General features: G+C 46.6%; 1 protein-coding gene across 2 annotated transcripts; it reads right to left on the bottom strand.

Annotated features, from left to right (window-relative positions):
• Window positions 1–14,245: 14,245 nt before the first annotated feature.
• On the bottom strand, window positions 14,246–55,370 carry CD82 (CD82 molecule). 2 transcript variants are annotated; one of them, XM_080395904.1, is made up of 9 exons: window positions 55,243–55,370; window positions 35,144–35,225; window positions 29,480–29,552; window positions 25,988–26,112; window positions 24,726–24,800; window positions 19,746–19,853; window positions 17,274–17,465; window positions 16,897–16,980; window positions 14,246–16,381 (listed from the first exon to the last, which is right to left on the bottom strand). In XM_080395904.1, the coding sequence occupies exons 2-9, from the start codon at window positions 35,204–35,206 to the stop codon at window positions 16,304–16,306; spliced, it is 798 nt and encodes a 265-aa protein (XP_080252030.1). In that variant the 5' UTR covers window positions 35,207–35,225; window positions 55,243–55,370; the 3' UTR covers window positions 14,246–16,303. The 2 variants fall into 2 exon arrangements, with proteins under 2 accessions (XP_080252030.1, XP_080252031.1); XM_080395905.1 differs by having other exon boundaries at window positions 55,239–55,301.
• Between the last annotated feature and the right edge of the window lie 16,228 nt (window positions 55,371–71,598).

The following is a 71,598-nucleotide window of genomic DNA, read 5'->3' as shown; positions in this document are numbered from 1 at the left end:
CACCTAAGATATGTTCCTAAAGCTAGAGAGATGAAGTTTACTTTGGGGAACTCTTGGCTCTTGAAAGAAAGTTCTTAAATGGTTCTTTAAATTTTATGGCTCCTTCCCTTCTTGCCACTACCTCTGTCTCTCTCCCTACTACCACCAAAGTCAGACCTCAAGGGAGCCATTTTGGATACCAGTTTTCACAGAAGCTCCCTGACCATAAAAGAAAATGCATCCTTATTTAGCTAAATCCAAGGTATGCCAGGATAAATGGTTGCTGAAGAGTGAATACCACATTAGATCAGAAGTAAGGAAGCTAAATGTTATTAGCAAAAAAGTAATTAAATAAACCAAGAGGCTTACTGTGGGTCACAGATTGTTCATACCATATCTCTAAAAATTGAACTTATATTTATGTGTTTAATGAAGATATTTTGGAAAAATAATTTTGGAAGTTTGATAGACGTAGAGACTTACAATTTCTTCAAAATTCCTGAAAGGCTATTACAGAAAAGCAGGAATACAAATACATGTACTAACACTAACACATGCAATATAAGTTAATTTAGGGAGCACGTATTAGGAGAATGAGATAGTTTATATAAATATGTTGGCTTATTTATCACAAGTGTTTGAGTACTAGATTTAAAAGACAGCTAAATATTTACTGGGTCCCAGGATATAGGCTGGGGATTTTTATAGAGCTGTAAATGATGAGGAAGCAAAAAGATAGGAGAAACACTTCAAATGGTGAGACGTGAACTAAATACAGAGCAACAGAATAATGCTCCCAAACAGCCACAGCTCTGTCACACAGGGATCTGGTAGGTAACAACTCTGATATCACTATGAAAACGTTAGTTGGGAAATGACCCACGAATTTTTGGCTTAAGTAGAATTTTTTCCCAATGGAGTAAGTGCAGTAACTAAACAAAAATTTGTGGAATGGGCTGAATGCTGCACTCCGTATCTTATCAGAGTTTGTGCCTATGTTCAAATGATTAATTAGTTTTGGCAACTGAAAAGCCTTAGTACTGTGAATTTATTTATTTCTGGTTTTATTTTTCTTCAATGGAGGAAAGGCTAGCAGCCAGGAAGGCAGTCTATAAATCTTAACATTAGAGAGGGGAAAGGATAAGGCGTTCTACATACACAGAGAGGCTAGACAAGAAATCAGTTTTTTTGGAGATGAGGGGCAACATGTGACATACTACTTTTGATGATTTTCAGTTACTGAAAATTTTTAAAATCTGCAGTGCACACCCCCTTCATTCTTTTAATTCCAGATTTTATTAATTTTCACAAAAACATTGTAGGCATTTCAATAAGAAACAAAAAAATTGTTTCTTTTAAACAAAAAAAGTGATTGCAGCTTATTGCAAGAAAGAAGAAATGACAAAAGAAAGCAAGTTTGTTTGTCTCTGAAAGATGATATAACCTTTGAATTTTTCTGGGATGATGAGAGTTTGGGAATCACATCACCTTTAGATGAGGTATCTGACCAAAATAACAGTTTGGCACTCTCCATTATGTGGGAAATCCACAGTCCCCATGGGAAAACAGCAAAGTAGAACAGTATGAGGCACAAGGCTGCTGAAGGGGTGATGGAAGCAGCACTTGTAAATGATAAAAAAGCCTGGCATCAGTTGAAAGTAGTCTGAAGAGCTTCAACCTGTGTGGGAAAGCACAAGAAGTGACAGAAGATATTTAACTGTTCTCATAAAACCTTCCATTGGCTATTTGCAGTGATTCCTCTTATCCCTGGGTGAGACAAACAAAATTGCCTAATTAAGTCCACATCTTTGGATATCCCAATTAGACCAGCTTCTCATCTTCTCTTGCTGAGAGGCACCCTGCATTCCCTGATTGAAGCGGGTGGCAGCATTTAATGTAGTATGCTGCAAGTTTATGACTAGAGTAAAATTTGGAGCTCTGAGAATCTCTCCCATGCCTTTACGTCTGGGATGGAGCCGGTAAGCAGCAGGCTCTAGAAGGAACATGGACACTTTAGTGTGAAATGAGCCATTGAAAAAGTTCATAAACTCTCTGGTAATAGCAGGTGATGACAAGAAGCCCCCAAGGGTAATAGAGGCTGGCCATAGCTTCAGAAGAGGCTTGCCTTTTACCTTGGCAAGTGCAAGGGAAACTCCCTCCTCCTCCTTCTCTTTCTCTCAAACTGAAACAACCCCTCTTGGAGCATTTTGGAAAGGAGTGTTAGTGCACTAAGACAACAAGGTTATCTGCCACATGGGTCTGAGGAACTGATTCCAAGAAAGAAATCCTCATACACACAGATCAGAGGAACTTGAGCCCCTTCCATATCAAAGCAACTTCCACAAAGGCCTTCAAAATTCGTTCTTCTTTCCAAGGCCTAATGAAGTTGGAGAACTTTAGGGGATGAGAAAAGATAGATTCCTGCCAAAGCACCCCACTCCCTGGATTTTTAAGAGATTGGAACATTTCAAGCTGGTAGTTCTGCAACTAAATATGGGATAAAACGGGATATTTTATCCCACATAAAAACACTGCCTTCACATTCCTTTTTCTTCAGGTCCCTAGTTTGAGAAGGATTAGGGCTGGGAGAGGTGAGGAAGGCAAAAAAAAATCTGAAAGGGAAACAACTGCTAAAAGACAATGCAATGACATTTGAAAAAACGGAAAACTGATTTATCCCAAAATATCATTGCGTCTTTGGAATGACACAAGAACAAATACATTTATGAGTTATTACCTAGCATGATTCTGGATTTCCAAGGAGTAGAATCAGCACTTTAATACGTTGTATGACTCACGAAAGAACAGTTCCAGGTCCCAACTGCAGAACAATGGTGACAACAAGATCAGCAGCTGATGGCTCTGGCACTCCGTCTAAGCTGTTCTGGTGCAAATTCCACACAAAGATCAGATCAGATCGGCCTGTGGCTGAGGGTAAACCTTAGATCATGACAAGCTCTTCTCTGTTGAGTATTTAATGGGAATCATGTAGGAACAAGTAGGAAGGGCTCTTTAGTGGCTAAAGAAATGCATGGGATTCTAGGATGAGATGTTAAGAGTGCAGTATTCAGTTGTGATCTTGGTCTATCTGGAGCTGAATACTATGAAGTTTATGGCAAGAGAATTTTCCAGTCATTCAGGCTCATGTTGGCACAAAGAATATACTGAAGGTCTCACGAGGACTCTAGATTGCCTGCTGTCTCTTCTCTCAAGGGTAGCTACTGGTACAAGTCTTCATCTGAACACTGCATATCCTACAGAGCTCACTGCTAAGTCCATCCTTAATAATCATTCTTTCCTCATCTTAGTTTTAAACCTAGTCCAGCAACCACTTCCCACATTAAGTCTCATGCATTTGCCGAAACCTTCATCAGCCTTTCTCTTAATATTACAAACCCTGAATAGATCACCAAAACCCCTTTTAGGCCCCAGCTGTCCTGAATGCTGCCCAATGCTAGCCTCACCTCAAGTTGTCCTGACTGGAACATAAACATCCATTGGCCCTTCTTGGAACCAGCCCTTATTCTTGCCCTGTAGGCAAGGCAAAGCAGAACAATAAATCTTAATCCCAGCCCAAATCCTGTGCTTGGCTCTGGTGGCAAGACACCAAGCAGCTCTGTTTAGGGTCCCCTTGCCTGTGCCAAGCTTCAAAGCAGCCTTATGACTCTGCTCTCACTAAAAGGTAAGAATTAGGAATAAAATTACTCAACAAGATGCATTCACAGACACATCCCAAAGGGTATACAGTCACATCCTATGAACTACCACCATTTTGAGACCATCGGGCTTTAGCAGACCACAGTTTAGACTAGCATTAGGAGGTAGTAATAAACAGCTTCTACTGCAATTACCAGAAGGCTTGCAGACATAATGAGGCTGTTGTGGCAAAGACCCAGTGGCTCCTGCTGAGCTTGCAGGGAGGCCTATTTCAGTGTTAAGTGAACTCCAGGGTTCAGATTGGATTTATACTTTTTTTTCCAAAATATAAGCATCAAAGTTTCAGTCAGTCTCCTGCATGTAGGTTTCCAAAAGTCAGCTGTGACTGCATGTCAGAAGGCTCCTCCAAGCCGTGATTACTTTCAGGGTCACAGTATCTCAGCAGCCTTCGATTAAAGCTAGGATTATAGATAGGAAGTAACTGGGAGATCCTTTTGCTGATGAATCCCAGAAATTTGCACAAGTGGACAACAACTGTTGCAGCTAGGGCTCCTGGGCTTGTGCTTTATTTGCTGCTGAGCCTGCAACAGCAAACTATCTCGAACACTGGAGGTATAGCTTGGGTTAGGTTTTGCTTTTGGAAAAGTAGTATGGGCCATGACCAATTCTTATTGTGCCCTCAAGGTCTGCCCAAGTAGACCAAGAAAACAGCAGCATTCAAGGGTGTTATTTAGAAAACACAGGGTCTCAGCAGTTATAATGTAGTGTCAGGGTTTGCAAGAAAAATGAGGAGAACGCGAGTTGCTCTAATATACGAAAAGACTTCCACGGGTAATATAAAGAACTACATTCAGCAGGATCCTACAGCTTGCTGTAACTTCACTGACACCTATGCTATGACAGAGCCTAGGCCTAGGAAAGCATCGGACAACTTTTGTCTCCCCTGACCAAGTAACAAAGTACTGGCAGTAGGTTGACCATAGCTGCTGGTTGTTCTGTGCACAGTTCTGAAGCATTGCTGTACCAGGCTGCTGAGAGCCCAGTCAAAGGTTTTTCTAGTACCTTGTACCCAGCTGGCACCAGAATGTTTTATATTTACTGTCTAAACTTAAGCCAATCAATAGCTTGGCCTTCTCAACCCATTTCACCCCAAACTAAAACATTGTTTCTTTTTCTGGTGTTACATTTTTCTTAGAATTCAGGGGTAAGAAGTGTCTTTAAATCTATCCCATCCCAAAGGTAACCTAAATTTAGCCATATATTAAGAATTTCCACTGGCAGTTTTCCTAAACCAGAACCTCCTTGCACAGCTACTTACCCTTCATTCTTAACTTGTGTCTCATTTCATTCCCATGAACAAGATGATACTGAAGCTAATCCTGTCAACACCAGCCTTCATCCATTCCTGAGGACTGGGCAAACTTCAGCCTCAGCATTTCTTGCCCCAACCCTCACTGTACTTGTAAGTAACTCTACAACAACAACAAAAGGTAGTGCATCCACACTTTCCATTCATTACTGTATACTATGCTCCTCAAACACTTCCTGCCCAAATTCTGGATAACCCTAAAGCTGACGTAGCATGCTGGGCTGTTCCCCTCAGCTTGTCTCACAGCAGCACTGTTATCTTGGCAGGCTTAGAGTCAATGATACAAATAAAGGGGCTTATAAGAAGGATGGGGACAGACTTTTTAGTAGGGCCTGTTGCAATAAGACAGGTGGTAATGGTTTTAAAACCTCATAAAAAGAGGATAGATTTAGACTAGATATAAAGAAATTTTTGTGAGAGTAATGAAACACTGGACCAGGTTGCCCAGAGTGGTGGTAGATGCCCCATCCCTGGAAACATTCAAGGCAAGGTTGTACGGGGCTCTGAGCAACCTCATCGCGTTGAAGATGTTCCTGCTCATTGCAGGGGAGTTGGACTAGATGACTTTTAAGGGTTTCTTCCAAACTATTCTATGATGATTATATGAAATATACTCCCCCTTGCCATCTAACCAGACAATCAAGGCATTCTCTGCTTCTGCCACCAGTTAGTCAATTATAAACAGGTGATCTTTACAGTTTTAACAAGCTTTTATTTGTCCTTGCATGGATCCTGACCATAATCTTTTATTTCCAGTGAGGCAGGCTTTGCTTTACTGATGGAGTCTGATAACAGCAGCCATACGCACTGCAAGCCTTCCAGGATCCTGAAACATGCCATACTCTCCACCCTTCTGGTCCTGGGCTCTTATCCTTATGTGAAATATCTCTGCATATCAGAAACCAATTACATCCCCAACTGTAGTTCTGTCCCTGTAAGCAACGGTTAGTTAGTGTTAATGCTGAATTCTAGCACGACCACACACAGAAGAGGACGGGCAGGTAGAGACTAACACATGAAGGATAGAGTTAGGATTGTGTTTACATGGCACAGAAATGCTAGCAGTACTGTGAAGTTCTTACAAGGTCCTGACGTTACAAACAGGAGCGTGTGACAGAAGTTCTCTTAGTTCAAGCGAATGAAGGGTTGAGTAGGAAACAGTTATCCTAGAGACTTCACTATTAAGGCAGGAGATAGCAGAATACCCTTTCCTACCAAGCTCATTCCAGGGTAGAGATGGAGACTGCTTCCTCCTCTACTTCTGCGTTACCCTCCCTCTTTGCTGTCGGAGCACAGAAGTCCTCAGCATGGCCTGCAATGAATTTAAGAGGAGAGAAGATCTCATTACCATTTTGCTGCCTGTTAAAAGAGTGAGATAATCTAGCTGTGGTGAAAAATAAATAGCTGTATGCAATTATAAGAATGGCCAGACATCTCATTTTATGTCAGGCAAGACTATTGCCTAATAGGAAGACAATGCAATCCTGCTGTTGCCTTGCTCAGATGAGAGACAGCCTTGAGCTAATTAGCTTCCATTATAGCTAGGCATGAAATTGCCAGCTTCAAGATAGCTGTCTGATCAGTGATGTGCTCTCTGCTTCTTCTCATCACATAAAAGCTAGTGTAACCAGCTTCTTCACTACTCAAAGTGCAAGCTGCTCACTAATGACCACCAGCATACCAAGGGAAATCTAAGAGAAAACAAGACAGGGCTCCCAAATCTCAGACACGCCTGTGCTCTGAAGCTTTGGTTCCTGTTAGGACATCTTCCTACTTCTGCTTACAGCTCACCGGTGTGAGAGGATTCTTTGAAACCAAGAGCCTGCAACCCACAGCATTCTGCAGCCAAACTTTCTCATCAAGCTCTGGTACTTTACTAGCCAAAGCAGGCATTGCTGGGGACTTCAGGAAGAGCCAGCAAGCGTGAGAAAGACCGTGCAACCCAGGGTGTTACAGGAGACAGAATGTTTTCATAACATCTGTGGTGAGATTGTATAAAGCAATAGACAAACTGCCAATACCTGGAAGTACTCAAAAGGCAACTCTGGCAACCTAGTTGATTGTTTTATAAACAATCGGTTTCAAACTGATCCTGAAATTAATGGGAATGGCAGCAGAGTCTCTTAAGGATAAAGGTGCTGTGGTTTCTGTATGAAACCTGCTGACTACTTGCACAACAGCAGCTGTACACCACAGTGCTCCTGCTCAGCCATGGGAGTCAGGCCTGCTCCTCTCCCACCACCACCGAGAGCTGGAATACAGCTGCCTGCTGCCTTGCCTGTCTCATGGTCCCTGTTTCCTGAGAGCAACTCTTCCAGAAAAATCCACCTCCTATGTCCCCTCCGAGGCTGGCTGCAGCTTGTCCCCTGCCCTTCACGGCCAGACCGCAGCTTGGATTTTCCTCAGCATGCCAACCTACCTGGCCACGACACCCAGCTCCTTGGGGCAGGGGCTGACTCCTGGTGCTGCCCTGTAGGGGTCCGTTCCTGAGGCTCCTCCGGGCACAGATCCCTCACAGGTGGGACCTGCCCCTGCACCCTGCTCCCGCCACATCCACGGCGCCTTGCAGAACAGGCAAGCGGGGCCTTGGCACTGCCACGCTCGTTCTTCACTGCCTTGAGGAGGCAAGTGGCTCCCAAACACGCCGACTCCGTCGCCAGAGAGCTCCTGCTTGGCTTACAGCTGGCGATGGACCCAGGGTGGTGGTCTCGCCATTACCTTACGCACTGGCTAAACTAGGTTTCCAGTAAGAACACAAGTTACAGCTAAACCCCTTTCTAAACAGTTGTTCAGACTCACTGGCACAAACGGCTGCAGCTAAACGCCTGGGTGTGTATCCCTACCACCTTTCCACCCTGCTCATTGTGGGGCCTGCCCTCCGTGCCAGCTCCCCCTTGTCAGGGCAAACCCCCTGCCACCTCCCTCTCCCTCGCCTCCAGGCCAGGGGCCACGGGTCCCTCTTCCTCCCCCAGCCACCCCGCACCTTCCGGAAGCTTCCACACTGCCCCAGCCCCGCTTCCACACCACCTCACTTCTACAGGCTCATACGGACCTGATGCTGGTGCGTTTCCACTTAAAACCAAAACAAGACAAAAAAAAAACCCCAAACCCTGTAAGTCTGTATCAATGAAATACTGTCATTGGCATGTTCAGCCGTACAAGTTGCTGGGATGTCGCTTTTCAGAGTCACTGAAGTACAGTCGCACTATTGGCTTACAGGACAGTTGCGCCACTCATTAATTTCACACACTGCTTGGAGAAGCAGGGCAATTAAAAAAAAAAAAAACACCACCAAAAACCCAAACAGCATCAGGCCACAATTTTTGTGCATTTACATTTCTGCCATGATATTGAAGTACTCTTTTAGGCTTGATTTCACCATGGAGTTCACTTTCCTCTCCCCTTCCCCAGCTGAGCAAACATCCCATTAATCATTTGCAGCAGGAACAATGTGTGGTAGTCAGATAAACAGTGCCACAGGCAGCTGGGATTGCCTCAGGTGGGATTTCACATCAGGCTGGTGTTTTCCAGCTATTTTTTCCATGGTTTTAATATCTTAACACCTCATTCTTCCAAACTCCATGCATCAGCTACACAGTGTACAGTTTTAAATATAACTTCCCCAAGCAGAAGTTGCATCTGCCCTTGTTTATTTAATAGCCCTTGACAGACTTCTTTCCCTCCATCATCTTACCTAAACCCTCTTTGAATATACGTGTTAGCAGCAGCGGCAGCATTTCAGTGTCTCCACTGGTCTCTCCCTGGCCTCACAGGACACAAAGGGGAACATTAACTTTCCACTTGGCAGCAACGTGAAAGCAGTGACACACCTGCTTCAATGCAGGCTCTGAAGTCAAAGGTCCTTCGGAATTGTACTCTGTTCCCAGCTGACAAAGAGTGCGTTAGTTTTGAGGAAAGGGCGCCCACTGATTTCTGCTTATGCCTGGCTGAGTTCTGCAGCTCTGAGGAACTGCCCAGACATCTAAAGAAGCCACTCCAAAATATAAAGTGCTCAGGTGTTGCTCTCTTTTCCCAAGTGTCAAGTGACAGGACAAGAGGAAACAGCCTCATGTTGCACCAGGGGAGGTTTAGATTGGATATTAGGGAAAATTTCTTCACTGAAAGGGTGGGCGAGCATTGGAACAGGCTGCCCAGGGAGGTGGTGGAATCACCATTCCTGGAGGTGTTTAAAAAGACACATAGATGTGGCACTTAGGGACACAGCTCAGTGATGGATTTGGAAGTACTAGGTTTACAGTTGGACTCAATGAGCTTAAAGGACTTCTCTAACCTAAATAATTTTAAGATTCTAAGTGGTGCGCCAAAGTGGACCTGGTTTGCACATTTGTTACAGACACCTTTGCTTGAAAGGGAAGTAGCAGGGACTCCCTAGTCTAATTTCACCCAGCCCAGGGGTAACAGTGGTATCTTGGACAGTTTATTATTTTTTATTTTCCCTTCAACCCCCAGATCTTAAGAAATGCAGAGATTCTCTCAGATACAGCCAACACTTTTGACTATTCACATGGAAAAATAAAAATAGAAATTTATCCATCTCTCCAGTCTATCCCACCTCAGAAAACCAATACACCTTGTTGTTAGATCGCATATTTAGAATATGGTTTTATAATCCTGTTTTGTCCAATTCCAGGTCTTTTACATAATGTTTACAACCACTAAGAAAGCAGAAGAAACCACCCCATCAAAAGTTATCCAACTATTTTCAGTCCCATTTAAGCAGGAAGAAAAAAAGCCCATAAACAAAACACACTTTGTTTTATATGGACCTACACCCTCTAGGGAAAAATTGTTTTGTGAAAAGAATTCCCAACCAGTGCTAACCGGAGTTAATTACAACATGGTATTCAAAGGACAACTTCTTTACAAATACTTAAGAACATCGTGAAACAACCTCTGCCAAAATTAAAGGTCTGCTCTCTGATGTGCTGTTGTTCCAGACTGTCTGCAGACATCACTGTATGAGTTACACTATTCTGACATCATTTTGCAAGTTCAGTGCCCAAAGCACATGCCTGTACTATAACATGGTCTTGACAGGACCTCACATTTCCACCCTAGTAAATCCTAAATGGTTTCCAGAAGTGCTATGTAGAAAATACCCAGGAAGCATGCTGGGTAAGCAATTCAGATGATCACATGCTCTGGGATTCTTGCTGTCTCTGAAGAACTTCCATATGTCCAGTCTGTAACTCTAAGCAGAGCAAAAAGAAGAAAAATTTAGTCTGACACACTTTCCTCTGATCTCCAGCACTGTCACAACCATTGTTTCAGAGTTAGTTACCTGATGCCAGGGCAGCCAGATCCAGAAAGAACTGCAGACCAAGAACTTCCAAGGAAACTGCTTGGAAAAGAAGAGACAACATGTAGAAGGTTTAAGGTTATGAACAGCAAGTAATACTGGCAAGAGTCAGATGATAGACAAGGTCTGCCATGATGGTGACATACTGAGAATCTGGGATCCTGGGCGAAGTCTAGATCTGATACAGGTCTGGAGCAGCAGCATGATGGCCTCACGTAGGTGTAAACCAATAGTTCCTAACCTGGTCAACACTCCCAGAACAAACAGCAGTATCAAGATAACTCCTGAGCTGCTGCTGTAGCTCAAAGCAACATAGCAAAGGAATGGGAGTTACCAACATCTGGAACCTACAGGAGGGAAGGGAAATGCCCTCTAGCTTCCTAGAGATGGGGCCTGTTGTGGTTACAGAAGTAGGTTTTTATATTTTCTGCTTAACTCTGGGTTGTTGCGGACAGACTGGTCACCTCATGATGCTATTTGTCAGTGAGAGAAGGACAGGAAAGAAGACACCAGAGAGAAATTTAATTCAAGTGTGTGCAAATACCATCCTTGGGGGCTAAAGCAGGATTTTCCCCTCTCAGATTCCACATCTTAGAGCATCCACATACTTATTGGAGCCTTATCCTTCTTAAAGATATATATATTTTATATATTTACTATTTTATCTATGATATATTAAATATAATAAATATATAAAATATAATAATAAACAATATTATATTTATATAAAAATATAATCCAGGGATAATATTTTTGCCTGGAGAACTGAGAATATATTTTCTCCAGATACAGAGCATCCAATATTCCCTTAATCCCTCCCTACAAAAGCCAAACAGCACAAGTACACCCCAGCCAATTGTATTATTAAGAGCTTAGAAGACAGAAACCAGAAAATTAATACCTGAGAAGTAAGAATGTATGGCTAGGGTTACACTGCCTACATAGAAAGTAACTCCCCATGTTTGGCAGAAGAAATTCTTGCCACAAGGCAAAAAATGGTGTGTGCTCTACCAACGCATGCCTGCTAGAAACTGTTTATAAATGGCTAAAGCATACTTAGTAGCTTTACTAGCAACATTTTACTAATAGCTTTTGTTCACTAATAGCATCGTTTTTGCTAAGGACCTTTTGCCAGCTTACAAGTATCTGAAGACTTCCATGGCAGTAGATTTTACGCTGGCAAGTTTTCAGTATCAACCTGGTTTAAAATGTCATTCAGAAATCCTGGCTGCTAACTGAGGTTTATTCTTTGTAATAAAAGGCCAAGGCTAGAGCCAAGAGTCTCAGAGGCTAACGGGTTAGAGCCAGACCATGAATAATTGAGGGTATTTTCTCCATTTATGGCATTGAGTGGCAGCAACTGGCTGTGAAAAAGCATTTGTGGGAATCCCAGGGTCACCTGGCTTCTCACCAATGAGCCCCTGTGGCTGTTGTTCCTCACCTTCCCCAACCAAGTCACACAGTCTGATGACACCATTTGCAGCCTGCCTTGCAGACAGAAATCAGATGGTTTCTGAAGTCGACCAAATTCAGCCTCAATTTGTAAGCAAAGCCAGCAGGGACCAGCCACACCACCACATGTGGGAGAGTTACAGAGGAAAGAACAACACTCTCACATTACATTTGAGCATGCGCCATGCAGAAACCATCACAAGAAAACAAGATGCACTGCAACCTACAGGCTTGCCCCTACCCACTCTAATGCAATTCCTCTTACCTTTGCAGAAGGAAAAAACACCTCGTGGAAAGGATCGTAACAGCTTTGACTTCCCTGTGATCACACGGAATGAGGAACGTCACCAGTTCATTACTAGGGGCCTTGCTTAAGGCCACAGGGAGGTCACAGCTATGTTCTTGCAATATTAATTATTGGCCTGGGACAGCTATATAACAGCTTATTGGTTATGCACAAAATGCTTCCATGTGCTGAGCTACTGCAGAGGCTGGCGCCGCGGGTTATGCTAGACAAACACTGAAGCTCCCAAGATGTCTGAGTGCTATTCTGATTTCTAGTTCCAGCAGCAAACTTTTACTCTGGAGATGATCTGGGATCCTGGCCCAAGAAGCAGCAGCAGGTTCCTTGTTCTCAGAACATCTGAGTACTTTCTTCCTGGAATCCTTTCTAGATCAGGTTTATAAGCACCAAAATGCCCCTTGCTTCCTCCCAAGCTGACCACACAAAGGAAAGGAGGATGGAGGAAAACAGGAAAAAGATGGGGATGAGGAAAGGAGCAGAAGGAGAGGCTCCTCATATTGTCTTGAACTTCCAGAGCTACTTAGGGCAGAAACCCAACAAACAGGCAAACCCCATATACAGTGGTGGAAGACATGCAACAAAATATCTAACAGTGCGCTGCTCCCAAGAAATGGAAGGGAAAATTATCCCTAAAAATGCCAAGCACGCAGCACAAATCATTTACGAGGAGAATACATTCGTAATTACAAGTTATTGTAGCTACCCTGCTGCCAGGAGTAACAAGGAACAGAAGGAAGCGATCAATGTCATCATCTCATTCCCCAGGGACTAGCCGATAATGCGGCACCCGGGCTGGGTTTTCTTGGAGGAACACCTCCCTCCAGTGGCCAAACGCAAGTGGTTTCCAGAGAGCTCAGCCAGCTGGGGACAAGCAGCAGTCCTCACCTTTCCTCCTTCCTCCTTCCACCTCCACATCAGGCTGAAGGAGAACCAGCAGTGCCCGTCCCCACCCAGCAGCCATCTGGGTTTGGCAGCTTTGCCATGAAGTGCGGCGCTCGAAATCGTGAGGCTCTGGGAAAGCATCACCACCCGATTAAAGCAGGTTTATCTGGGAAACCAGCCAGAGAGAGGGGAGAACCCATATGACCAAGAACCAGGCTCTCCTCAAGCGCAGCCCAGGACAGCCTAAAGGCACACGTTGTACTCACCGATCAGGACCATCATTGCACGCTGCTGTGGGTCCAGTCCAGGATCCATTTAAGCACCTCTCGCTCTGCACTCAGCTGGGCAGGGTAACCGAAGTCTTGATTTCAGACTGGTTGCTACCAGTATCTGCTGGCAGCACCTTCTCTGTCTCTTCAAGCATGTATGAGGACAGGTCATGCTTATTACTTCCTAAAGCAACAGCTCCTGACTCCATCAGCACACTAACGTAGGTCCTTCTAAGGACAGCCGTTTTAAATGGCCAGGAACACCACCACGGAGCAGGATCTGAAGGGATTTTCAGATCCAGCTCCTATTTGCTTCTCAATTGCTTAGCTGAGGGAAGTAAGATGATTTATACAGTTGCTATATGTGCTTCTCAGGAGCTTTTCAAACAGTCAAGCCCAGTGTGTGGCTGCATAACCTACAAAAATGGCAACTTTCTTCCTCCTCACAGTGGCTGGGCAGGGGCTAAGATTTTTTTGGTTGGTTTTTTTTTTTTTTTTTTTTTTTTTTTTGAAATAGCAGCCTGGAGACAGGAACATAATGAGGGTGAGTTGAAAGAGGAAAAAGTGATCCAGCTAAGCTAGCAAGAGCTGTGTGTACTGTGGGCATCACAGCAAGCTTCTGTTTTGTCAGTCAAGTCCCTGTGGTTTATGACTTCAGATAGTGCAGACTGTACAGATTTGAAGTGACATCTTCAAACACAGAGATCATTTAGCTTAGGAAACAGCAGGTAATTCAAAAGACCTTCCACTCAGTCAGCTCACCCTACGACAGGTATATTTCACAAAACGAGGCAAAGTTTACTCTAGAATATAGCCTAGTAAAATTGCCACCTCCATCTGCTGGTCAGTATCTCCACAGTCCACACTGACCTCACACATGGGCCTCAGAACAGCTTTTGACAGACCCTTCACTACCTTGAACAAACAAGGTGTCAGTGATTTGTATGTAAAGTAGAAGGGGGTGGAGAGGAAGCAAGGAGAAACCACTGCAATGCACAAGTAATAGGCATATATATCTTTTTTTAGCAAAGTCTTTATTACAGAAATATTCACCTTCTAGACTTTTATATCTGTACATGCATTTCTTCCAGTAGGAAGATGTTGCCAAAACCAGACAAAAAAACAAAAAGGAAACCCAGCACTGGCTCCTTTTTACTTGCTGCTCAGCATTGGCGTCTGTAACTGAACAAGAATCTTACAAATAAGAACACGTTAGAGAATAGACTGTGCTACAAAAGCTAGCAAGCTTTACTGCTAAGAAGGGTGCCTTCCGCTATAGCAAAGGTCAGCTTGAAGGATCTGTGCAGGAGCGTGCAGGTGTCTCAGAACAGGAAAGCCTTATCAGACCTCCATAAAAACCAGTTGCCCATCTACTGCGACATCTACTTCTCCCTAATCACTGCTGTGCCCACAGATCAGGACAGAACAGGGATCCACTGCTGGAGCCCTGGTCCCCTATGCAAGCCTTTGTTCCCAGAAGGAAAACTGAGCAGGTAGTGAAGCCATCCCTTGGAACTGCTACTAGGATTATTTCTACAACTCCACCCCTGACAACAGACAGTCCTGGGACCACCTCTGTAAGGCAAAGGCTCTCTCACCAAGTACCTCGTATCAGGTCTCAGGCAAGGACCATCCACTTTGCTCTCATACAACCTCCTGCTGTCACAGTGATTCTGCAGGAAATCTGTTGTGCCCAAGCCACCTCTAAGACTGAGGATTTGCACAGAGATCCCTTATCCAAGAAGATGGGGCAGTTTTTCACATAAGTTTCCTACTTCTGCTCTACACCACCCCTTGCTGCTGGCTGAATAGAGCAAACAGCCCAGCCATTAGGTACAGAAACCACTCACCTGCACGACTGCAGAACCAGCTACTTATCTGCTGCAACGCTTGTACTTGAGAAGAGCTCAGGATGCAGTCAGGGCTCCAGACCACAGTGGAGTCAGAAGCAGCTTATCTTTGCGTCCAAAATACAGAACCTAACCTGGGCACTGGTAGCAGTGCTATCTCCAATATACAGCTACAGCAATCCAGTCAGATCCCTCCATATTCATAATTAAAACCCACAGCTAACAAATTTTACGTTCATAAAAGGGGCAGCGGAAGAATCAAGTGAATTGTAACCTCTATAAAAGTTGGCAACCCAAGAATGCAACCAGCAGAGACAGCCTGGGGCTGGGTCCACACTATGCAGCAGTCTCTGAAGTGCTTCCAAGCTGACAGGAGTCAGCGTAGCAGTGCTAGGGGGGGAAGAGGAAAAGGTAAAGGGGCAAGTGGGAGAAACATGTAAGTGTTAAATCCAGAACCCAAGGGACCCATTCCAGAAGCAGCTGAGCACTACCACCGCAATCTCCCATGCCACATTAAGAACACGTAGGCTTGGCTCCCTCCTGGCAGCTTCTCACCACACTTAAAGGGAAGAACTCTGCTGAAGGCAACGTGTAGCTGACTCCAGAAGCAGGAGAAACAAGTATGAGGGTAGCACTCCATAGTTCAGATGACAGCCTAGGCTAGAAAATGCATAGTGGGAGCAGAATCAGGTTAACTGCAGCAAGGTAAGAGAAGGCCTATAAAGCATAACTAGTTACTGCCACAAGTCAGTGAAGTAGACAAAGCAACCAAAGCACTGGCATCTCAACAGCAATCCTGGCTCATGGGACACAGATGGGACTTCTGGGGATAGGGGGAAAGATATGTGGGAGGAGAACGAGGTGGGAGAGGAGTTATTGTATGTTAGGCGCAGTGGGTTGTAGAATGGAGATACGGATAGTATTAACATGGAGCAGGCAGCAAAAGTATTGTCCCCTTGGGTTAAACAGTGTCTCATGTGATACGAGATAGTCAAGTTCTGCTCTTGAAGTAGAAATAATCCAGAGGCAGGATGCAAGTGGCCCAAGGGCCCTATTGCCAGAAAATCAGGCTGTATTGCAGCTCTAATAGTTCTTAGCAGAGTTGTGTCAGAAATGGGATGTCACAGGAATAATGGTCAATGGTTGGACAGTCTGGGTATGAGACAGGGATGTTCTGTTTGCTCCTTTCTCTGTGGTGCCGTAGCTCTGGAGTCAGCCAACTCAAGACTTGGGCACTTTGGTGTAGTCTTCGCTGTGTATGTTCTTGCAAAGTGAAATGGACAGTATCATCCCCAGCAGCTGGAATAAATAATGAGGAATGGGAACAAAAATCAGCAATCAGACAGATAAGGCAGGGAGAAAGGATGATACAGGGGAGCAGAATACAGTGGTCTTTTAATGAAGCCATACAGCTGAACACAGTCAGTCCCCAATGCAAGGAAAACGCAATAATCAGGATGACAAAAATATTTTGCCGCAAAAACATGTGCCTTCACCTGGAATCTATGTTACAGGCTTTTCAAGGCAACAAGTGGGATCTCACTAGTGGGGCATTGCTTCTCTCATTCTTCCTGGTTACACACACAGTAAATTGCCAAGCATCAGATGCAACAGCAGGAATCGCAAGTAGACAGGGCTTTGTTAAACATTTAATCCAACCAATGAAAGCAGCAGTTCAAAGCTCCAGGCAGAGAGAACCAAGGGCTAGATCTGCACTGCCATTAAACCAGGTGTCTATTACTTGAAAAAATAGCTTTGCCTTTTAAAGAGTCTCCACGGTAAGACAGTATGGTTCACATCAGGGTGTGACTTACCTCTATAACAGCAACACCAGTGCAGACTCCAAGAATGACACCAAGGTTGTCCTTCAGCCATTTCTCTACACCATCCATGCATCCCTGTGGAGAAAACAAGGTCACAAGAGAAAGAAGCACAAATCTAAGTATCTCAAGACTGAAAAATACGTAACACATCTCCATGTGCATGCAGGGATTATCCCTGTTACATGCCACACCAAGTTTCACAGACGCTTTAGCAGAAAAGGACAGGATCCCTTGTCCTCCCCCGTCCAAATTTCCACAGGTACTTCAAGCAATACTGATGTGAAGAAAGTCCTCTAAATAATTCCCAAAGGAACAAAGAGATGGTGACTTCAGTAGAAGCTTCACAGGGTCCAGACAGACCCACTCACCTGCTCATGAACAGGCCACTCAGCAGACGTTGCAGTGCCATTGACAGAGCCGTCCAGATTACAAAAACCGCTATCTACCTGGAAGTCCTTGGAGCTATTGGAGCAGGAGCAGGGATACGCAGTCATGCTTTGGTTGATAAGAATCACATTATTTTCCCAGTCCTTTGCTCCAGTCCAGCCACAACAGGCGATCTAATAAGCAGAGAGAGATCATCACGGTCTTAAATTTTGCACTGGAAACATACCACATGTGAAAACTAACAGGCAGTGAAGGCAGAAAGTACAGGAGCTCTCCATGTAACAAAACCCATCAGGCCATAAAGTTTGCATGAATTAGTTATGTTAGATCATCACCCTGGTTACCAGATGATAACTTATGCACGGGGCTGTCCGGAAGATGGGGCATTACTTCCTAGCAAAGGATCACTCTGCCAACAAAACAAGAATTAAGGGACCACTTCTAGAAGACTTAAGAGAATAGTAGACTATAATATACACAGGTCATCCCTAAAGTTCTAGCACACCAGTTATGTCAGAATAAGACTCCTCCACCAGCCTGACTGCATGAGGCTGCAGATTTCAGCGGGCCATACAGCTTGACATCGATTTTAGAGTAATTTTCATTAATCTTTGCAGATTAAATACTAGCAAAGCTCATCTCATCTCCAAGTAACAATGCTAGACAGAGGTAAAAGTGCAAAACAGATGTTGCTAGTGGGTCAGCTGGAGGAGGGCGGTTGTCCTGTATGACACATTTGAGAGGATTATTTCAGTCCCTCCAGTTCATCATCAGCAGATTGATTTGGTGAGGGAGAAGCAAGGCAGGCAAGAAATTAATGTGTTGACAACATATGTATTCACAGACATCTCAAAAGGATTCCTACCTAATCTTCTAGTCTTCCTCTAGCAATGCCACTCACATAGGTTTAAACGTTGAGACTTTCTTTTTCTTTCAGTAGCACACATTTTTTGATCAGACACAAAGCAGGAGCTTTCCGTTATCTGGTTCCCAACTGCAAGGTACTGCTGATTTGAGCTGTGGCCCCCGGGGGACAGCAGCAGCCACCACATGATGGCGTTGACATGCCGCCGAGCCCCAGCCAGTCCTGCTGCATTCCCACCCGCCCGACTGCAGTTGGGACTGGCTGGAAGATGGGATGAGAAAAATTTTCCGTCTGAAGAAACATTTACATTCCTATACAGCCACGTGATAAAACTGCAATTGCTGGAGGGGAAAGCACATCGGGAAGTCCAGCAAAGACTAAGATCTTAAGAATGGATCCATGTTTGCATTGTGGTACAGAGCAGAAAGGCTATCAAACCTGAGGTGGAAGTTTAGGGAAAATCCCCCTCTGCTCAGAAAAGTAATGTTTCAGTCTGACGTAACAGACATGAGAAGTACAAACAGCTGAACACCCACGCCAGGATAAGCATTTGGTTTCCAAAGAAGTGTCGAAGACCCAGCCTCCAGAACAAACTACCTCTGCCTCACAGAGGTTTGGACTTTTTACTCCAAGACTGGTCTACAGAGGACCCACCCCTTTTCAAATGCTAACTCTAGTGCATAAGGGGAATTACACTCCTAACACTTGACTTCTTCACCTCTACAAAGATGCCTTCTTCCGTTTCCACATTAAAGAAAAGCTCAAACAGGATCCTCTCTCCACAATAGACTGAGGCTTCTCTTGAGTCCACTACCAAGGAGATGCAACTACAGTGAAAAAACATAAATAAACCATTCTGTCTCCAAGGAGCAGCAATACTGCAGGTCAGCGTTTTGCAGACTGAAGAACAGATAGAAGAAAAATGCTATTACTTGTACTTACTACGCATCAGTCCCATGCTGGGCATGTACTTAACCACAACAGCCAGCTAGCTCTCAAGCTTGTGGTTTGGCAGTAAACAGCTATCATGACTCCAGTGTGCCTGAACACTGACCTAGTTGCTCAAGCGCTGACCCTGAAGCTAAAACAGAAACCATGGGCAGCTGGATGGCTCCCAAGAACACTGACACTTGCAGAAGAGCCATCACAATAAGCAAGCAACATGTACCAAGTAGTAAGGCAGGCAGTGCTGCTGGCTTGCCTGGCAATAAGCTAGGGACCTTACTTGCTGCAAAAATAGTATGCACTGTGGCTTTCACACAGGCTAGTGTTCCGGAGGCCCTGCAGACAAGAAGTGCTGGAGAGGCATTTGATAGGCTACACATATTAGGCTATGCAGCCAGTAGTAGCTAGTCCTAACAGCCAGTATGCAGGAATGGTTCAGGATCTCACCTAGCAATAGCAAGCAACACGGTTTTCTAGTCTGCAGGCACCCAGCCTCACAGACAACTTTGCAGATCAGCCAGATCAATGTGCTATAGTACTGCCTCCTGCAACACCCATTCCCCTGTCCTCAGCCTAGTTTTAAAGGCCATTGACTGCACTGACAAATAGCATCATCTGCCTCTTGCTGCACCCCGTGACTCACCTGTGTTTGCACATAGTCCCATGCATCTTGTAAGTTCCTCTCATCCTCATTCAAAGGGTCATACTTTTCAATCAGACTTCCAACTATGTGGGACAGCTCTTCTTTCAGCTGGCAATGAAGAAAGGCAAGACAGATTAGTCAATTCCTTGTAGCCTTTTCTTTAGGGCTTAGGGTACATATACGCAGCTTCAGTCGCTCAAAAAAAGCTAACTGCAAAAAGTAACAGGTACAGGTAAGTTGATACATACAGACTCAGTCTTAAAGGGAAGGCAAGACTGCAGCTTTGCTATGCGCTATGCATTGCAACAGCCAAAGCATCGGTACTTCCAAGCAAGTCCTTGCCCAGGCACAGAGAAGAGCTACAAACCTGATAAGCAATAAGGAAACAGAACTGGGTATGGTTACCTTGGTAAGACAGAGGCTGAACAACTGCTGCTTGCCCCAGATGAGACAGAAGTGAAAAATAAGCGCAAGCTGAAAGACAACATTGCCTGAAGTACTCACAGGTAATATATTTCTAACTCTGCACTGTAAGCGAGACTCTGGTCCAGAATCTCAGTCACTGCAGTTCATCTCCACCACTCAGGGAAAGTATGAGTCACTCTGCTCCTCTATACAGCTAGGTTTTCTGACATACAGCAGTCTATATTAAGACAGGAAGTACTACAACTATCTAAACTGCTCATTAACAGTTATCACAAAGCTCAGGTGTATCAAATCATCCCTTCACCCCCATTCCTAATCCAGTGATACTTACACCTTTCAGTTTGATGAGAGGTGCAAGCTACCACCCAGACTCCTTCACCATCTTCCTCCCACCTCCTCCTGAAGCTCTTCTCAGCTAGCCCGTACATGACGACAGCTGTTACTGCTAAGGACAGACCCAGACCACAAGAAGTTGAAGAGAAGTGTCATTAGACTACTTGAGGGATGGGATAGAGTTACATCAGCCTGAGCACTAGGATGCACCCATCCCACGTCTTTTTTATCTGTGATGCTACAGCATCTTTCCGATCAGTGGAAACTGTTTTATCCCTTTCTTTCTACCGTTAAGCATTGCAAGTGACCATGGCAAACCCAGGGACACACAGCAAGAGGAAGCAGTGTCTACTGTGTGTAACAGAGAAGCTTCTCTACATCAGCAACTCTTCTTCCTAGGAAAACTGCAGCTCAGCTCACTGGGACCAGCTGTATCAGTCCAGACAGATGGAAGCTGCACGATGTTTCTTCCACAATGTCTAGCTCTTCCCCTTTTAATTACCTTGCTTCCCCTTTTCCTTCCCTTCAAATCAAGGCAACCTGACCTGGTTCTCACTAATGAGATTGGCCTTGGCTGCTGTCATAAGCCTTATCAGTTACTGAACCTCTGAAGTTCCCACCCTCATCCCTTCCACATATTGCTGCTCCACAAGCAGAGGGAGGCAAAGAGAGCTGGGTTTGCTGTCCTACCCTGGGCCCATCTAGCCCCTTAGCTGTTAGTCCAGATGCAGCCTAATGTTACTTCTGCAAGAATCCCAGGCAATGCCTCTGATTTCCAGCCCAGGACCTCACCACAAGCAGAGACAGGGCCTGAACTAGATGTCCTCAATCACAGCTGCACAGGGAAGCTCTATGCTTGCTCTTCTACTCTTACACAAGAACAGGCAAGTCTTAAAAACACCTCTGGTTTCAAGAAGTGAGGCATTTCAATTAAAGAAAAACTCAGGCATTCTTACGTGTTTCAGAAAGTAATTGGAGAAGGGGAGACTATTAAGCAAACAATAGCACAGCTCCGGAGAGCACACACACAGGCAGCTTGTTCACAGGTTTAACCGGCAGAGCAGCCCGAGGGGAAACACATGCACCTGCAGCTGATCACCTTTCTGAACTTGGCAGAAGAAAACTGGAAGAGCAACAAGCTAGAAAGGCATATTGAACACTTAGGCAGGCTTTCAACATCTTCACTCATTTAAGGCCTGTCAGAACTCAGTGCTGCGTGGAGGATGATTGCTCCAAGAAATGGCTACCCTTGCCTTCTGGGCTCCTGCTGCTTCCCAGCTCTAGCTAGCCTGCTGCCAGAAGTTGTGGTTGACCCACCAACCCACAGCCATGACATTCAAAGCCTAGGCACCAAAGCCACGGACCATTGCCAGAAAGCAGCAGGCTGTCAGTCCCCCCTTCACACAGGCTTACCGAAGAGGGAGCTGGGGAAAGCAGAACACTAAAGGCAAGAGCACAGGTCTTTGATTCCAGCCTTGATCACAGAATGAATCATGTAGGCTTCTTCCACTGTTAGACACCATCGGTCATCTACCCTGCCCCTCTGTCTGAGCCTAAAGCTAGATTCTTCCCCCAGCATTTATTGGCATTTAGCCTGCACATGAAAAAAATGCTCAAAAAAACAGGAGGAAGCTCTCACCCCTCCCAGTCACTTCAGATTCTGAAACTAATGCATAGTCCATAACCCCAGACAAGTCACTGCATGCAATCATACAGGCCTGTTTTCTGCAAACAATAGCTAGCAAGTAGGGCAATTCCCAAGAGACCATAGCTCTCCTTTGCTCAAGACACTTAGAGCCAAGCTGCAGAGAACTGTATGAACTAGGCCAAGAGAGACCCTGCCCAGGTTCTCACACACTTAGGGGCTTGTGATCCACTAGATGTGGGTGAGTAGTAAGATTCAACTCACAAAGCAGAATGCCATTTGCAACATTTGTGATGTTACTGTTCTGTCATCCCTAAAAATAATCCACCCCACAGTTTCAGTCATCAACAGATGCAGGGAAATGGATGATATATCCACATCCTCCCAGTAGTACTGGGCAACTCCAGTCTTAAGGGGCATTCCTCTAGCAATGCGCATGGCGGAGGCAAAGCAGCAGCCATCCTGTCAGACTCAGCCTTTTACAGTTATACAAACTCTATTGCAGCATACCTCACATGTCAGGGGTGGGGAAGGATTTTGACACTGAAGAGGAACAGATATTCCAACAAAAAAGTGAATCTGTTCTACTAATAAGAGAAGGGCAGGTAGAGAAGAATACAACAATAATCCTGTCATCCTGTCTACTCTCCTGCAGTGCAGAAATAAATACTTCAGTTACAAGAAGCAGAGGAATGAGTATCACCTTGCAACGTTCTGGATCCAAGATCCATTCCTCCACTCTTGTTATTCCTTGGTTTATATCTAACCAAGTTTCTGAAGTCAGAAAGAATGAACACAATAGGTATCTAGGGACAGGATCTTGAACAGTTTTCAGTTTGCTTCACTGTGCTCTGAGCTGCCCTGGGATGATGTACATCAAGTGAAGCAGAGCGACATGCATAGCATCACTGAAGCGCAGCCACAAACCTGGGGGCAGGGGGGGTCTGGCCAAGACCTTCCTGTTTTTCTTAGTGCTCTAGGCAGATACTTCAGAGCATCCCTGAAATAGATGAGCTCTAGAAGAGCTTTTCCATAAGCTGGGGTGGGTTTTTTTTTCCACTGAGTACTCAACAGGAGCACCTGTTCAAAGCCCAGCTTCCCCTACGACTCTGCTGGATCTGTGTAAGTGATGACCTCAGCCATGCCAGCTCTGAGGGCTGTGCAGAATAACCCCCAGCACTTTATTTTCTCCCTGGTCTAACTGAGGTTCAAATGAACCTCAAAATTAAACTCAAAAGCTGGAGCTCTCTAGAGCAGAGTGACAGCAGGAGGAGAAATACCAAAGGCAGTACGAAATTTCATGGCCAAACAAGTCACACTTCCCCTTTGCAGGGAAATGCCCATCCCCACACCTCCTCCTCTGCATTATTCAGAGCTGTTTGTTGAGAATCAGCAGCTTGTTTAAAGCTGTAACTTTACACACCAGCTAGCCAACATTTCAGTTTCTCCTTCAGCTCCAGCCAGCCCAGACAGCAAGCTACATTCACACCACGTTTGGCAAGGAACCCAGTCAACAGCTGCTCATAGTCCCACAGACACTTGTACAAAGCTCGTATCAGCTATGCTGGGGTCAGGCACCTTTCCCCTGCCCTCAAACTTCACCACCAGGCCCCGTCCATAACTTCTTCAACCACCTGCTTTCCGTAACCACCTAGCAGGAGGGTTGGTTTAGGGAAGCAAGCACAGCTGTGCAGCAGTACAGATATACAGTTAGTTATGTGGCAAGGGGCAGGGGTACCCACAACTGGTGCCAGGAACCTGCATATCAGGACAAAAACCAGCAACAATCCCACAGTTATAATTTGCTCCCAATGTGTGAATCTGGCTCCCAGTTTAGCTGTCAAATAGCTGGAGGCCTGACCGGGCACTGCCCTGGCCAGAGAACCTATAGCCAGGATGGGCTGTTGCAATGCACTTAAGTAGCTCAAAGGTTACTCCCTTTACACTACCAAGCCTACTCGAAGCTCTAGAAGCACACACTGTGAAACTGCATTCCTGACAAAAAGATCCACTTCAAAATGTTAAACCACTTGGCTTTAAACTCAAACTGTAGTACAGAAACTGTCAGGCACTTGGGTTTGCTCTTGGTGAAAGGCAACAGATCTTCCAAGGAGAGTTTTACATACAGATGCAAAAGGACTGAAAGGACAGAACATGATGACACAAGGAGGACGCCAGTCAGAAAAGCAATCACTCAGGCTGGTAACCCCTCAAGGCACTAGTGAAAGCAACATGGTAGTAATCACTGCTACTACATGCCCAAATAGTAGTCTGTAGCAGGATCAAGAGGAGGTGTGGTCAAAAGCCTTTCAGGAATTTCTTTTTACTGTTCCCACTACCCAAAAATAAAGCCTGCATACCAAACACAGCTTCATAGTCCTTGAGAAGGTAGCACTACTGAGGCTGGCAGATACAGAAGCAACGAACTACAGCAAAACTGCTAGCTGGGGTAGAGGAAAGAAGAATCCAGTTATGTCTGCTAACATTATAGCCTATTTTAGAAGAAAGAATTTCTATGTGTCTCCTGTTCCCCAAAACCAAGACCAAGGAAAATATGCATGGTAAGAAACACTTACTGTTTCTTTCTGGAAGTAGATGACCAGTCCAGCAGCAACCTGAGTTATGAGGATTACCATCAGGCAGGTGAAGTACTGGAAACAAAAGAGAACAGATGACCACTATCAGCCTTCAGAAAGGTCTGTACATAATAGCACAAAGTAGTAGTAAGATTTTATATGCAAGAGAAGTCACAACATTGAGACAACGCCTTTGCCTGCAGCCAAGCTCTGCTGTCGATGATGCCCTCCCCAGCAGAAAGCTTAAGTACAAGAATCTACATCAGGCCAGTGCACTTCAGTGCTTCTCCCATCACGCCAACAGGAAGACTTCAGGAGGGTGAGGGTTTACAAGCACCCTCTGCGTATGTTATTCCAACTGGGACTCCCTCTCAGACTCCCAACTCCATTCCTAGTCCACTCTGACCTCCATCTGCTGGACTCTGCCTACCCCAAGCCTCCGTAGCAAGAATTACGAACCCAACTTTTTTTAAAAAGTATTTTTAAAGTGAATTGCCTTTTTAAAAAAATGCTATTTGTTTGAGGACCTAAATTTAAGGTTCACCAGAAAACTGCTTTTAAGAGAAGTTTGACATCTGAGGCTACTTTTAAACAGTGGCAGCTACTACCATTACATTAGATGTTCCTAGTATCAGGACACACAATGCGGCCATAATTTGTTACCTATACATATGTGCTCTGAATACAAAGTAGCAGGCTGAGGTGTAACAAGCTAGTGTCATCTCATCCATAACAGAAAATTTTCAATAGATTAAGTATTTGACAGGAGGTGCTGACATAAAGGACATTCCTAGCAATCTCTCTCTCAACTCTTGCACTTTCCACAGTGGCTGAACTTTGCAGCACAGCAGGACACTGTCACTCTTCCTCTTCTCTCTCACTGCCCTTGATACTTGCCTTTGCACCACTGAGAGCATGATGCCAATTGGGAAGTCAGGGTTAGAGGTGGGGGCAAGGTACCGGGTCACCTGAAGCAATCTCTCCTCAGTTGGCAGTCCTCAACCCACTGTCTGCAGAAAGTATCAGTGACATCCTCTCTCATTTTGCAGAGTTATTAGTTCATCATCAGTAATGTCTGAGGAACTGCTGCTGTGACCTGTTAACTGCTGGAGAATTTGATGTGTGCAAATTAAGAATTGGATTTAAGTTAACCTAGCAGAAATACCATCCCCAGGAGACCTGAGCCCCAGCTACAATTCAACAGATATTTTGCAGGAAAAGTATTAAAGGTTGGATCTAAAACATAGCATGAATTCTCTCACCAGACCCAAGAGACATCGAATTTCATTGACTGCTCCAAGACAGCCCAGGAACCCCATCAGCATGGTGAGAGCCCCAACACCAATGAGGATGTATGCACCAGTCTTCAGGGAGGGAGATGACATTTCTGTAGGGACCAGGAGAGGGAACAAAATCAGCTACTGGCAGAAACTACATCTGCTCTCACCATTTAGAGAACTGCCTCCACATATACTTATAACAGTTTGTTGTCTTCTACAAAGGGACTGCACAGAGGTGTGCTGAACAGAGACAGAAGGCTGCTTCCGGGTGTCTTCTGATGAAGGAAGACTTTCAAAGCCAGTGGCAGGCCTCCATTACCTCAGAGCCTGGAAGACTCAAGGTTACTCCAAACAGATGAACCTTCTTTGGGGAAAGTTAGCTGCTTACTGGATTTTTAACTCTCATAAATGCACTCTGAGTGAGAGTAAGATAAAGTATGTTCTACTCCACAACTACTGCCTATTTACTTCAATTCCCTTCACTATCTTCAGGGAAGTTTTTTTCCAAGTCTTAAAAACCCTTTTTGTTTCAGCTTTTCACTTTAATGCACTATTCCTTGTTCCAGCCATTCTGTTTTTACTTAGCCACTTGCAGTCAACAGTGGGACACAAACTATGTGGAGTGAAACATGAAGCAAGAGCTACAGCTAGCATTAAGCACAGATGATGTGACAGGTTACTTGACAAGGCAGTGTTGAATGGCTTGTAGCCAGGCACTCACTGCCGGCTGCTTCAGCACCTGTGTATGATGCCCTGCAAACAGATGCTATTCCAGGATCAAAACAGATATGCTCAAGTGAGCTACTTCTACATATCCTCCAAGTTATCCCCTGCTATTGTATCTGGTATGCTCTTGAACATTTAACAGTTTTCCAACCAAGTTTAGGAAGCATTCTCTCAGACAGACTTGCTGGTGCTGTCAGTCCTTTCCACTCAACATTTAGTACCGAGAGCCACAAAAAGAACAAGCTCTTACATTCAGGCTGGTCACAGGACTATTTCTTGCAGAACAGGATTGGAGGGAGCAAATATTACAGCATAAAAGTCGAAGAGATACTCTGTCTAGAAATAGTAACCAGAAGCCTCATTTATCATTAAGAGACATTCTTAAGCCTGTGAGCTGCACAGCGTAGGGGAATTCTGAATGTCCAGCGGTTAATATAAATAATGTTCCTAGAGCTCAGCATTTAGTTTCCTGGACAGAAGTCCCAGGAGGCAAGCCTCCACCGAAGTCCTCCTGAAATAGGTTGAGAGAGTAACCAAATCCAGACTAATGCTCTCCCCCTTAACGTATACCTCCCCCCAGTTCTGATACTTGGTGCAGGTCACCAGCTTCCAAACTTTTCCCTACAACATGCCAAAGAGAGGAAAAAGATCACTTATCAAAACACGAACCACAGCTGTTTGCCACACTGGTCACTTCAGACACTTCAGCCTTGATTAGCTTCCAGGCCAGACTCATGCTATGGAAAACAGGATCCTGCTGCTCCTTCCTCACCAGTCCCGACTCCTGCTGTGCAGGTTAGGTGCTCATACTGCAAAGCATTTACTGAAGCAGCAGACTTACAGGAGTGGCCTTCACAAGATTACACTATTCTCTCCTGCAGAATCTGCTCTGCCACCATGCAAGCATCCAAGTGCCCGGGTTGCAGCACCTCCACAGTACTAGAACGCATTTGCTTAGTCAGCTTCTCATTAGAAAGGAAGTAAAAGGTATTTCCAACTCAAAGGCCCTTTGGAGAAGCAACAGTGGCAGGGGGACAGAAGCCGTGCTAGCACTTCTCATCCGCAATATGTCTTGTCTTGCAAGAGAAGGCTCTGCTGGCAAGATGACTCCTGCTCTGTTTGCTGTTCCGTGTTTTCCCCTGCGCTGGGCAGGCAGCCAAGCAAATACAACAGGCTCCTTTGGCAGTGGTTGGAGTGCCCTGCTGTGCCGAGCTCCCTCCCTGATGCCTGGGTTACTAAAGCAGAGGGAAAGAGGGGCAAGGCATGGGAAAGGAAGCAGGGGGCAGGGAGAAAGAGCTGATGCTGGAAATCTCCAGGAAGGAAGCTAAATACTTCAGTGCTCTGCTAGCAGAGATTCTGGGTAAAATGGGAAGCAGCAGAGCCAAGCTTAGGGACTTGGTACCTCCACCACTAGCAGTATCACCCATCTGCCGGGGGAACAGCTGCTGGCCCACTGGTACTTAACACACCTCAGACTGTAACGGGTGCTGCAAATAACCAGGCCCTGATAAACTCCATTTTGGCTTCATGTATTAAAAGTGCATTTCTGCTCGTGCCCCGACTTTACTAACCAACATCCCTTGCTGTGCTTCTTGTCCTTCTAGTACTACAGTAGCAAGCCAGATGCCACAGCACAGCAGAGCAGGCAGCAGTATCTGTACAGCATTAGCGCAGGTGTTACCTCCACTCAGCCCCTTTCAAAGCCAGGCTGAAGTGTTCAGCACGACCTCAGAGATAAAGCCCTTTGCAGAATCAGTGTGGCTGGGAACACAGCTATGAATGCTACTACTGTTCATTCCCTGGAGCTGCAAGCAGAGTCAGAGTCAACAATTCTGGAGGTAGTGGCAATGGGTAACCAGACCCACTGAAGCATAAAAATTGTTTAAAACCCCCCTCTAGAAAAAAGCACAAAGGAAGAAAAGCTTGTGAAAGATGGAGCTGAGCTACTCATTTGGTGAGAGTCCACTTACAGCCTTAAGAAGCCCAGGCTCTGCTAAGCCAGCTCAGTTTTTTGATTGTTGCAGAAAACAGAGCCTCTGTTAAGATTCAAGGCGATGTTCTTGGCTGACTTAAAGGGGAAGGAAGCTAGCCCCTCACACAAGCAGTGACACAAAACATGTCTGATGGCCAGGCTAAGTCTCATGAAATGTGTATAATCAAGTATGTTTTAGAAGTCAGAGCACTAAAGACTGTATGGATCCACACCTTCTGTCCCCCTCTCAGATCTGCATCCCCTACTGCTTAGCGACAAACATACTGGCTACTTTCAATGTACATGAAGCATCAATAAAACCAGGTACTTCCTTTGGCATTTAAAACAGTCAAACTGAAGTAGATCATTACAGAAAGCAGTGAGAGCACAGGGGACTCAAATCTACACTAAGACATTGGGGGTCTTTGGACACAATGATAGCAAGAAAGCTGCTGTGGAAACACAGAGCGTGCAGTGAAAATAGCATGAAATATTAGTCCCTATGTTTAAGATGAAGTATTCGGATTGTTGGGTGAAGAGGCAATGGTCTCACTCAGTCTGACCCTAGTGTTGCAATCCACAAGACTAGGAGGAATGCTGTGTCTCCAGGGTTGCTCCCTTTCACCCTGTCCCCATCTTGCTATATACCATGTTACTGCTCTGGTCACAGACCATGCATAGAAGTACTGCCATCCACAGACTACATCATAGTCAAGCACTGCCCCAGACTAGAGTGAATTCAGAATGAGAAATAAGATGAAGAAACATGGTCTTACGTAGAACCGCAATGAAACTGGTTTTGTCGGCCAGAATCCATATTCCAAACCCCAGGATCACAGCACCCAGGATCTGAAAGAGTAAGAACAAGACACATATAGCTGGCTTATCAGTTTAGGCAAATAAGAAGAGGCAGTCACTGTTCTCCATACTTCCAGAGTAAAAACAAATATTCTTTTGCTGTTCCCACCCATCTCCCCCATGGTACTCCTCCCAGAGTAAACAAGATTAGCATGACGCCAGGAAGAATGCCTCGGCCAACTGCACAGAAGCCCTAGGTTCTGCTTGGCAGTCCTTCACACAGTATTTTAGTAGTACATGAGGTTGTATAGGAGAACCACTGAACACAGTTTGAGGAAGAGATACCCTGCTGTTAGAATCTTGCTGTCAGAAGAGCAAAAGATAAGTACGCTGCTTCTGTGAAGAACCGAGGAAGAACAAACACATCTAGCATGTGATTTTAAAGATATTTTAATTTTTTTTTTTTTTAATAGAGAAATCCCTGACCCTATGGGACCAGGCTGGGAGCCAGCTGCCAAAGGATTAGATATCTGGCAGCAGGAACCTTCCCAGGAAGGAAATCTTCAGCTTGTCAGGCTCTGTTGTAATGTTACAGCTTCAACCCACAAATGCAAGAGACCAGCAGCATTCACTCTGCATGCAGGTTCTCCTAAGGGAAGTGCTTTTGTCCCTTCCAAAGCCAAGTTTAGGCATTTTGACTCAACCACTACTTTATTCCAGAACACCCCAGCCACTCAAACCAACACATCTTGCCACCAAGAGAGTCAAGCATTATGAAACACCAGCCACAGTCTCTGCCTTGATCACCACACAGTCAGATTTATCTAGGGCAAGGATTAGTAGAGCAATACACATACCCCTGTGAGGACTCAGCTGAATCCAGACATTGAATCAAGACTGTAAGACATACAGTTTCCCATCTCATTTTGAAAGAGGTGGGAAGAGCATGCTCTTTTTCAGCTTCCAGGTATCACCATGTTTTATACTACACTGTGAGGTGTTTGCATGTAAATGACCCCAGCTCCCAAATTAGGATGAGAACACCATTATACCCATAATAAAGTAGCTATGCAGAGAAGCCTATAAGTCTGCAGGTTTGATAAGAAGCTGAAATATGCTTCAGCCAGCCAGAAGTGGCAAAGGCTGGAAACCACTTGTGCAAAGATCTAAAACAGACTTTGGAGAAACAAGTGGAGGACAAGAAGCACAAGTGAGATGCTTCCAGAGGACATGAACCGCAAGCAGTTCTTACACCAGCAGGATTTTGAGACAGGATGAAGTGAAATAGTAAATAAACCAATAGGGCTGAAAAAAAAATCACAATTCTGTGCTTCATTAGAGAATGTTCTGACATTTGGGAGACAAGGGAAATGTCAAACCACCACCTGAAGCAAGCTGGCAGAGATGGTTGTATGGACAGGCATTGGCTCCACATTTTGAAAGTTTACACTATGCTTCAGCTCTTCATACAAAGAAGCTTTTCTGAGCAAAGATAAAGCAACAGTCTGAAATAAGCTGCTCGCAAGCTTCTCTGGCTTGGCAAAGGGCACAACATGCAGTTAGCTCTGGGGACAGGATTAGAAATCACCAAGCAAGTTCCCATCTACAAAGATAGATGAAGATGACTGACTCAGCTGCAGAAAGTATGTAGCTGTTCCATCACAGTAAAAAAGACAAAAGAAAGATTAAAAGAAAGACACAATGTCAGTAACAAAAGTTCCCCTTGCCTTACGTCCTAACATGCTGTACCGCAGCATTCAATCTGCTGATCGAACTAGAAAGGCCCCTTGAACATGCACCAGCCGCAGCGCCTAAAAAATTCCTCTCAAACTTGGTATTGCCGAGAACTGCTGAATTTACAGCTTAAGGCAGTCTCACATTTAAACTATAGTCTTAATAAAATATTTGTCTTAAAGATGCAAACTGGGCTGTATATGACATCTCTCTTGGCTCACTGACCCTGAAATGTCACCTAAGTTTTGCTGTTGCTGACAAAACACAGAATGGCTGCCGAGCTGAGTTTCTGGGAAGTTATTTGTTATGAGGTGCTCAGGCTATCCAAGGTCTGTTTTCACTCTGACCTTTGCTCTAGTCCACAACTCATGCGTTTGCCAGGAGTTGCTGTGGAAAACACTAAAAGGGGACGGCAGGGAGAAAACACTGTCCTATTAACAACAGTATATTTACTTTTTACTTATTACTTATATATCCTAGCAGGATAGTATCTCTGCTCAGCATCCTCAGGAGTTTGCACAGCATAGCAAGGCTGCTTCTGCCACTGGCTTGGCTTCAGATCGTCCATAGAAGAAATCACATCTGCCTTCCATAGAACTTAATTCCTCTGCTCTGCTGCTTTAAACTCCTGAAGTGGGGGACAGATGTCTCCCCTTCACCCTGAGGGTGGAGATTTCACTCCCGATTTCACCAAGATCCCCTTCTGCACCCAAGCCAGAAGGATGCAGCTCCCTCAAGGCAGGGCCAGCAGCTTCCTACAGCAGAGCCCAGCGAAGAGGGGCACAGAAGAACTAAGCTGCAACGCAGCTGACCGACCTTTCTGGAAAGAGCAGCTAGGGGTCCCCAGCTGTCCTCCCCCAGCACTGCCTTCCTTCACACTCAGACCGCGTGAGGGAAACTTAAGCCTGGCACAACAGAAGGGCTCTTAAACTCCAGACTTTGTTTTAGGTAGTCATCTTCTGCTTCAATTACAGAAGGGTCAGAAGTAGGACAGGCAGTTATATATTCTAAACAAATAGTTTCTAAAGACTGTTGAACTTGTCTCACAGAACTGTTTTCCCTTTAAGGAGAAGCATCTGTTGTTGCTTGTGTCCACTACCCAAGAAAGTAGGGATGTAAGAGCTTAGTTTCTCTAATCAAAACTTAACACTCCAAGCTTATGGGTTTGGTATCTTTTGTAGCAAGTAGGCAAGCAGTCCAAATAACCTTATTCCCTTTAATCAAAGCAGGTCAAACCCTTCCCTAAAGTAAGGCTCCAAGACTGCAAAATACCAAGTCCCTGAACTACTTCAGCTACAGCAAGGGACCTTCTCACAGACCTCGACCTGTAGAGCAGTACTATTTCAATAACTAACTTCTAAAAGAGTCACTAGCATCTCTCTAAAGGCTTAATTCATCAGCTACAAGCAAGGCTGGAGATCATACTTCAGACAGCAAGGGCTGGCCTGCACAGGCTGCAATCACAGAAGCTCAGCTCAAGGTCCAGAGCAGACACAGAGCTCCACCATCAGCATTAACATTCACATTTATGCAAGCACTCTATTCAAAACTCAGCAGCTCTGGGAAACGAGGTATGCAAAACCTGCCCGTGCTGGGAACTCACAGCAACTCAACAGAAGCAGTTTCTCTGCTAGATTAATACTGATCTACCACATTCTATAAGCTCAAGAATTCCCAACACACACTCTCATTCAGACCTTGAACAACCATAACGGAAAAAGCTTCTCATATCAACTAATTCCTATGGAAGCAAGCGAGTAATGGATACCATCTTCCTCAACATCTGGCACATGCAAAACCCTGTCATCAGCTGAGACAGAAACACACTCAAAATCCTCAATCTGGAGAAGTATCAAGCTCCCCACCAGAGCACTGTGGCTTCAGCGACCTCACCTCCATGGAGCAGCCTGAGGGGAAGACAGCACCCGTGCTGCATCTGCATGGTGGGTTTCGCAAAGAGCTCATTAAAGCAGCTTCTCCCTTTTGATCAGCATAGACCTCCTCACAGCCCACCTTAAAACCCGTACTCTCCAGGCCCAGCTTCGTGCATCAGATCAGCCTTCCCCGAGAGGGGAAGATCTGCTGTACCAGAGGAGCTGGTTTGGTGCAGGGTGTGCACGGGACAAAGAACAGCTGCTTTCCATCACTTGCAACCCAGACAGGAGTGTTCAAGCCTCCCCAATACCTGCAGAGGGATTCAGTGCCTGCCATCCTCCCAGCCTTGTGAAATAAAGGAAGATGCTTTTCAGCACAGAGGTGGGTCAGTCCAACAAACAGCGCAGCAATCCCCACAGGCTGCCTGCCACTCATGCCTGGCTCAGCAGAGAGGGGAGAGGAGGGCAGCGTGGAATATAGATGCCACAATGACCACTGAGAGCATCCAGCAAAACCAGCAAGTGTTGTAAGGCAGGCTGTTGTCTTTCCCCTTTCCTCCCATGCTAGGCTGGCTTTCTTGAACTTTTTTTGTACAGAGGTTAACTAATGAACTTGGACCTAGGCCTGGGGATAAAGGAAGACTAGACAGTGCCCAGGTACTGGGCTCCAGCAAGATTGTTAATGTTGTTAAGACATTAAGTCTTCAATTTGTTAAGACAAGTTAACACTGCCTTAACAAATGCAGCTCTGCTTGCCAGGGTAGGCCAGTTACTTTTTAAGCAGCATGTAACTTAGCACCTCTTCAAGAGAGAAGATAGCCTATATGCTAATGTCTTCAGAGGAGTCCTGCGTTGGCAGGAGTCAGACCTGGACTCATCTGGATTTTTCCTATCCTTAAAGTGGACCGCATCATACTCCGAAAGATCCAGGGCACTTGAAAAAACTCTCCTCTTCCCTCCGTCCCAAAAATCTTCCCCATGGATGCTTTGAGCACCCCTGACTTTCAACTCATAGACCAGAACTAACTACTCTTAGGATGGAAGCAAAAAGCAGAGAGGAAAGAGCCAGCAGAGTAAGCCAAGGGAAACCAGATCCAGATGTGCCTCAAGTTCAAGCCCATGTGCCAGCAGCGCAGCCCAGTCATGCAGGAAGCAAGAGTGGAGCTGTGTGCAGGGACTGAGACTAGAAAGCGGTGTTCACCTTATGCTCCATTTCCCTCCCTGCCCTCCCAGCCTGCCCTTTTCTTCACCTTACACACCACACAAAGGGTAACAATATCAGACAGACTACCTTCTCACTCATTTGTGGAAAGCTGAAAACTTATGCTTCCCTACTACACCATCCCATTGCAGGAGGGCAGCACCAACAGTACCATCACGGTCCACATGACACACAATACCTAAGCTTCACAAAAGGATGTGTGCAAGAATGTATGCAGCCCTCCCAGACCCACTCTGATCCAAAAGGAGCTCACCTTTTGCTGAGCCTCACACTCGAACATAACTGCATCCAGTGGGCTGCCTCATTTCCCCACACAAGCCTGCCCCACTCTCCCCCACCTCCCAACTCCATTTCAAATAGGGGAACTGGACTAATTCATCCTGTTAAAAATCAAAACCAGCCGTTGGGACTTGAACAAAAATTTGAGTTACTCTTTGAAGCCTGCCCAGCCTATTTAGGAGGGCACTGCCATTACTTGGCAGGTTTTGTAGCTTTGCTACTCCAGATGTGGCAGAGAAAGCAGTTACTACTCTCCTTCCAGAAAGGACCCATAACTCCTGATTTCCTTTCCAACTGCAGGAAGGGAGCTGTGTGCATTGGAAACAGCACGTGGGTACTGGGAGCAGAGCTGCTCAATATACCTGGGAGCCACAGAGCAGCTCTGACATCCCTCAGCTTCAGGGATTCTCTCTCTTCTCCCATAACTCTGGCAATTTTATGTACAAACTGGCCAACATCCAGAAAAAAAAACCTTTCCAGCTAATTTTAGTCCAGGCCTTCCTTTCTACTCTGCAGGTGCCCTCGATACTTACAAGGAACAGGAGATTGAAGAGGAAGAGGAAGTACTTGGTGACTTTTAGGCAGCCAGACCCCATCTTCTTTCACTTATGGGACCTAAGGGGAAAGCAGACAACCAGCTGTTAGTGATAGGTCCTCCAGGCAGTTTCAGAGCAACACCCTTACCCTGTGCAGAGCTCTGGATCTCACAGCAGACGCACAGAAAGCACGTGATCCACAGACTACCCGAGTTGCCTATTCAGGGCAGCAAAACAGGACATCATCATCACTACACACAGCCACTGCTACCAAAATGTCCTTGAGAGTGACAGAGGGCTATCAGCAATTACAGAAGGGGTTTAATCACAAATACACTACTAATTCCATCACTATTTATACAGACTTTGCATTAATAGTATCAACCAAAACACCAACTCTAGCTACCACTCCCAGCAGCAAAGAGGGATGCACTTATCTGAAGGAGCTCACAAGGCCAGTTCCCTCCCCCACAAAATCTCATTTCCTCGTGACCCCTAAGCAGCTGAAGGAACACTGAAGACCAAGGCCGAGGGGTCAATATAAAAGGCAGCATTAAATCAAGCTTCCTGTGCACAACTCAGCACCTGATGCTTTGATATGCATGATGATCAGTGAGTCTGCTCCACGGTTACGAGCTACCAATTCAGTTGCAAGATCAAGACAAGCAAGATTTCAACCAGTCCCAGTTTCCAAAGCTGTAGGAGCACTGATAAAACAGAATGCCGTTTTTTGTTGGTACCACCCACACAGACTACACACATCCATGGGGTGACTAGCAAGCAATACAGAGAGGGCAAGCAGCAAACTCCAGGGCAGGTCTTCACCACAGAGAAAAGGTACTTTACTGTATCCGAAGTTAACTCTGCTCAATTACCATGGCTGAAGCCTATGTAAAGCATGAGAAGAGATGACAAGGTTGCTCTTAATGCTGCAAATTAGGCAGTTTATCAGCAATGGCTCCTCATTAGGTCTTTGTGCTGCAGGACCCGGGGAGTAAATAGATTTGTATTACTGTAGGCAACTTCAGTTCTCACTTGTCTGACAGCAAAGAGCTCAGAAGCTAGAAAGAAGTTCCACAGACCAATCCCACTACTGGGAGTAAGTGCCCCCCTGCAGAAGCAGCACAGCTGGGTAACACATGAGGACTGGTGGGGGACAGCTCAGAAGTCAGCTTTCCTGCTTCTTCTTTCTCCCCCATGCTCAGTTACGTTTCCTGCAAGAAAGGACTTTTAAGTTCCTTAAAATTTGCTCTAGCAACCTCCTTGCTCAAAACAGACCATGCTGCTTTAAGAAGCAACAGCCAGAGGAAGAGAAATACTAGGCTGGGGTCACCAGTCCAGCCTGGGAAGAGCCAGCCCCAGACAGCAAGGTCAGCAGGGTTCCCTGCTGCCAGCCTGGGTATACTGAGTGTCACTGGAGCCCAATACGTTCTTTTGTTTCAATCAAAGGCTTTTGCTTAATCCTATTAAATAATTAGGTTAACTCTGGAGCTAAACTGGTATGTGGGCCTTATTATAACTGGTTAGTCTTCCCACCAAGCAATGATCACCCTCCAACTACCAAGAGAGAGCACAAATATGAGTTCTGTGGTTGAAGACAACACTGCTGTTTTACCTTCAAGAGATGCCATAGCTAGAGGCTGTGCTAAACCCACCACCACACAGTGCCTAAGCAAGACACTACTGAGATCGGAAAGTGGTACAGAAATACAGTCTCAGCCAGCTGTGCTACAGGTTGATCTTAAAAATCCCATCTATATAGCAGTTATTGCACCTAAGGAGCTCTTACTGCAGAACCAGGTTAGCACCACCGCACACTCATTTTCTTCAGTTCATTCCTCAGGTCAGAGTCCATAAAGTCAGCAGTACCCAGAAGCAGGTCCTTCAAATTAGCTGTGAAAAGCTCCGGTAATAGTCCTAGTCCGTACTTACACCAAATATCAAACAGGCAGCATTCCCATTTCCAGTTCCCCCAGGCGCAGCCATCAGCTATGAGCTGGTTCTGTTCCAGCACAGATGCACTATACAACAGCTGCATCACTACCAACCTATGAAAAGCAAGTGAAGGCTCTCTGTTAGTAGATTCGTACCCTTGGTTAATGACAGCAAGTTTATTCAGTAAGCCTTGCTCATGTTAAAGCAACTCTCCTACTACAAATCATATGCCAGCTTGCTGTCACAGAACAGCTGTAACCCAAAGACTACTGTGCCCTGTAACAGTATCTCAGAAAAGGGGCGAGTATTTGAGCAGGGAGAGCACAAACATAGCTTCCTTCAAACTGTACACTTTCCTCTGCAGGAGGAACATTCTCTCGGGCAGTTGATCCTGGCAAGCACCATCACCTAAGACTGCACTTGGAGAGGATAACTAAGACGTAAGTTTTCCCATCCAGCTGGCTTGCTTACTGGCTTCACCACGAACACATCTCCCCTTAATAGCATCACAAACTGGAGCCTGGCAGTCTAACTAGAACATTGAGACAGCCAGGTCCCTAGGCGATGATGAATGTCTGTTGTGGGGGATACAAGTGTTTTTCTGCTCTGCAACCTTGCCAAGAACTAAGCTAGATAATAACCTCCTGCACAAGGCACTGGACTTCTTACCTTAAGATGTCCCAGGTGCAATCCTCCTTATTTTCAAGCTGGAGGGGTAACTTCCAGTACTTGCTGATCTGCTTCCTAGCACTAAGTAGTCGTGTGCTGCTTATTTCCAATTCTGTCCACGCCACTTTCATTTGCCAGGAAAACAGATATTTGCAGAGCTGTTAGGATCTTTACAATAGTTATCTAAGGTAATTAAGTAGTTAAACAAGTTGACAAGAGCTGGTGTGGAAGAGACATGCCTGAGGTGACAAGACTAAAAGATTGCTTTCAGAGCTCTTCTAGCTATGTCATAAAGGCATACCAACTTCAGTGTTTATTAAAAACAAACAAACAAACCAAAACCCAGCTGTGAATTACAGCATTATGCACTGTTCTCTTGCCACTGGGAGATAATACCTCTTTCCTAGCTCCTAGCCCTAAAGTAATTCAAAGTACTGTTTTCAAGCCAAAAAAGAACCAGGTTTTTAGGGTTCTGTTTGAGCTTTTAAGATACTTCAGGGCTCCACATGCTGAAACATCACAGATTTTCTAATTTTTCTGCTATCCTTAAGAAATTATAAACTTCTGTTCACTACATTAATGAAACTCCTCAAAACCCTACCTTTTGGAATCACACAGTCACAAAACTAGCAATACTGCCGTACAGTTGAAGCAGCAACTCAACAAAAGTTGAGATGGGTCAGCTTTGGAAGCAGACAAGCTTGGAGTTATCACAACCAGGCATATTCATGGGCCACTCGGCAGCAAAGGGCTGGCTTAAGTACCAAGTCTTGCCAGTCAATGCTGCCTGTGAACAGTGGCAGTCAGAGCTGACCATCTGCCTTTTGAACTTGGTCAACACCTGAGACTTAACATCCTGCAGCAATGCATGTAAATTTTAATACATGAAGTTTGCAACTTTCAAATTCCACTAGTTGTCCACAATTAATTGTGTTCTTTTCCACTCCACCCCAACTGCTTTGATCATTTGAAGCTCCCTCCCCAAGCAGCCACACACACTTTTCAGCAGTCCTGCCCCTATGCCTCCAAATTTTCCCTGTCATTCTCCAGACTGACGTCAGCTCTACAGTGGATTTCATGAGACCCTAGTGTCAACTTGAAGAGTGGCATTACTCGCAGCCTTTCACTTTCCATCCTGTACAGATACGCAGGATTATTTATGCACATCACTCCATTTGCTGCTTTGAGGCGCTACTACCATAAAAACTTGATTGCCAGCATGGCCTGGTCAGCGTCTGTGTAGTTGATCCCTGGTCTTTCTTAGCCTGGCTTCAGCCCCAGGACCTGACGGAAGAACTGACTGCAGGAAGGCATCAGTTGATCCAGGGCCCCAGCGTGGACGAACAGGACAAGTCCATGCAGGCTAAACAGGCATCATGGGGTGGCTTCCTGCCCCCTCCACCACCTCCAACTCTCAGGCCTGTCGCTCTCCCAGCAACAGCAATGACTGAGAAACCAGTATGTGGAGCACAAAATCCAGGACAACTCAGTTTGAGAAGAGGCAGACAGAGGCCTGCTTTGTTAGTGACAGCAGGGGAGTCCCATCACGGTTCGGAGATTAACTCAGTTTTGTCGCAGGAGCCTGCAATGCTCTCAGCCCTCTTCTCACAAAAGATGACTGCAGTGACTGACAGGCAATACAGGGAGAGCAGAACACCTCTGCCTGCTGGCCCTGCCACGGGCTGGCGAGGTGGGGGGGAGAACACTTACGCACAGGTGTTGCAACCACACCAGTCAAGGGGCAGAAAGGCTAAGTTAATTTTTAATTGCAATCCTGCTCTCTCGAATCATATCCTGTACTGCCTCTGCCTAGCAAGCGCTGCATGTTTAGTGCTCACTGAAGTTTATGAAGCCTTGGCTCAGGCTAGCGTTGTACATGCCTGTGCCACGCAGCTTTGCCGGTAAGAGTAAGCCTTTCTCGGGAGCACCACCCTTGCTTTTGCAGTCCAAGTTTCTTCCAGACGAGCTCTGGGAGCTGAAGCACCTCAGCTGCCAAGTTACTGCACAGCACAAATAAGGGCTCCTTTACAAGCATGGTGAAAGAGGAGGAGACAAGCAGGAACAACCTCAACACAAATCAGAGTAGATCAGTTGTGGAAATCACCATCTCAGTACATTATTAAAGTGCAAAGATCCCGCAAACCCTTGAGGACAGCACACACGCTCCTGAGAGCAACAAGCTCTGAAGGTCAGCCCCAATACTTCAAGTAGAAGAGAGTTCACATTTCAGTGCATCTACACAGCCTGGAAGATGCTGTCCCTTCTCCCACAAACCCCTCCTTAAGGGAAGTAAATGATCAGTCACAAAGCAGCTGCAGGTTGTTCCTATGTACTTTGGCCAGTTGCTCCTCGCTACCACCCCTCAGACTCTAACCCCAGGGGATGTAAAACAAAAGCAGACTCTATAGGATATGCTGCTGCTAGCTTATACTAGCTAGGCTAGGAAGAGGTCAAACCAACACCAGAACCGGTTTTCCCGTTGTGAGAGCAAGGGGAAGAGCAAACACTGTGGATGCCCTGTACTGCTGACATTCCAGCTCATTTCTGCTGTCCCTCCTGCCTGCCAAAGGAGAAACTTCCAACTTGACAGATGCAGAGATGCAGCAGTCAGCACTGCAAACCAAGGTTCTGCAGCATACCCTGAGGTTCCTGATCATTCACATCTTGCATCTGATGTGGCAGGTGGGATCTTTGGATGAAAATTCAGCTAGTCCACTGAAGCAACCTCCAAAGCAGCCTCAACTGATCTGCTTCCTGACACAGCAGGCAAGCACCACCTTCCCCATGCCTACCCAAGCCTTACACATTGCAACAGGTTATTTCCCTCAAGATACTTATTACCAGGCTGGACTTTGAAAGTCTGTAAAGCTTTGCCTCATCTGGTTTCACCTCCCTTCTTTTCAGTGACCAAAGTTAGCTGAGCTCATTCGTAGACAGACTGACCATGAAGCTCAGGAGGAGGAGCTCCTGCTGATGTACTCAAGTTGCAGAACTGGCTCCCTGTGACCAAAGCAAATAGGACCTGCCCTAGGAGGGAATCGGCAAGCCCCTGCTTCCATAAAGATGTTTCTCTGCGTGCTAATTTGCATGAGGTTTTGAAGGCTAGTGCAGTTACTTTTTGCATATTATACCAACCCAGAAACCAGAACCTGATCAGCCATACGCCAGGCTAGAGACCCGCAGAGGCCAACTGGGGATCAGAACTCACTAAATGGTCGCTTCCCGTCCCAGCTCCAAGCCAGACACCCGCACACAGGGGAACGGGCAGCCCAGGAGGTCCCGATCTTTAACGGCAGGAGAGAAAACATCATCTTCCACAGGATTTTGAGCCCTTGTGCCACAAAGCCCACCTGCCAGGAATGCTTCCCTATCCACACACATGAAGAACAAGCACTTGGTAATCAGCAGGTGCCCTGATCATGAGTGATGAGACAGGACAGCTTCACACAACAGTGCCAGTTAATGAAACATGACAGAGTTACTAAGTCCCCTGCTAACCAGGTACAGCACTGCCCTCAGGGCAGCAACTGCAAGTTAAAGCCATGTTAATGTAAAAAGAGTATCTTAAGGAGTTTGTGTTGTTGACGTTAATATTCAAAGGCCTTGGACTTCTAGTACACCTGGGAAGTACATCTTGTCTCTGGCAAGCACATAACTGCAGAGTCAATGGAAAGACTCAGGTCTGAATTCACTGAACTTTTCTTTCAGCTTCACTGAGATAATACCAGCCGTGTAATGACCTTGAAAACATAAACAAGACCATGTTTGTCATAGAGATTTTCCAAACAGCATCTCTTCAAAAGTTACAATGGAGGGATTGAGGAAGAAGCTGGATCCTAAAAATTAAGGCTGCTAATTAGGGTTACCCTCTCAAATAGGCAACACTTGTGGATGCAGAGATTATTTATAGATACATATATGTGTGTGTGTACATGTTACCAATTCAGCTACAGTACCTTTCTGGAGGGAAGTGTCAGGGCAAGGTAGAAATCTTTATTTTTGCATAATACAAACTTCAGAAACAGAAGAGAAGAAAAGAAGGTACTTTGAACAGACACTCTTATCCCATCTACTCCAGAGACAATTGCTGCTCACCTGAAGTAGAAGCAATTGCCTTCAAGCTAGAGGAGATGGTTTGAGAGCTAAGCACAAAGTCAGAAAACAGCAGCATAGCTACATCAGCCTGCAAATTGCAGCACAATACTTGTCAACAAACGTTGATCTACCACTTAGGAGTACAGAGATGTACAGTGACACCCTAACATGAGCCTCTGCAAGACATTTGCAAGCTAGAGGCTCAAGCAGACACGCAGTTCCTGCACATTGGCTGTCCCTGGAGTAAGGGGAGCAGACTAAAGCAAGGCAACAGTTGGCTGCAAGTACTGCAGAAATACCACTGGAAAGACTAGATTTCTCAGGAAACTAGATGCGTTTCAGGAGACTCATCAACCCACACTGCGAAGGTAGATTTGTTCCTGAAGCACCCAGTAAGACATTAAGCTTTTCCATTTGACTTCTATAGTCGTGTACTGTGGTGTGAATAATAAGGAGCAGTGTCATGCAGCAAGACTCAAGATCAGAAAGTTCCCATAGGACTGTCGACAATGACAGAAGTTTTTCAGGATGTTTTACCACAGCAAGCACATATTGCATGTTTTGTAAAAAGGAAACGTGTATTTTAGAAACGTACTTCTGATGCTCAAGAGGAAGTGATTAGGTATTTATAAACCACTATCATACTGTTAAAAAGAAAACAACTCACAGTTAAGCATCAAAACAGCAGCACAGGTTTTAGAAGCATGTCTTGTCTCTATATTTGCAAGGGGTTCTTAAAATCTGATTGCACATCTGGACTTCACACTCGAAAGCTTGAAACCTTTTAAGTCTTCAGTCCCTACAACTGGCAAATCGAGAAAGTTCGTTGCTATTTTCAGTCCTCACACTTGCACAGCATGACAGTATTTGCAGGAGAGTAATTCTCCAATTTGAGCAAATCTTTCCATTCAGCAAGAGCAGAGACACAACTCTGCCAAAAAAACTGGAAAAAAACCCCAACCCAAAAACCCCACAATCTGTCCCAGAAGTCATTTGGTTCTTCTCTCCCCCGACAAAAAAAAAACAAACCACCAACAACTTACCAGAAATAGCAGACAGAAGAAAAAGCCAAAAGTACAGTTTAGACTCTTTGATTACCACGTATTAGAATGTTACTTGTGCAACAAACGCTGCAGGTAGGGTCCAGAGAGAAATCTCCATGCTGACTAAAACCAGTACACAGTGCAGTAAAAACGCATAGTTTTCACTAAACTGGTTGGGCAGCTCTGTCACTTGACTACATTGGCTCTTTAACAGCTCCAAAAATGAGACCAGCTCAGCTTTGTTTTCTGCACTTGAAGCTGTTAAGCTGCAAATTTAACCTCTGAAATGGATGCCCTCACCAGCTCCCCTGCCCGCAAGCGGCCCCTGTGTGTGTCAAAGGCAGTCCCCCACACTGGCTTGCCCCACACCTCCCCACAATGAAGCAAAGCCCATGAGCAGGACCTGCACCCCAAAATGCAGCAGGGTAGCCAGCACAGACCAGCGGCACCCACTCGGTGCTTCTCCCCAGCATGGCTCTGCAGTGGGCAGAGGATCCTACCAAGCATTTGCCATTGCCATCAGACTTAGCAGCCTGGAAATCCCCTGGCTCCTGAGCCTCCCTTCTCATGCAAGCACTGCCTCAGAGGTCAACAAATCACCTCTGAGGAGTTGCACAATATTGCTCCCAACGTCACTTGGCTTAGAGATTCCTTCCTGAGGCCCAGCAACCTTCCCACCCTGCCAAAGCACCCAAAGGATACCACAGTCAAAGCAGGAAGAAAGCCTTAACACAGGCTTTTTTTTTTTTTTCCTGTCTTAGACGGCACCAGACATCGCCAGACTGAGGTAGGAATCAGGTAGTATAGCTGAATTTTTATCTTTTCTGCCTCCTCCTCCCATAAGATACGAGAGGTCAAGGTTAAGGACGTTCCTACTGTAAATTCCCTTTCAAAACAAACTGGGGTTTAGTTGCTTCCATTTTCTCAGATGCTAGGAAAGATAACTAGTCGGTGCTTAGATTCAGCACACTCATACCGAACATGTTTCTGGGAAGTTACAGCATCTCCTTGAACTGGGAAAATAGTTTTTGTATTCTTTCTGGCTCTTTCCAGGAATTATCAAGGATATAGTAAAGGTACATCTGGAGTAGTTTTACCAAGGGCAGGAAGTTTTCCCCAGCTTAGCAGCTTAATAGCAATTAAACAAATACCCTCTCTCTCCACCTCCCTTCTGCCTGTTGAGCCTTGGGACCGCACCTCTTTTCTCCACAGACAGGTGGATGGGACTGGGCAGAGCCTGGGCACCGGCACCCAGTGTGGGAAAGAAGCCAACTAGGCTTACCCAGCCATTCCCAGCAATAGCAGGCTCTCCAGTAGTTCACTCCGTAACTGAAGCCAAATGCTGCTAGAAGCCAAGTGCTAGAGATAGCCTACCCAAAAGAGCATAGGAGGACAAGCACCACCTCATGCTTCTCAGGCTAAGCCTCTGGAGAAGCTCAGACACCTTGCCAAGCTATCTGGGTGCCCACCAGAGCACTGAAGTCCCCTGCCACTGTGGGACCAGCCCACTGGAGAATAGAAATGTCTACCCAAGACCTCTCCCCTTGGGTCCATCCACATGATCTTACCTGGCAGAAAAGAAGAAAAACAACAACAACCAACCAACTAAAAAACCCACCACAAACCAAACCGAGACCTCCAGTTTGCCATTCCAAATTATTGTGAAGCTTTAGAATTAAGTGAGCTTTCTTGAACAACAGAAAGGACAGGCTATTAGTCTACTTTAACCATATCACATGCTTTGTATCAGATCCTTTGCCACTGGCAAGGCACTGATCTCAAGCAGCAAAGGTTTTAACCCCTTAGCCCCACAGATCAAGCAGGGCTGGAAGACTACTGCAGACCCAGCATGACAGAGAAGTCACAGAAGTTCTACTAGATCAGAAAAGTGCCTCAGCCCACAGGGATGCATCTTTTCGCCTGTTCACAGAAACAGTCCCTTTATTTGTGATCTCAGGAATCTTGGTTTTTGCCAAATACACTATTTGGCAATTGCAGGACCCTCACCATTCACTAGTTGACTGTATGCCTGTGGCTACTGAACCACTCCTGTTCCCCTGCTACTACATTGGCACTGTTAGATGTGATTCTAAAGCAGAAGACCACAGATCAGCAGCTGTAATAATCATCCCTCTTCAACAAGATCTGACCTACCATAACCACGGGCCCCCTACTCTACAATCTGAAGGACCCCATTGCAGGGCTGGCCATACCCAGAGTCAGAAATACAAGATTCCTGCAAGATTCTCACACAAAGTATCACGTGGTCTCTCCCAGACACACATACAGGGGAGGACAGCAAGGAAAGCAACTCAGCAAACCCATTTGCTACAAGTAGACAGGAACAGCTAAGCCAGGGATCTCCAAACTCAACACTTCAGAGCCGTTTGTGCAACAGCGGTGCCGCAGCCACAAAAGGTTACTGCTGGACCCAGTGTCTGCACTCACTGCCCTCTGCCCTAGGAGAAGCTTCACCTCCCATCAGACCATCCCAGGGTCACACAAGATCCCACACCCCACCAGAACCTGATCTGCCTGCCAGCAAAATGGGCATGCTTCACAGACAGTCTCAGGACTTACATTTCACAACATCCTGAGTTTCACGCCATGGTTACCACTACCAGAGGGCATGAATGAAAAGAAAAAAAGCCAGAACTATAAAAAGATTTGGAGGAAGGGACTATCTCAAACAGCCCTTCCTTCCAAAATGATGACTTAGAGAGGGCAGGGGGTCAAGAAAAGCCCTTAAGTACAAGGGAATGACTGAAAACATGTGTGCTCATTCCCTTTACTCAAAAATATCCACCTGCAACCACATTTCCCCCCTCCAGTATCAATGTAACACAGATAGTTTCACATTTTTAACTGGCAGCACCTGGCCACAACAGCCAAACCCCTCACTGGTCTGATCACTCTAAGGACGCAGCTCAGAAGCAGTTTCATGCTTTACCCTGGAGAGCTGGTGCCATCAGGGGCTGCTGTACAGTCTGACTGCAGCAGCATCGTCTAGCGCCTTTTCCTTCCACCTTTGCAGAGCAGTCTCCTCACTCCAAGCTCTTCCTACAGGAGGAAGAAAGTGGAAACGAAAGCTACATTATACAGCAGTAAAGGGCAGCACTGTGAGGAGCAATAATAACAGCACAAGCTGTTACAGAAGCTGCAGTGAAGCCACTTTGTTCCCAGCCTAAGCATTCCAGGAAGTGAAATGCCACAATAAGAAATCTCAGCAAAGCTGGAAAATAAAGGGGAGCTCTGGAAAACACTTAGCCAACTGGAAGACATGCTCAAAATCTTTTGGTTTCCCTTCTATGAAGATGGTCCTGGAGGCCAAGGCAGACCACAATTCACACAGGTGTTTTGCTAGCCACATTACCAGTCAGGTAATCCCAGCATACTTAATTGGAGCAATGAGAGAACATTACTCAATTACAGACCTGCCACCTGCAGTTAAGATCAACTCTCCACCAAACACCATCCAAAAAAAGGAAAATAATTAATCCATCCTTCCAAGCACTACATGTGTAGGTTATGGACAGGGCTGCTTCAAGCCAAGTGGAACAGACATATGGGATAAGTTCCCCAAGAGTTTGGCAGTTAAAATAGACAGCAAGACTTTGAAAAGCTAGGTCTGTTTTGGGAAAAGGAGGAGCCTCCTTGGAGTCTGCAAACCTACACAGTGGTTTCCAGAGTGGTCTGGAAAATGGGTTCAGCTGAACCTGAACCAAGAGACACTGGGTGGCCTTTCTACTTTCTTGAAAAGGTCTCCTTTTCTAAATTTAGAGCACAAATTTTCAGGAGACTATTTGACAGAGCAATGCTAGAAGAATGAGATTGGGGGAAAAAAAAAAAAAAGTAATTCAGAGGTATTTACTTTAAAAAGAATGAAATTTTATTCAGAATAACTGATTTACAAATATCAGAAAACCCTTAACGCAGAGACAAATGCTCCCATTTTGGGGGGGTGAGGAAAGTGAGGCTGTTTCATCCTTAATCAGTAAATCATAACTGAGGCTATGCTTACTTTTTAATAGGGTTGCAGACACTTATTTTTTCTTACTTGCCTCTGTCCCACCAGGTTGTGCTCTTTCCCCCACAGCCTGCTTCCCAGGGACCGTTTCTACTTAACATCAGTTCCACAATTTTCAATCAAGCCAAACTTGCTAATGACATCAAATTACAGCAAGGGGTCTCATGCATGCTACCTGGGCAGGTTACAGCTGTGACACGAGGATCCCTCTGCCCCCAGGATACACACCCACCCCTTGATAGCACAGCAGCTTGAAATCCAGCCCAGCAGAGCCCCATTACCTGCTCTTCCTCTGACAGGAGGGTGCCAGCAGGAAAACCACCCACCACAGGGTGCTGGGACTCTCCACTGAGACCCTGGGCACAGGAGTAACCATGAGACAGCACCGCAGTAACACAGCCACTGACCTGGCCTCAGCTCACAGGCCACGGCACAGGCTCTTCCTCCTGACAGCAAACACCCTGCAGCAAAGGCTGTCTCTATTCCATGCAAACAGGGACCAACTGTTTAGGTTCCCATGGGACAACACCGGGTGCGTGGCCATTTATTTGTATACATGCTAGTAGGTCTTGCTCATAGCTGACAGCTGTGCTAGGAAGAGGTTTCCCATCTGCCTGAAGCTACGCAAAGCAGGAACTTACTGATTTAACACAGGATCAAGTCTAAACTACTGCCATGAGAGCCTGTGAAGCTGCAATATGATGGATTGGGAATGAATGCAGAAACAACCAAGCTTTGTAACCACCAGCAGGACTGCAGCATCACATCAAAGGAGCTGTTGAGGTCTTGGACTCTGGCATTAAAGCAGTTTGGTGTTCCTTGAAATAGCCCTCCCTTGAAAAAGCCTCTTCTGCTGAGGCAGCAACCAGTTTGATGCTGAAGCTGTATTGCCAAAAGCTGCAACAGCATTTTGGTCACCTCAGTTTCGTTCAGGAAGCTGCCAGTCACACCACCTCCCCCAGGGAGCAGGGGCGAGAGGAAACTCTGACCTGTTGGGTCCCATCACATCAGGCAAGATAGACGACCACGGGCATCACCTCCCACCCCTCAGGAGCAAACACAACTGCCCCACTTCAGCTGCACTCAGACAAGGTGCTACCACTCCCAGAGGATCGGGTGGGAGGGATCTGCCGAGCTCTGTACACAGGGAGCAGCCAACTCTTGCCGAAAGTCCCCCAGAGGGGCTGGGACTCACTTGCAAGGCTGACCTGCCCCACAGGGCTTCACTCCCCCTCACCACCAGCCACCAGGGACCTCTGTTGTACCCACAGCCTTCCCCCTGCTGCTCCTGCACAGCATCCCCAGGGAGGTGCAGCAGACTCCTTCGGAGCAGGAAAAGGGCTGTCCCTTCACCCTATTTCACATGGCTCACCAGGGCTTCACCACACAGCTGTGGTCAAGCAGCTGCCAAGCAGAAGTCTTCTCTAATTAAAAGAGCTTCCTTCAGGAAGAGGCAGATTTACTGCACAACTCAGAGGGCTCTTTAGTTATTCCATGTGCAGTGTCTCTGCAAACCTGCATAAGAAAGGGACCTGAATGCAAAGAGCAGCCCAGAAGCTTCTTAGACTGTTGGGAAAGTACATCCAGGCAGGTTCACCCCCTCCCCGCCCCACAAGAGACTTCAGAGATGAGCATAATTAGAAATGCTGCCTGCGTTTTAAGGCCCAGTTTCTTCAAGCAACCAGCATAAATGCTGGAAAATAGTTCCTGTCACTGCTTGGTCTGTGCAAAATTCAAGGCAACAGCAGCGGGGAAACAGCCATGCTAACCTAAGGTCAGCAGCCTCCTCAGCCCGAGTCCAGCACAGTATTCTGGATCCATCTTCTGTATGAACAGGGAGCCTAGCTCCACGTTTACAAGACATGGAAAAACCGGAGCAAGGGGACAGGAGACAGAGTTAACTTAGTAAAGCACACTGGGAAGTTGAGGACTTTCCAGCAGCCACTCCAGACTGACTCAGCAGCAGCAGCTCCGGTCCTCACCGACACACACAGCAGACACATGACCAGATCCACAGCTGTCAAGAGGGTGCTTTGATTGCGCCACACCACCAGCATGAAACAATGTAGAATTATAACTGCAATACTAGAGATGGTGTCCTAGCCACACCAGCCAGAATAGAATCCTTTTACATGAAGAGAACTCTACAAATCATTTGATTACAAGCAGAAAGGAGAGAAGCTGTCTGCATGGTGCCTTCCAAAAGCAGGCATGTTAGCTCTGGGGACCAAAGTCCAAAAAAATCCCACTTGATACTGACACCACTGCATACAGAACCTCTCTTCAACTTCTGTCCACATGTATTACAAGTAATGTTCAGTAAACCATTTGCAGGATCGAGGAGAAATCTGAAAGAAACCAAGTAGGGAGGGAGGAAGACATTCTCCACACAGATACTTTTGCCTCTAAGACTAGAGCACCTAGTCACTGAAATGCCATGAAAAGGTACAGACACTTCCCTGAAAAGGTCTAACTAGAGCACAAGCCATTTTGTGCAATAATAGAGCTCCTCTATTTAATTTAGACTTCACAATTGCTTCCCAACAAAACTGCTAATCATCTATCACAGAAGACATGCCAGCACCAGGTGTTTAGGATTTGCATATTCTTACATTATGGGATGATGGCAGCAGCCCTTGCAGTCCTAGTCAGTGCCAAGATATTACTTCCACACCTGCCTCGTGTGCTGCTCCTGAAGCCCCGCACAGGCTGTAATTCCACAGCACCCGGATACAGAAAACATCTAGAGGCAACTCACTCAAACCTGTATCAGCCGAGTACACCAACCCAAGCAAAATCAGGGTCCTGCAGTGGGCTGCTTTTAAAACTAAATGGACAGTTTGCCGCATGAAGCCTCTCCTGTAGAAGCAGGAGCTCAGGGCACTGAGGTCTCATGTTGTCCCTCAACCCCATCCTATTGAGGGCACTGAAATCTCACGGATCACAGAGGCAGTGGCCAAAGGAAGGTGCTGGTGGAGGACACTGCCACATCCAGTGACAATAAACCATTCTCTAGGGCAGCTCTGGGAAACAGCCTCCTTCGTTCCCAACAGGTAAAACTACCTTACAGCAAGTTTGGCCCCTCTGCACAAATCCCTGCAAGCTAGTTCGTCTCCTTCCCCTTTCCCAAACTGCCTCCATGGCAATGGATGCAGAGCACCAGCAGAAGGGACCAAAGGCAGTCCAGAGTCCAGCTGTGAGAAGGTCAGCTCATCTCAAGGTGCATGGCTGCAGTTCTGACAGCTCAGCCCTTCCTTCGCTTGTGTACAAGACCTCTCTCTAACTGAAGCAGATTTATTTTTGCCTACAAGGGGGATTCTCCATTATATAACTTCAAATCTCTGGGCTACTAGATATCTGAACATACATTGCTCATCCCAGGTCAGCATTTCTCCAGTACACATGGCCACAGGATTATCATCATACCGGAAGAGATCAGTGATCTGCTTACAGCTCAGCAACAATACTGCAGTAAAGGGTAAAGCACCCTCACGATACATCTGTCTGCTCAAGGCTGTGCTGCAGAGAAACTAAAGCAGCAGCCCAGCAGCATCCTTAACAAATGCCACCAGCCCTTTGCCCACGTGCAAGGCTCCTGGTGGCACAGGAGAGCTGCCCTTCCCAGCTCCTTAAAGACAGACGGGCCACTTACCTCAGCAGCAAGTTTCAGCAATTAGCTATATGCACCGCACTTTGTTTTGACTTGCTTTTAAATGGTGATGTCCCAGTTCTGAAGCTCCATCAAGGACATAAAAGAACTAGAGCAGCCAGCCCATGCACGTGCCTCTTCCCACAGGAGAAAACCTGCCTTCCGCTTAGTCTCCCTCCCTTTCTCCCTTGTATTTACTCTGGATGAGCCCCGAACCACCCAGCTTCCCTGGCCCTGCTGTGTCTAAGGGGACACACACTTGGGTACTGAGCCAGCAGACCCCAATTCCTCTCCCCATGCTAACAGGCATTCCCTTTTTCTGCTGCCATCTACCAGGCAGTCCCTTTCGCAGGGCTGCCCACAGTAACACCTCATCTTTCTTCCAGAAAATTAGCTCGCTCTGAATCTGTCAGCACATGCAGGCAATGATATAGGCAATCTCCAGCATGCAGTTCCTCCTGCTTCACTTATCACCCCATCTAGCTTCAAGTCAGCCATTAACTGCTTCAGTGTTTCCAAGCCCTGATAGCCCAGACAGCTTTCAGCAAACAGGCTCTGCCACAGATGACCAACCATCAAGAAACTGCTAGCACTGGCTGTGGCTCCCGTATTATTCCTTTTACCACGCCAAGAAAGTCTGTAATGTTTAGCCTTTCCTCCACTTCATTCCCTCTTTAAGAACACAGACAAGCCAGGAAGAGACGGAGGTGGTTAGGTAACGATTGCAGCTCATTACGTGGCTCCTAAAAGGAAGGTGGCTCACACGGCCATCCCTTCACACATGTGTCATTAATTATTTGCCTGTAGAAAGCTCTGATTACACATTCCTCCAACAGAAGCATCAGTACAAGAGCACAGTTTATTTCTTAGCCCTTCAAAGCTGACAGCTGTGGGGTGGGGGGCAAGGCTACTGGGCCCAGCTCATCCTTTGCTGTACAGAAGGACTCCAGATCCCAGGATGTCATGATCCATTCCACAAACGATGGCAGGGAAGAAAGGAATGCAGGCGTGGTGCTCCTGTCTTAGAGGTGAAGCTATGACACTCCATAGTGAGGGCCTGAGTTCCTAGCAATAAGAAGTTAGTTTTGATGCACATGAGGCTTTTTTAGAGAGGAAACTGAGGAATAAGCACAAGAACTGGGAGTGTGTCCAGAGAAGGGCAATGAAGCTGGTGAAGGGTCTAGAGAACAAGTCTGATGAGTAGCAGCTGAGGGAACTGGGGTCATTTAGTGTAGAGGAGACTCAGATGGGTCCTTTTTGCTCTCTACAGCTCCCTGACAGGAGGCTGTAGGCAGCGGGGGTAGGTCTTTTCTCCCAAGTGACAACCAACAGGACAAGAACAAACAGCCTCAAGTTGTGCCAAGGGAAGTTCAGATTGGATATTAGGAAAAGTTTCTTCACTGAAAGGGTGGTCAAGCATTGGAACAGGCTGCCCAGGGATGTGGCAGAATCACTGTCCCTGGAGGTATTAAAAAAAACACCCATGTAGGTGCTTAGGGACAGGGTTTAGTGATGGACTTGGCAATCCTGGGTTAACGGTTGGACTTGATGATCTTGAAGGTCTTGTCCAACCTAAATGATTCTATGATAACTGAAGTGCTGATCATCCCTTGTTGCACAGACCCACTGGAAATATTGTCACCTCCTCCAGCATTTTAAGCCACTCAACTGTAGCCTGAGCCCTGCTAGACCCACAGCAGCACCTCCCACTCATCAGCGAGCAGAAACAGAAAGGAGACCAGGAAGAAAGTGGCTGCCACACCACAGGCACCATGGAAGTAGAGCGATAACTACCACTTTGGATAGCACAGGGCATGGTCCCCCTCCCAGCATCACCCTGGCTTTCCAGCAACAGATCCTATGCAACCAGTGCCCAAGGTCCTTGTGGCAGCACCTTTTGCCTCGGCTGTACACTTCCAACTGTAACAGTGCCAGCGGCCATCAAGAACCACAGCCATGGTTTGAGCTGGAAAGTTTCGCAGGGCCTGTGATTACCAGAGGTCTGCAAAACTCCCACCTGCACCTCTCAAATTTAAACATCTACTGGATGAATGCCTGCAGTCCTGGATGGTCCCCTGCTGCCTCACAGCTGTGACGCAAGGACCCAGAGGTACAGAAGAGGGATAAAACCCTTCCTGAGCTACAGTCTGATGAGGAATTTCATACAACCCACAGCCTTCACTTCATGGAGTTTGAAACAGAGTGGCTTGCGTAGCAGGGGCAGGAAACTTCCACAGAGCTATGGGAAGGCCTTGTTAGAGCATCTCCTGCACCCACTTACAGTTGTAGGTCACACTACACCTGCCTGTCGCCAAGAACTAAAATAGAGACAGTAGCAAGAACGAAGAGAGTCCAGATGAGCCACATCATTAAAGCCATTCAATCCTCTTAAGGGAGGAGCTTCCACACAGCAGGACAGAGATTGCCCACAGGGACAGCTTTCTCCAGGCACCGAGCTTGAGTCTTACTCTATTTCTGCTGCACACAGGTAAGAAACTGAGTGAATGCTGCAAGACTTCATCCAGCCACTGCTGCTACTCAGCACAGGGACAAGGATGCCATCCCAGCAGTCCCCAGGGCCCCTGGCAAAGGCAGAGAAGCTAAGGCCAAGAGGGGTTCAGGCCCTGAGAGGCTCCACCAAGTGAAGCTATTTTAGAAGCAAGACCCTTCTATGAAAGGGGTGTTAAATGAAAGGACGTTAGGAGTAAGGGGAGGCTATTCACCTCCCTGAGCCACTCCAGATCCATACGCAGGCTTGCAGTGCAGTTGGCAAAGGTCCTTTTCACCCATGTGGCAGCCCAACATGAGCAAGCACCCACGGACATTTTTTTTTTTTAAATAAGCACAACTGTAAGTGTGGGAGTTTTTGATCCAGCCAAAGGACCAGAAACAAACATAAGTGTTAGAAACTACCCCACTTTGGCAGCCACAAAGAGGTCCTATGATGGGACACTGGCAGGACTGCTGCCACCAGTGCAGTGACACAACAACAGGTCAGCAACCACACCACCAGTGCCCTTCTCCCCACTTAGTGCTCAAGAAGTATTTAGTAAGATCTGAGTAATTTGTCATTTTTACAGCTCATCACACACTTATCTTGACATCAGCATACAGCAGCACACTGTGGAGACTGCTCCTTTCATTAGACACCTCCCTCCAGATTTTCTGAGCAGTGTTTCTACACTTTGAACCTTGTGGTCCACCAAAAGGATCCTAGCCCACACACTTCTGCTCAATGTTTCTCATGCAGCAAGCAAGCTTCACAGCAGCAGGCTCACACCTTGGGCTTTGATGAAATTCTTCTCAAGCCCAAGGTGCCTGAGAAAGTTTAAAAAAAAAAAAAAAAAAAGCCTTATGTGGAGAGGAAGTATCACTGATGGCAGATTTCCAGACAGCACTCTCCAGATGTACGCCCTTGCTTGCACAGAGGCACACGGGTGTTTTCAGAAGCTACACATCAAGAGGCCTCACTAGTGCTGGGGTGCATCCTATCCCCGCAAATCCCTACCAGCAGCAGCAGCACAAACATCGCCAAGAGCTGCTCTTCTCCCCAGCCGCCACCTCCAAGAGTACTGCAGCAGGACACTGTCCCTCCCTTGCACAACCAGTAAAGTTTCAAGCTCTCATCTCATGCACGAGATGGAAATGCTAGAGCTGCTCCAAGACACAGGAGCACTTAATCCTGAACTAGCTTTACAGTTTACTGAAGCCAGCATTTGGATTCCAGAACAGTTGTGTTTCTCCCGTCATGTGTTTGGGGTTTTTTTTGGGGGGGTTGTTGTTGTTGTTTTTGTTTGGGGTTTTTTTTTGTACTGAGCGCTCCATTTTACGGTAAAGCATAGACAGCAGCCCTTTAATGCTCTGGGGTAGAAACGGCATGCCTGGGTTGTAACAAGCCACTATCCCGGTATGGACAGACACATCAACAGTCACACTGCAAGGCAATTCGCAGCCAACACCTCCCCAGCTGTTGCAACTCAAGCGCTACCGAACTCCTCACTGAGATTTTACAGGGCAGGGTGGGGGGAGGCACAGCAGGCTGGGCCAGTACCAGATTTACATAATGCTATTAGGGGTAAGATTGCTACGGAGGCATCTAATCTGCGTCTCAGAAATCCATCACGACAGAGTCCCACTGGGGAGCGCCGCAAGGCCCAGCCCCACGGGCGGCAGCCGAGGCAGGCTCAGGCTGCCGACACCGCTGCACCGCGGGCACCCGCCGCCAGCTCCGCCGCACCTGGCGATGCCCACCCCGGCCCCGCACCAGCCACGCAGGAGGCTCAGACCCACCCGGCCGCTTCAGCCTGCGCGGACACACACGCGTGAGCCGCGGGCAACCGGGCCCGGCCCCCGAGGGGCTCCCCGCGGCCCTCGCACAACCACCCGCCGGCAGCGGCGCGGGGGCTCCCCGGGCAGCCGGAGCGCTGCCTGCCCGCTCCCCCCGGCACGGCACGGCACGGCGCTCCTCGCGGCGGGGGCTCCCGCCCCGCCGGGCCCGGGGAAGGTGCTCCCCGGCCGCCAGCGCCCGCAGAAACCCCCGGGAAGTTCCCGCCGGGCCCGGCCCCCTGCCTCGCACGGCCGCGACCCCCGGGCCGCCGGGACCGAGGCCGCCGGGCCCAGCAGAGGGATCCGCGTCCCTCGCCTCCACGGCGAGGGCGGCCGCGGCACACCTACCTACCTGCGGGGCTCAGCCCGGCGCTGCGCTCCCTGCCCGCGCCGATGTAGCCCTGGCTCTGCTCCCGGCCCCGGGGGCGGAGCCGGCGGCTGCGCTGAGCCGGCCCCGGGGCGGGCCGCTGCCCCCCGCCCCAGCCCGGCCCCCGCGGGGGAGGCGGCGGCGCCTCGCTCGGCCGGGCCCGGGGCCGGCTGCCTGCCTGCGGGGCGGCGCGGGGCCCCGCACGGCGCCTGGCGGCTGCCCGCTGCCCTGCTGCCAGCCCCTCGCTCGGCCCGACGTCCCGTTTATGCTCGTTTCTCGAACCAAGTAACGCGTTCCGCCAGAGCTCGGCGCCCGTCGGCCCCTCTCACCTGTCAGGCCTCGGCCGCCGCCTCATGCCGTCCAGCCGCGGCGGCTTCGCCTTCCTCGGCTCTCGCGGTCCCGGGCGCTGCCCCGCGGGCGGTAGCCCCGGCTTGCTGTGCTGTGCCCCCACCGCCTGCGCCACGCTGTCCCTCACGGCCCGGCGCTGCCCACCCGCACGTCTAAGGCCGCTCGCGGCTTGTCTGCTCCTGCAAGATGCGCGCCGTGGCTCTCCGCCAAGCGACAGCCAGCCTGATAACCCGCTCAAAGATTTTTTTCCCAACACGCAGTTTTGCTGCCCTAGTGAACATCGGCGCGGCTGCTGCATTGTTCCCCACCCAAACCCCGTTAAGCTCTTGTTTGCCCCAGTGACCGCAGCAACGTGACGGCAGCGAGGTGCTCGAAGGCTGCGGCTGCCGTTCACTCTGCTGACGGGGGTCATTGCATTGTTCCCGCGGGCTTCCCCGCTCTGTTCAGCGTACCCGCTGCGCGCTGCCAGTGCCGGCGCTTTGTTCTTGGCATGTGGCACAACCAGCCCGGTGGGATCCTGCCTCTTCTCTCCTGGCAGGACAGAAATAAAAATGACAGCCATAAGGCAATCTAATAGTAACAATAATGCAATCCTCTTCAAATCCTCAAATCAAAGCCACTAAAACCAAACCAGACAGGGCAATTCTAGAATGAGCGAAGCTCAGAAGGTCCCTCACCCTTCTGAGGCGCAGCATTCCTCACTCTCATGGTTTCTGCTGTCCTGGCAGGAGGAGGAACAGCAAGCTTTGCAGCTCAAGGCCCCAGTCCTTGGTCCTGGGAGCAGCAAAACCCAGTTTGGCCTTTGTACTGAGACAGGTGTGCAACGGCCACCTTACTCTGTCTTTACAAGATGCCTCTCCATCATCTTTCTGTGCCTGCGGGGTGATTCCTCACTATGCACCAGACTTTGAATAAAAGAATTTTAAAGGTCCTCTTCTGTGCTATGCTTTATTCATTGCATTCACCTGAGTTTAATTCTTGCATTTAGAACCTCATCCACTCCGAACCTCTCCCTGCAGCTCCCATTCTCTTCCTCTGGTACCAGGACTAAATACACCCCTCTCCCTTCAGCAGCCTTCCCACTAGCCTGTATACCACCCTGCAGACATCTTACATTGGTGGCAGGATGAGCATACGATCATGTAATAGGCAAACACGGGCCAGCCACCTAACAGGTCCTCCTTCATGCATCTTGGATAGTGTGGGACAGGAGGGGGCTGGCTGCCCAAGGAGAGCAAGTGCCACTCACTGAGCACCACAGCCATTGCGTGCAGCACCCTGGGCTGCCTGTCCTCCTCCATGCCACCAGCACGGAAATGCAGGCTCCTCAGCTGCAGCTGGCGTGTGGGCTGGGCCAGGGAGAGGAGGGTGAAGTGCAGGTGCTGAAGTGGAGCTGGGACGGTAAGGTGGAAGTGAGATGAGTCACTGCACAGGGGCTTTTGTAGGTGTGGTCTTGCCACCCCTATTTCTGCAGCTGACCACAGCAATAGCAGGTTATCTATAGCCTGCAGACTGTCTAATAAACCTAACTTTGCTCAGGCTCTGCTCTCTTACCAAAAGAGTTGAAAGACCAGTAGTCAGTGTCTAAGACAAGGACAAATTCTGCATCAGAATTATTTGGGTCAGTATCTGAAAACTTATTTACAACTGGCCTTGGGGACTACATGTCTCTCTGGAAATCAGTAGCACTCCAGCATTTCTTTTCAAGCAGAATTAGTCTTCAGTAAAAACACCCGTATTCTCAAACAGAAAATTGAAAGTATTTTTTCTTTCCCCTTTCTCTCTCTGTAATAGGCTTTGACCTTTATTTAAACATCTGCTTAGGCTTATGGCTGTACCCTGTAAGCCAGAACGCTTACCTGTAAAGATGCAAGGTAGATGTAAAGAAGCTGTAAGGCAGGTGAAGTAGTGTCTGCCTCTTCTGTTCAGTCTTCCTCATCTGTGCACCAACCGAGTATCCAAGCCTACAGGTCCTGAACAAGTAGCTTGTTTCTGGTTCTTACAAAAAGCGTCCTACTTTGAGGAAGGAAGCCTGGGCTCAAAAAATATTCCCCCTGAGGATTAGTGCAAAGGCTGTTTCTTAAAGAAAATGGGTTTAAAATAAAAAGTGATTACAAGGTGCAGTGCAAATGGATTGTGAATGTGCCAGCAGCTCTGGTGCCTGAATGAATTTGTGTCAATGGCTTGGAGAATGGGATACACGTTAGCAAGGGCAGTGTGGAGGTATATATGCATCAGTGATTGGGCGTATAACTGGTTATGCTTCAGTGCTACTCAGATACGAATCAGTGAGTCTGTAGAAAAGCATTAAGTCTATACCATTGCATTTGCTGAGAACAGGGGACAGGTTTTAAAAGAGAACTTCCAAAGAACCTGAATTTTATTAGAAAGTCTGAAGTAAATCAGGCTCTTCTGAGGGCTTGCAACAGGGACTTGGCAACGGTAGAGAAACAGATCTACAGAGATGTTGCAGCTAAGCTGTGCACAGATGGTAAACTAAAAGCCCAAGTATAAACAGCATCTTTTACAACATACACAGTAGGCTGGATTCTCAGCTAGCGATTAGACAAAAGTGCTTGTAAGAAAACACGCAGGCTGGAGAAACCCACCATTATGTGGTGTGTAAGGCTGAAGACCAAATCCCATTTCAGGGGCAGCCAGAGACCAGCCCATAGGTCATTTGGCCAAGCAATCTGCTTTTGCCTTGAGCTATCTTCATTTCAAACGCAACAATTCCCTGTCAAATGAATACTTTCTTTTCAGAAAGAATGCTGGCTACTAATTATGGGTGGCTACTAATGATGGAGGAAACTACAGGCCCTTCATTCTCTGTTAGTAAAACCGCACCTGGCTGGGCAGGAGCCATCCTGGAACATCAGGATGCAGGCAAGCAAGTTCCCACCATTTTATGTACAGGCAGCACCTTGTGCCTTTCTGTGAAGCAGAGGTGGAAGGTCTCAGGGTTGTTCTGCAGCAAGCTGCAGAGTGAAAAGGGCAGAACTGCTTTTCTCTGCTTTCAGCAGATGTCTGAGAAGAGAGGGTCTGAGGTTCAGTTGACACAGGTTGCTGCCCAGCGTTACATATATCAGAAGCAGGAAATTTAGTCCTTGGCATCAGGGAGAGCAGAGAAGGAGGAAGACACAAGTGGATTTATAATGTTTGCATATTTTTTTCCCTTAAAAAATCTTTGAATTTGCCACATGTTACTGTGACTCTAGGAGGGAAAGGCTTTCTGTGCTGACAGAGCCAAAACACTGAGCAGTTCAGGTGATAGTGATGAGTGTTAAAATTATTAATACAAACTGCCTAATTCTGAAAAAACTATTCTTTCAAAATTGCTTTGATAAGGAGGAAAGACTTCAGAAATAGAGCAAAAAACTGCTGTATTTTTTTTCTGTTTAAATTCCAAGTTAAAAAGAAAAATCAAACATCTTACAGTTCAGTTAGTGTGTTTACTAACACAGTATAAAATAGAATGCAAAGCACAATTTAAAATTACAGATTTTGTCAAGTCTAATTTGACAGAAGTTCTTTCATGGCACTGTAGGTGGAATCCTCTTTTATTTGCCAGAAGCTGTGATTTACTAGCAGATTAATCATATACAAAGAATAATGGTTAGAGTGAACAGCAATAAAAGTGTGGTACTTCCTGGGGCTTGTGGGGCAAGGGAAGACTATTTTAACTTACCTTAGGGAAAAAAACGTTTATCAAAAGGTATATGTTTAAATCAGTCTGTTTTTTTCAGGACTAATTATTTTTACTAATTCTGCATTTTATGACTTCGAAGTGAACGAGTCAGTTTCAGTTAACTGAATTAATTTTCCTGAAGACCGGTTGCCCTCCCCTGGTTGAAATGAGAAATGCAGGCAATTGAAATTTCCCGTCAGAAGTTGGACTTGGACAAGCCAAAGGGAGACTGTTCCGCCAAAGCTACCACATAACGGGGAAGCAAATCCCTCTTAGCTTGGTTATTTTGGACCCGGTAGGGATCCCTCGCAGCTGACCATTACAGAGGTGACTGCACACCCCAACTTGGTATTTTGCAAGAAAAGATTGCTCCCCGCCTCAATAGGCACCAGAACATGCAACATGCAGGGATATGTCTTCCTAGGCACTAGCTTTTGGACTTCTGGACTCAAAGCTGTTGTAATCCATTGAGCTTTATCAAGTATGGGAGCATGTACCCCCATGAGCTGGATGTCTATCTGACCCTTGGGATGGGAAATTTCCTGGAACAAATCATCGAGATATACCATCCTGTGCTTTCTAGAATGTCTCCCTTTTTTAAAAAAAAATCTCACAGAAACAGATCTCAAAAGGTCTTCCACAGAGTGTGAGGAGGTCACAGGCATCTCTGGGTTAGGAAGAGACCATGACTGCTGTCCTGAGCTTGCTAGTTTGAGGCAGATAAGACAGAAAATGCCAGATAGTTCAAAAAAGCATCCCAGTCACTAAGGAGCTCTTGCTTGTCCAGCTGAGCTCTGATCAGAACCTGGGCATGCCTGGACTAACAACATTCATAAGTGTGACACTGTGGAACTTGGTGGAGCTAGGATTTCACCCAGTTTTAGGATTATCTTTGGGCCTTTTGCAGTCATCTTTGGCAACCAAAAGCTAATTTCAAAGAAGCAGCATTCAAGCTCGGTCCTTCTAAACGTGTAGTTACGGATGAACACCTGAAGAACTTGACCTTACTCCTGAGGTTTCCATTCTGGACACCAAAATCTTTCCTCCTTTCTCACACCAAAGCATTCTGCTTCTTCCAGTGTGCTCTCTCTCCTTGAAGAGACAAAGTGTCTTGTTTGTGCCTTTTGCAGGAGAGTCCTTGCCTTGAATCACAACCTCCTGTTTAGAGGGCAACAAGAAACAAATAGGGTCTTGTTTCTAAAGGCAGGCTGCTGCAGCACAGTAGGTTACCCTTACAACCTTGTTCTGATCTAATACTTGCAGATTGAGGTGATACTCTGGATTTTATGTCCAGCTTTGCACTAGAAGGTTATGAAATGCCAAAGCACCATGAGATCCCTCCCCTCCCACAAGATTTGAGCTATTTTGCATAATATCTTTCAGTAACAGTGTTTCTGAGTTAGGATGCCTGGATGAATATAAGCATTTTTCTGCATAGTAGGAAGAAGGAGCCAGAGTGCTGAAAATAAGACTACTTTCCACCTAAGATCGTAACTTGAATGCAAAGTTGCATGGATCTGCCCTTGTCTTTCAAAAAGGAAGAACGGAATTGGCACCAGCGAAACATGGGCTGATCTCATATGTGATTCACACCTGGCACCTATGTTGACCTGGACCAGTTCTGTCTGTGATACCAGGATGAATAAGTGTTTTTAAATACCCACCTGTTCCCTGACAGCTCTTTTAACTGCCTGTTAGTTGGATTGGGAGGAATGAACATAATTCAGAAATGGGGAAAGCTTCCTTGTTGATCTGGATTTGGGTTGTTCTGGGACAGATGCTGTCACTTAGGCAGTATTTACTCCACACTCCACAGCCCTACAGACTAGTGAGAAGTCATCCCTTTCAGTCCAGTTAACATAAACACTTTAGAAAATGCAAGGAAGGAGAACCCAGTTCAAGGTCTGCCAAAGTAAATGAAAACACGCAGGAGCTGGCACTGGCAAGCTAGATATTTTCTCAGGGAAATGCGTGCGACACTGGCACAAATTACGTGAAGGAGCGAGTGGAACAAACAATCCTATGACACTAATACTTCTTACATAAGCTCAGATCCACAACAGTATTTAGCTGCTTAATTCCCTTCAATTTCATTTATGAAGGCATCTAAGTACTTCTTTGCTATGTAGAGCCAATTTTAAATCTTGCATTAAAAGAAGTCTCCTTTCCACCCTTGCCTCCCTGCTCTTTCTCACCGAGATGCATGTTTCAATGCCCAAATGCTCCCCTGCGTTACCTGTTTATGCGCGTAAAGCTGCAGTGAACCACATACGGGAATTAAATCCTTGAAGTCCGCTCATGACTTGCAACAGGTCATGTGCCATTCTTCCACTTGGTGTCTCTCTTTAGTCTCAAATCTGGGGCTGCATCTCCAGTAGTGCTCTTCTGGGGACGATTATTTGTTATCTGCATCATAGAAGTATCTCAAAGTTTCAGTAGGGCACCCCAACTCCATAGTGATCAGCAACACAGAGGCCTCACAAAATGTAAGACTCCCTTTCCCTCTCCTCCCAGCTGTATAGCTTGGCTGTATGCACCCGATCGGATTTAAATGAGTTTAGGAAATTCAAATATTTTTTGTTCCTGGGTGTTATGTTTGTTTGTTTGTTTTCTTGTGAAAGTAACATATTCGTTGTCCAGCTGGATCTAATTCTTGTTACAGAGAGATTGGGCTGGTTTGACTCACCCTCTAAAAACTGCTAGAGAAGTTTACAGGCATGCAAGTGAAATACAAAATGTTACTTTACTGAATTCACGTTTTTTAAAGGGATGATTTCAAAATAACATCAATTAAAAGCACTGTATTTGCCTCTGTGCAAAAACAGAGAAGACAAGGGACAATTTAAAAAACTTTTAATAATACTTCTAATCCTTCTTCATATTGTGGACAAAAAATTTGGCAGGGTAAGGGGGAGATGTGATTTAAGCCTTTTTGCATCAGAACCCAACTTCTTTACGGTGCATAAGACTGACTTGATAAGGAAATCCATAAACTTGGCTTCCTTTTCAATTTCTGTGTAGCACAAGCCAGTTTTTCAATGAAAAACGCTACACTGGAATTCTCTGCTTTGAAAGACTTCAGATATTTCCTGCTGCAGATGGAAAACACTGCAGCTTATAGCATAAATGTCTTAATGTGCTTGATTCACTCCTGTTTCTGGGCCTTTTCTGTTTTGCCAGTTCCTCTGAGATTAAATCTCTGAGAGAAAGTGGTCCAAATCTAATGTGTTTGGCAGTCCCCTCAAATAAAAGCTCCTTTCTCCAAAGACCTCTTGGTGTCTTGCTTAATTCTGATCTGGAGACCTAGAGACTAGACTCCCAGCTAGTATAAATGAGGGAAGTATACCACATGACAGCAGCTGAGGATCTGGGAAATAGTATCTACCAATAACTTCTTACTTCATGTGGGTTCTACCCAAATAATTCACTAGCCCTCCTGTGGGAGAACAAAGCACTGTATATTTCCTTTTACGAGCTGTTTTGCACATAAATGCTCTTTGCAGTCCTAGTACATGTCCACTGAAACCAGTGAGAGCAAGTTTGCAAAATCTGTGTGCAGCTTGTTTTTAAATCCTTTCAAAATCACAGAGGAATGTTCATCAGATTGCAGATCCCCAACGCAAAATAACTGCAAAGTGTACCAGCATTTTCTTAAAGCAGATGTTGAGATAACATTTCATCCTTTTGCTGTGTCTGCACGGGATGAGCAGGACATCCTGGACTTCAATGGCTGTGAGATACCAAGCTGGATGAGAATGGATGTGTCACCAGGCAGCTGCTCATCCCGATTACTTGAACAATTTTATCCCAAATTCTTAACAGGATCCTCATTTCTCTCTGGAAAGTAGAAAACTAAGCACTGTAGAGTCTTGACTGAAAATCTTAAGTTGTCCATCTTTTCTATACAGCAACATGCTGAAATGTCTCTAGATGAGGCTCTGTCTGGTCAGCAGGATTTGCCACAACCAGCGTTTCTAATAGTCGATCAGTTGCATGTTTGTCCAGTGTCACTTGCACTGACCCAAGGAAAGGGGCTTCTGCTGCTTGCTGTGCATGAACGTTTCCCTCTCCAGAAGCTTTTCACTCTCCCACTTGCAAGACTTCCCCCCCATGCCCCATTTCACTCCAACCCTTTTGAGCTGCCTCAGCAGCTCCTCTCAGTCCCTGGTGTAGGGGTGCCGCAGGGTGGCTGCACTGCAGAGGAGGCTCCAAAGCAGCTATAAACAACCCTTTAATTCTCCTCCTCATGCCAAAAACTGACTAAGGCTGCTATGAAAGGGATGTTAGATGTGGGAAAGCAATTTGCAGCCCTCAGGATCCTGCTTGCCACCAGCAGAGTTTCCCCAGCGAGAAGAAGACAGAGGCATACTCCACACTGTCTGTAGACACCCTCCACCGAGCCAGCACTGAGCTATCCCATACATCAGGCCAATATCAAATGCAACCACAGAGGAGGCTTTCCCTTATCTTTCAGGACAATTACCAAGCTATACATCACTTCAGCAGTCTGGAAACTATGGGAGATTGTGGTTTCTGGGAAAACGGGAAAATCTTTTCATGGTTAGCACTGGCAATGACATTTGTATCCCACCTCCATCTGGGCTGAGCCACGGGTGATTGTTCTCTGAGAGATGAGCTTCTCTCAATGTCAAAGGGCAAATAAATAAATAACTATGTGTGAATGTGAGTTCCAAGGAAAAATCATGCTTTTTTCCCCTCTCCCCTCCTGCCCCTCATTTTGCCTTGGAGAAGTTACAGGTTTCCTCAGGTCCTCAGAGAGGCTGAAAACTCCAAAATGTGCTTCAGGAAAGTGATCGCTCAAAGTGAATCAGTTTCCAGGGTCTGTTCACCATCTGTGTGCCTTTAGGAGATTGTCACACTTTCGGCTGGCTTCATCCATCTCTCTAATTCCTTGGTTACAGTCAAAACACTTTTAAAAGGGTTCAGTTCCCACAGTGGGAAAGTAACTGGGATGCTGCCTGTTAGCATCACTTCACCCAAGAGCAGCTGACGCCTCACGGAAAACTTTGAAAAGCAAATTTCTCTTCTGAGTCAGTTCTGCTGATGTAGCTTCCACTCGGAGAATTTCTCTGCTGCCTTCTGCTTCTGTATTTGTAAGGCCATTTGTATGAGAAGGGGATCCTGCTTTCCTGGAAGGGTGCGCTGCTTCTGGGGAAGTCACAAGCATCTGTGGCATTTGTTCACCCGTCCTGAACAATCTGGACTGGTTGATTTTTAGGCAGAAGGAGCCTGATACAATGAAGCCATGGCTTTCTGGTCTGGAATGTTTTGAATTATTATTCCGCCTCTGTTACATTTTTCACAGAAGTGCCCCAAGCCACTGACAGACTCTGTTTAGCAATAAAGAAATAATCGTCTCCGCAGCAGCTAATGGGATGCCAACAAAGATGCTATGTGGCTGAGTCATCTTTGTGTTGCAATAGTGCTGCCCAGCTAGCCACCCTACGAGATTTAGCAGGCTCAGACTTTTCAGCTGGGATAATTCATCTCTTGCAGTCTCTCTCAATAAGCTTCAGTAACTAGAAGGGTGAAAAAAAAGGCCCTTTCATTGCAGAAGACAACTGATGGTCTCACCACCTAAGGTGCTGACTGTCCCAATATGTATCTTCATTAAATGTGGCAGTCAGTGAGGAAACTTGGGGAAAAAACAGTCCTTTTATTGTCTGAGAGCTTGGGGAACAATCCCATAGCACCCAGTCATCTGTCGCAGACAGCTCAGGCTGTTGGCCAGTAGCTGGATTTCTAGTGCAGTTCATGTCAGCTAAAGAGCAGTTAGATACCTGAATAATCCTGAGGGATTTAGGCCTGGATTAGAAAGAGCAGGGAAGCAGGATCCCAAAGTTCAATTTACTGTGAGTGAATGATTACACTGTATTACTTGTCTACTGTACCCCGCTGATGAGCAGCACCAGCTTTCTGCTGCTTCCATGTCATGAGCAGGAATGGGTGTCTTCATGGCTTTTCTTGCCCATTCTCATCTCTCCAGCTCTCACTGCAACATGAAAACTGTTTGGCTTTGCTCCGTTAGACCATCTGTCTATGCTACATCCATCCTAGCAGGGCAGAGTTCCTGTTGTCTCACTTTAAATTCACTGAATTTAAATTCCCACTCAGGAATGAAATGTCCAGGTTAACTGGGGCTCTCCTCACTTGCCTCTCCTGGGACATCGTTTATAGATGGGCTTTTTAGATGAGAAATCAAAAAGCAGGTACCTTGGTGTGCCCAGATATCAAACCCTTATGTCACTTATTAGTAACCGAGGCCGCTTTTGGACATGACTAAAGGAAAGGCAGCATGTTGTGTCCTGTGGTTGAACACACTACCATGCCCAAGGCACGCTGGGTCCTTTCTAAGCAGCAGCTGTAAGCACCTGACCCTTTCCATTTTAAGGGTGACTCCGTGACCAGGAGACGGGAAGGAGCTGCTTTATGGTGGCCCCAGGGGACATCCTGCTACATCCTGGCAGCATAGAGATCCAAGTGGACATTTATAGGATGGCTCCCCACAGCAGATTTACGGCGTAGCTCTGCATCTCAGCAAGCTGCTAAATACTCAGAGTATGGTACAAATGGGTTGGAGGAGAGGCGCAAAGCCATGAGCAACATGCAGGAGGTCTTGGTGACTTATGATGTGTGTGGCAAAATGATGGCTGAGGAGGCTGCTTCCATAAATGTGGGTATCACATGTGTTGCTCTAGTAGATGCAGCATCATGTAAACATTAATGCTAGGGCTCTTAAAACGTATGCTGGAGGCACAGGGTTGTTTCCTCTGCAGAAGGACATCTCTTTGTTCATTACCAGAATAAGTTAGTACCTCCCTTCATTCCTATGTCATTGTGCGCTGCTGTCTACTAAGACAAAATAAAAAGACAGTGAAGAGGGAGGAAATACAGAAGAAAAATATGAGTTTGCACTTCCAGCATTCAGACAGTTCAGACATTGCAGCCTCACTTGGACCTTGAAGCATGCTCTGGACCCTAGCTGAAGGCCAGCCACTTTTGGTTTGTTTGTAAATGGCTACCAATCCGTTGGGCCGAGAAAGGAGTGCCGGTGTGTGGCATCAGCCACCTATGTTCCTTCCTAGATTCCCTCCGTTGGCCTGAGGATCAGTGTGCCACAGCAGCATGAACCCAACGCCTAGCAGGGCTTGGGTCTGCTTCCAGGCTCTCCAGCACCTTGTTTCTACGTGTACTGAGGGTCTCTGGTGATGGAAGGGAAGGCTCTGGTTTAGATCTCATTGAGACCTGAGTGTTACTGGAGGTCATTGCTGCTGATGGCTCTTGCCTGTGTTAGAGGAGTGGCTTGGTTTTCACCCAAGGCTTAGACTCAACAGCGCTGAACCCATCACCACATCTGCTTGTATGGCCACACAGCCCCTCACTGCCAGGCTTGGTGGAGAGGATAGTGCTAAAATATGGTGCAAAGACTGATGACACAGTGCCTTCTGTGGAGATAAAGAGAGGCTGATGCCTTTCATCACTGCTTAAGCAATTGTTTCAGATGTCTTTGCCTGCTTTTGTTCTGGTGGGGTGAAAACGGGGGTGCTGGCGGCTGCAGGACAACCTTTGCCAGAAGATACAGCTCGCTGTGGGGGTGTGGGCAGTTCCCATTCCCAGTTTGCTGGAGGGCAGCCCTACACTGGGCCATGTCTGTCTGCTTTGGCCATATTAGAAACACCTGGTGTATGGGGACGTCCCTGCTTCTGTCCATTGGGGTGTCTTGTGAAAAGAAGGGCTCTTCAGAAAGGTTTCTACTTCTGGCTTAGGAGCAAAATGCAACACAAACCAGCCACACTCACTCCCATCTGACCCCTGCTGTGGTCCTTCTCCTAGGCGGAGGCCCAGCCCTGCTGTTTCCCTGCATGCAGTATGGCAGCCAGGAGCGTGGCTGCAGAACATCAAAGTTAATTAGCATCCAAAAGCAAATAAATCAATCAATACATTCCCAGCCCCCTTAGAAAATCTCATTATTGGGAACCGACCCAGGCAGGGACTCCCAGGAAGAAGTACAGAGAAAGAGATTCTCCAAAGCTGTAATTTTTAAGGTTGTACCACTTGGAGAATAATTATAACCAGCAAAACAATGTTCACATCTCACATTAATATAAAGTAATGACTGCATGCCTGTAGCCAGCTAACCACACAACTGAGAAGAGACTGTCAACTCTTCTGCCCCGCCATAATACAAAGCATTTGGAAATACTAACAGCGACTGCACGCCAGCCTCTTGTCATCCCTCCTTCTTAAAGACACAGACCGAGGGCTGCTTCAGCCTCCAAATGCTGTTTGTATGGGAGATGTCGTCACTGATGAGTTTCCTTTCTGTCTAAACTACAAATGAAAACTAATATGTTTATAATTTTCAGTGAAGCAGAATTTTAAGATCATTTCAGACATTTAAAAAAGCTTTTGTTTCAGAAAAATACTGCTTCCAGTTTTGGAAATGTGTCAATTTTTAAAATACCATTTTGTATTCTTCCCTTTCTACATTATATTTGCTATCCTTTTTATGCTTGTTCCAAGTGTGTCTCTAGCATGTGCTTATGGTGATGTGCAATGAAATAGTGGAAACAAGAACATACAAATAAAATGAATTGAGATAAAACAAACCAAATCAAAGAGTGTTTTTGAAGCTCCAGCACAGTTTCTATAGCTGGAAAAAATCTAATACAAAGTACTTTCTGGGGGAATTTTCACCAAAATCAGTACAATTTCAGCACTTTCCTCCCAAATTATTTGAAAGTTTTTCAGACTTCCAACCAAAAATCTTCTGAGATGAGCCTCAACAGAAGAGTCTTCATGGAAATTAAGGTCAGGGTTGGACTTTCACTTGAAAGGCATTTGGGTCTAGTGCAGCCAGACAGTAAGATCCTCGAGATGGGGACTATGTTTTTAATTCTGTGTCAGTGATTATCCCTGAGCCATGAAAGAGACCATAAGGCAAATAATAAATACTAGTCTGCTCGCTGTATATAGTGAATATAGGTGAGGTTTTCCCTGGCAAAGCCTTGGGAAGGGAGGCGTGCTGGAGCAGGTCAGCCCTGGTGAGGGCTGTGCTGCCCTGGCCCCTGACTCCATGCTGACTGCCCAGGCTGTCCCATGAGGGTAAAGCCAGTGACTGAGGCTTGACCCACAGCCAGCAGATCTTGGTGCTGAGTTAGAAATTTAAAAAGCACATTAAGTACTACATTTTTTCCTTGGCAGTCCTGAGGTCTGCAAGAAGAATGGGCCACATGTAATTCCAACCTGGACCTCAATGTTGTATCAGTATTTATGACTTTTTAGTCTGATGTTTGCAAAATAGAAGAATAAGAAAGAACGTCTTGCAGTGTTAAATGATGAAACGATGAGAGCGAATATCAGAAATCAGGGAGTGTGAAACCATCTCCCTTTAGGCTGAGATAAAAAGTGAATAAAATATGGCAAGACTGTTCTGGAGATCAGGATCCAGAGAGGACACCATTTTTGCTGGTAACATGTATCAAAGGGATTGTTACAAGATCATCTGGCATCAGAAGAAGACTTCTGCGAGACAGCTGAGCTCCAACATGGGTATGATTTAGAGCCAGTCCGTACTCTTGGTGGTGGAGGAGCTTCAGGTCACCACCCTTATCTGTCATATTAATTAGACCAAAGTCTTCAGGACGTCACACTTTTGTCAGCAAATTCTTCTGCTGTGGCTTGTTTTGACTCTCTTAAGGGTACCTTTCAGGGGTGGTGTGGTTCACTTATGCTTGGGTACCCATGTTCTCATGCAGAGTATTGGAAGACTCTCTTTTGTTCTCGGTCCTGTCCATTGTGCTTTTAAGGCTATCGGGAGGATTAGTAAGACAGTTGCTCAGTGGCTGTTGATGCTCAAACTAACTCAGTAACAAAAGAAAGGAAAAGTCAAAGGGATGTTGACAGCAGAGATCATGGCAAGATTCATGAAGTCAGCAGAGCTTGCAAGGGTACGTGAAAGATTAGAGCACCTTCACTGTGGTTTTAATGGATTGCCAAATTTATATCAACAGCATGGGTGTGAGGTTTTGCAAATGATATTCTGCAAAACAGCCAAATCAGCAATGATGGGCACAGCAGAAAATTAACTCATCCCCAGCCAAGAGCGTGGCAGGAGAGCCAGATACAGAGGAGGGAAAAGGAGCCAATTCTAATATTACTTGAAACCTGAAAGTGTCCTTCTTCCTTCCCCAGGAGATTAAACACTGACTGGACACCTGCTTTACCTCTGGGTAAGGAAGAGCTCCTTACATGCCTCTTGCCATCAAGGGACCCAAGCCCTGGCCCAAGGGGAGGCCAGCCAGCATCTTGAGCCGTGTGGACAGGAGTGTCCCACTTGGCAGCCACTGAGGACATTCTTTGGCTCATATGCAGAGCTTAAGACCAGAGGCATTCATGCCGTACCGAGGGGAGAGACTACAGAACGAGGCAACTTCTCTGCTTCACTTCAGTCCCCAAACTTGCCTCATGTCCCAGGGCAAAGCTGTCACCACTGGGCACAGGGAAGGAACAGCTCGCTCCTGTGCCGCTCTGCTAGCACCCACTGTGAGACCGAGGGGAGGGACCCGAAGGGGAAGAAGTGGCCTGAGAAATTGTACTCTCACTCCGTGTCACTGGGAGGCCACCCCGGAGGTCTGTCAGCAGCTGACATATTTAGGATAATTTTTATGCTTCTGCAATCTGGTCTACGGTCGAAAAGCAAAATACAGAAGGTGTCATCAGCTCCATCAGGCTGGAGCCTCACCTTCTTCACTGGGGATGACTGCAGCAAAGAGGGGACTCTGTAATTCTCACGACAAAGCCGCCAGTCGCTTTGCAGAAAACAGCAGTTTCTGGGTGTCCTGTGCCTTCACAGCGCTAGGCAATAGGCAGTGAATCTCATTTATCTTCCAAGAATCTCAGAAAGCCTGGCAACTGCCCCAACACCATCTCACTCCAACTGAGAACTAAGGAATTTTGCCGCAAGACCCATCCGAAACCCGCTTGAGCTTTCCAAGCCCACTGCTCCCTTGGGGCGGGGGAGGCGGGGAGAGAGGCTTGTGTTGATTAATATTAGAAGAAACTCCCCTGAAAGAATGATAGATCATGGCTTGGTGACTCCAGAATCTTTTCTTGTTTCTTTCTTTGATGAGAGGAGGGGGAACTGGAAACAAAAGGCCTAGGAAGGGGGGAATGGAAGGAGGGGTGTGTTTTGAAATCTGCTTCCTTTTGGCCACGCTTGAACTTCCAAGAGCCTGGCTTTGACTGACATCCCTAGGAAATGGGAGAGAAAACTCCATGCTGAGCCGGCTCTCTGCCCAGCGGAGAAAGGAGGAGGCATCTGGTTCTAAGGAGCTGAAATAGATGCCTTTAATGTGTCCGTCATGCAGCATCACAGAGGTGCACTTGGGTTTTTCAACTGGAGGGCCCTGTTCCTGCAGGCTTCCAGGGACTCTTCTTCCCCCTCCGGGGTCCATTTACCTGGGCTGGCTCCAGGGAGAGCAGCGGACGAAGCCCAGACACGGAGCCACTGTGTGTGTTCACAGCTAGCAAGAAGGGAATGGAGCCACCTTTGCAAAACCTGTCGTCACCCTTCCCTGTGACCCTCTCTGTCAGTGCAGGAGGGTTGCCAGAGAACTGGGCCTGTCACCCAAAGCATTTCAGAGACATCTAGTTTCAGGAGTGTGTGTTAACACGGGTATCACCCAGACCATGCAGCTGTGCCCCTGCCTGCAGCCCCAGGGGGCTGAACTCTGGCACATATGCGGGGCACATGACGGAACAGAGGATCACAGGAAAAAACAGGGAAACAGCCCTGAGAAGGGAGATCTGCTGCTTGTGTTGCATGGAGCTGGGAGGGAAAGGTGGGAAGGGAGTCAGGGGAAGGTCGGAGGAATAGTCTGTCAGCATTATCTAGAGCTTGCACACTGCTGGAGAGACTACAGGGGCATTTGCAGAATGGTAGTGCCAGTGTGGATGCTCAGAACAACATGTGGGAGCATTGTAATTCTGGCTGTCTCCAGAGAAGCTAGGGTGACGTCTCATGGATGGGCAGTCACAGAAAACCCACCTGATATTTGTGAGTAGGTCCAAAACTTTAAAAACACCTTTTTGCCTTCTAATTCCTCTCACATCCATCATCCTGGACACACCACTGACATTGTGTTTGCCCTTATGGCCAAGCCAAGCACTTATTGCTGTTCTCTGTCAGATCTTGTGTTGGATGCAAGCTAAGGACATGAGCTCTCTCCAGTTCCCCATGTCCAAGAACATGAATTTCTCAGTGAAGGATCTTCGCAGTTCCT

This window comes from Falco punctatus (assembly GCF_963210335.1).
Source record: "Falco punctatus genome assembly, chromosome: 7".
NCBI classification, from domain to species: Eukaryota; Metazoa; Chordata; class Aves; order Falconiformes; family Falconidae; genus Falco; species Falco punctatus.
This window is presented reverse-complemented; position numbering and strand designations above follow the sequence as displayed.

Bases quoted from the DNA above. Each gene is read 5' to 3' on its own strand.
- CD82 (XM_080395904.1), bottom strand. From the start codon at position 35,206: ATGGGGTCTGGCTGCCTAAAAGTCACCAAGTACTTCCTCTTCCTCTTC. The intron at 24,801-25,987 runs GTGAGAGAATTC...TTTTGTTTCCAG, and splicing joins TTCGATGTCTCTTGGGTCTG to TACTTCACCTGCCTGATGGT. The intron at 16,382-16,896 runs GTAAGTCACACC...TATTTATTCCAG, and splicing joins CTGGTGTTGCTGTTATAGAG to CTGCTGGGGATGATACTGTC.